At 48.6% G+C, this 53,383-nt stretch overlaps 1 protein-coding gene across 1 annotated transcript; it reads left to right on the top strand.

The window, feature by feature from the left end:
- The first annotated feature begins 894 nt into the window (after positions 1–894).
- Positions 895–30,140, top strand: LOC144114796 (uncharacterized). Its single transcript, XM_077648761.1, has 5 exons — positions 895–1,161; positions 3,345–3,476; positions 20,192–20,253; positions 24,981–25,392; positions 29,631–30,140. The coding sequence occupies exons 1-5, from the start codon at positions 895–897 to the stop codon at positions 29,895–29,897; spliced, it is 1,140 nt and encodes a 379-aa protein (XP_077504887.1). The 3' UTR covers positions 29,898–30,140.
- The last annotated feature ends 23,243 nt before the right edge of the window (positions 30,141–53,383 follow it).

Below are 53,383 nucleotides of genomic sequence, written 5' to 3'. Positions count from 1 at the left end.
CTTGATGGCAGCTTGAATCCAGCTGTGTGTAGCCAAAATGCCTGAAGATTAAGAGACAAAAATTACGTTTATTATGAAATACCCCATTATAGTGATCTCAGTGCAAAGGTAAATAGCAAGTGCTACCATTAAATTTAGGGCAGTCATGCAAAAATGCACTCCACACTCAATATGCCTGAACCGATTAAATATGAGTACGAACAGACTCAGCCTTTTGCTTTATAGTAAATCAATGCTTCTCACGTAATGCACCCAAATTAATTTCAGTGTGCTTTTGTTTCTTTTCATTCACAGCTAATTTCATATATTTACAGGCTTTCACTGCTTTGGGAATTGAGCTTCTGCCATATTTTTGATGTTGCAACTCAAATTGAAAGGTTTTTGAGACAATGGAAAATATTCTAGCATATCATATAATTTCATTCACTACCAAGCCTACAGGTTCAAGTGCTTTGTAACCTGCAGGAATAAACTGACAACATGAAAAAACAGCTGCGCAGGACATTAAATTTGGGAGAAATTACAGAAATGATTATAAGATGCACATAAAGATGCTCACAAATCGACATATGCTGAAGTTCGTGTTAAGACAGATTTGATATGAGTACATTTTATAGCGAGAAAATCCATGAACTGACACTTTTTGCATCTGCACAGGGCCCTGAACAGTAAAGCGCTGGCTGGGTGTTGTATCGGGCTTGCGTGATAACACGATAACAATGTGCCTGACATGCGCAGTGCGTAAACCGCGCTATCACGAAGGCTATATATATCAATGCCCTGCAATAAACTGCGGTCTTCTTGTTCTGGCCTTCATGCTGTCGAGTGCCGTCATTGCGAACTGATACATGGTGTCAGAAGTGGCCAGTTGGGCAGGGCGTAGCTCGGAGCGCCATGGACCTGCTGAAGCCCCCGGAACCTTTGCAGCTCTCCGGTAACCTGTCGCAGAATTGGAAGCGGTTTAAGCAAAAACTGGAACTCTTCATCAAGGCGACCACGCCAAAGGACGACCCAAGAAGCGGAGCAGCGAAAGCTTCACTCCTGTTGAGCGTTGCCGGAGACGAAGCACTTGACGTCTTCAACACGTTTACGTTTGGTGAGCAGGAAGACAAGGAAGATTACGACACCCTGGTCCAGAAGTTTGAAGCATACTGTGCCGAGGTAAGCAATGAAGTGCATGAGCGGTATGTTTTTCGCTCGAGAAAACAAGACGGAGAGCCGTTCGAAAGATTTATTAGAGACCTCAAGATGCAAGCAGCGCAATGCAACTTCGAAGGACTGCACGATTCAATTATCAGGGATCAGATCGTCTTTGGGACGAATAATTCCAAACTGCGTGAAAAAATGCTGCGGGAAAAAGGCTTAACGTTGATAAAGGCTGAAGAAATGTGCAGGGTAGCGGAATCAGTGGCACAAAGAAATCAGGTCTGGGCCAGGCCCGGTGACAGCATTGACTCCGTCTCTCGCAGTAGGGCATCGTGCCACCGCTGCGTAGACCGGCAAGAGACCAGTGCAGTAAACTGTAGTTCGTACCGGTGCAAGAAATGCAACCGACGGCACGAGCCGAGGCAGTGTCCTGCTTACGGAAAAAGATGCAACACTTGTCGAAAGCTGCATCACTTTGCGATTTGTTGTCCGGCCAGGGCGGTCGTCAACGAAGTCGGCGCACAGTTCAATGATGAGTTTGATGTTCTTGACGTCTGCATCGACAGCTGCATTACTGGTGATTGGACTATCGAAGCCAAAGTTGGGGGTCGTAAAGCATTATTCAAGGTGGATACCGGAGCACAAGCAAGCCTCTTACCATTTTCGATATACCGCAAGTTGAAAACTGCCGAACTGAATCCTACGAGCTCTGTGCTGCGAGTATACAATGGAGGCATCACCAACTTCGGAACAACAGTCCAAAAAATAACCGTTGGAGATACTGCAACTACAGTGAAATTCTACGTGGTGAAAAATGGACGTCGTGCAATACTGGGGCTTCACGCATGCGAAGCTCTAGGCCTTGTGCAGCGCACAGTGGACACTGTCAGCACTTCTGCTGAGTACGAAGGGATCAAGCACTTCAGGCACGTCTTTGAGGTTTTAGGATGCCTAAAGCAACCATACAGCATGGTACTACAGCCAGATGCTACCCCAGTCGTCCAGCCAGCGCGGCGGGTGCCCCTGTCTTTGCGCCAACCGCTTCGCGACGAGCTTCAAAGAATGGAGAGAGCTGCTATCATCACAAAAGATGGACCTACCGACTGGGTAAGCCCTTTGGTTTCGGTCAAAAAGAAAGACTGCAGTCTTAGGGTGTGCATGGACCCGAGAAGGATCAATAAGCATATAAAGAGGCAACACTACCACCTTCCCAGGCGAGAAGATATTGAAGCAGAATTGACCGGCGCTTGCTACTTTAGTTGCCTAGATGCAAACTCTGGATTTCACCAGATACCCCTCGACGACGCAACATCAAAAATTTGCACTTTTGCCACTCCTTTCGGTCGATACCGTTACTTGCGCCTGCCGTTTGGCATTTCATCGGCACCGGAAGTTTTTCACAAAATGCTGAGTCAGATGTTGGACGGGCTGCCAGGAGTTCACGTGTATATCGACGACATTTTGGTGTGGGGCACTACACGTCAAGAGCATGATGAACGGCTAGTAGCAGTTCTGAAAGCTGCCGAAACAGCAGGATTGACACTAAACGCCGAAGAATGCAAGTTCGGCTTAACAGAGGTGCATTTTCTGGGTGACGTTATCGGGAAAAAAAGGAATTTCCCCGAACCCGAAGCTGGTGCGCAATCTGTTGGAAATGCCAACACCAAAAAGCAAAACCGATCTACAGCGCATGTTAGGAGTGATCAACTACTTCGGAAAATACGTGCCAGTGTTGTCAGAACGAACAGCGATGCTGCGAGCGCTTATCAAACCGCAAGTCGAGTTCGAGTGGACCGAAAACCACGCGAAGGAATGGAAATGCATCACGCAGGCACTTGCGACATCACCATTGCTAGCAATATTTGACCCCAAAAAGAAAACAAAAATAACTTGCGATGCGTCCAAGGACGGCGTCGGAGCGGCGCTTTTACAGTGTCACGGTGGTCACTGGCGACCGGTGGCATATGCTTCACGAGTCTTAACACCACCGGAGCAGCGTTACGCGCAAATTGAAAAGGAGACGCTGGGCATTCTGTTCGGCTGCGAGAAGTATCATCAGTTTGTGTATGGACAGACGTTCATTATCGAGACCGACCACAAGCCACTTCTGTCAATCGCTGCTAAAGGAATTTGTGACATGCCCCCACGATTGCAGAGATTTTTTTTTAAGACTTCTCAGATATGACTATGTTCTACAGTACGTTCCAGGGAAGCACCTGGTCTTGGCAGACATGCTCTTACGATCGACTACACCCGGGGGTGTCGACAATGCTGGTGCCACAGAAGACGTCGAAGTTCACGCACTACAGCTCCTGAACGGCAAGGTCACGGTAACAACGCAGCAAAAACTGGCAAATGAAACTGCTCGTGACTGCTACTTGCAGACTGTCGTCAGCAACTTATCGGCAGGAAAACCAATTCAACGTGAGCTGAAGCCGTTTTCATCTGAACTGTCCGTAATCATCGGAATTCTGTTCAAAGGAACAAAAGCTGTCATACCGAGAAGCATGAGACAAGAATTCATGCCGGCCACCTTGGCTTAAACAAATGCAAAGAAAGAGCAAGACTTCTCGTTTTTTGGCCAGGCTTGAACGACATCGCAGTGCTTCTCCAAAATGGTTCTACATGCTGAAAGTTCGCGTACCAGCAAGCCAAAGAACTGCTGATAATGCGCCCGGTGCCGCAGTGTGCGTGGTACAGGGTCGGAGCGGACATGTTTTGTTTTGGGCGGAAATTCTTACGTTGTCGTATATGATGCTCTTTCCAACTTCCCAGATGTCGAGAGGCTTCCAGACACAAGTGCAAGAAGTGTTGTTGCGGCTCTCAGTGCTATGTTTGCTCGATACGGCATTCCTATCGAACTGTGCACTGATAATGGACCACAGTTTTCAAGCCAAGAGTTCACAGCCTTCGCTAAAGAGTATGATTTTGCGCACGTCACGTCTAGCCCACACTACCCGCAGTCTAACGGCCTTGCCGAAAAAGGTGTGCAAATTGTCAAGCGGATAATGAAGAAAACTCAAGACGCACGACACGACTTCTGGCTAGGCCTTCTGGCCTACCGATCAGCGCCACTGATTGATGGTCAATCCCCTGGCGAGCTTCTTCAAGGCAGGCGCCTTCGATCTAATCTCCCCGACTTTGGCGGTACCAAGACTATCGAAGTCAAGAAGCACCGCCAGACGCCCAAAGGACAGCCGTTGCCTCAACTAGGTGAAGGTGACTTCGTCAGGCTGCGAGACACAACTTGATCACAGAAAGGAAAGGTGGTTGGGGAAGCTGCCCCGAGGTCCTACCACGTTGTAACTGAAAGTCGTCGTGTTCTTCGGCGCAACAGGCGACACCTGCTTCATTCCAGCGAGCAGTATGCTGAAACAAGCGACGATGACACCGACGACGACTGCGCAGACGAAGCTGACCCAAATGCAAGGAACAGTCCAGGGAGTGTGACACCGCAGCCTTCTGGCACTACATGTGCAGCACCCCAGCAGCCTCCGGGGCCCTGTGACCAACATCTAGCCCACGGTGCCACGCCTTCGGCTTCGATTACCCATCCAGAGCAACCCACAAGTTTCATCAGTCTGAGGAGGTCGACTCGTACTGTGAAGTCTCCCCAACGTCTTCGTTATGACGCTGCTTTCAATCAGTTATGAACTTGAACCACTGTCTTGTGCTAACATTGGAAGGATGTATCGGGCTTGCGTGATAACACGATAACAATGTGCCTGACATGCGCAGTGCGTAAACCGCGCTGTCACGAAGGCTATATATATCAATGCCCTGCAATAAACTGGGGTCTTCTTGTTCTGGCCTTCATGCTGTCGAGTGCCGTCATTGCGAGCTGATACAGGTGTTTCTAGTAGAAGACCATTCTTCTTCATTGCTATTTTGGCAGAGAACCATAAAGAATTGACTAGAGGAATATGGAAGTAAAGTTGTGCAAATTTATATCAAGCATTGTGCCACACTCAAAGCAACAAGGCTACAATGCTAAGCAGTGAAAAGGAAACCTTGCTTTTACGCAACTGAATGCACATTGAACAAGCCGCTCTGAACCCTGACACTCGGAAAACCACAGCAGATGTACAAACCAAAGCTGACAGATTATTTTTTACGAAGACTATATGCAAACCAAAGCTGCCTGAGCAATCCAGTTTTTTTTAAGTATAGCCTGTTGTACAGACCAAGAGCATCTTGGGCAGTTCATTGCACAGTACCTGCAGGCACTTGCACGCGTACAAAACCTCACAAAAGAGTACGCTTACTGGACACTATCCGCTATGGTGCTGGCACTCCCTGCCTTGCAGCAAGATGAACTTCTGTTGGCCCATCCATGTGTTAAGGCTTGAGTTATAAAAAATGTCTGAGTGGACTAAACTTATATGAATAACCTTAACTTGGTGACTGACTGGTTCTGAGCAGGCAGATCACTTGCACGAGGGCACATCCTGCAGCAAGGCTGATAGTAAAACTGCGAATTGTGTCGCTTTGGGAACCCGCGAGTTGTGTCGCTTTGGGACCCGTGTGTTTTTACTGTCATGCTAAGTACATGACGCAAAAGTAGCATTACCCTCCACCATATATATGAGGTATCCCAAGAGCTTTCCAGCTGATTCTCTACAGAACCACGCTGGGACGTCCCTGCTAAGTGCAGCACAAAGTGGCCAAGATATGTTGGCTTATATAATGGCGAAAACTATTTTACAAAGCGCGCAGCAGGACTAGCTATACTCGAAGACAGCTTTTTGTGGGTATGCAGCCAAAGTACGCAGGAAAGGGAAGGAGGCGCACCTTTGTCCATGAACTGTGGGGGGGGGGGGTTGGAGAATGCGGCCAAAGCTGAGGTAGGCCACTCTCCATGACAATGGAACAACGCCCCGTCCCTCTCCTTGCCTGGTCTCAATGCTTCTAAAATCCCAAGCTTCACAGCACATGACTGTCAAGCCTTCTTTCTAAAGCATGACAGCTAAGTGTTCATGAAAAGTTAATTCCTGGCTAATTCGACTGCTCATGCACTGCGAGAGAGAGAGAGAGAGAGAGAGAGAGACTCTTTAATGAAGAAACAGAGAATTTAGCCGGCGTTTCAATATCGCTGGCATGCTACTCGGCGTAGGGAGGGGAATTTGGGAGATAAAGACTGAAGGAGAGCAGCGTGGAAGAGGTGGAAAAAAAACGAAGATAAAATGCAGCCATGAAATGGGTACTAAGGATGCAGTGGCGAGTATTGATGTAACCTATGGAATGATGGAGTGCATAGTCCGACGAATGGGCTGACGAAGTTCACTGCAAGAAGAATGCATGAAGGTAACCTGCAAGTGAATTTAGAGCTTATCGAGATGTCCAATGTCTTTTAAATATGTAAATAGAAAGTTCATTGCAAGTCTCTGTTGCCTGAAGCAGGCTAAGGGGCCTAAAGCTTTGTCCATTGTTAGGGGCACTGGGCAGAGCTTCTGCATGCAATGTTCATAGTACGCACGCTCGTTAGCATACGCAGGGCACTCAAGCAGGATATGTTCCACAGTTTCTATCGAAGCACAGTTGTCACAATGCGGACTGTTCATTTTTCCAAAACGGTATCGCAGGCCATTTGTATATGCAGCATTCAGACGAAGTCGGTGATAAAGTGTTTCGAGTTGTCGAGGAATTCTGGGTGAGAGTCTTGATCTAAGATGTGGGTCGATTGAGTGAAGAAATTGGTACTGATGTGTCGGCAAACTCCAAAGCCGATACGTTTCTTCGTACGCAAAACGTTTAGCCATTTGGGACGCATCAGATTTCGTGAGAAAACTTCGAATGTATCTCTGATGTTGATGGCTCTTACGGGCCGCTTCATCTGCTTTTTCATGAGACATAATGCCACAGTGAGCAGGTACCCACTGAAATGTTATGCAGTGGCCTGCGGCAATAGCTAAATGATGGATATACCCAATGTCCAGGGAAACTGGCTGGTGATTCGTTTTCTTCAGCAGGTTGGCCAGGATCTGCAGAGATGCTTTTGAATCGGTGAAGATAACCCAACGGCCGGCGGTTCGGCGCAGGATGTAAGAAACAGCTTCCATAATGCCGTGAAGCTCAGCTGTTGTAGAGGAGGTCCTCCGCTGCAGCCGGTAAGAAAGGGCATGGCCTGTTGAAGGCACATAAAGGCCACAAGAAGAAGTTTCTTTAGTAGTTGAACCATCGGTGAAGATATGGGTGTGCTGCGTATATTCTTCGATTAAGTAGGCGAGAGTAGCTTGCAGAAGTGCTGCCTGTGGCATGCAGCTCTTTGCATTCACACCTAGAACAGACTTCTTCACCTTTAGAGGAGAGAGTGTCCATGGAGGAAAGGCCAGAGGTAGTATTTTCTGAGGCTGATTAATAATAGTAGGAAGGGGCAGGAGCTGCACTGCCTGCCCAAAGCTAGAGTTGCTGTGAGTTAGGTGGACACGGTGTAGGAAGTGCTTCTTCCCTTGCAGGACATGGCGGAGATGGGTACGCATAGTTTCCTGGGCGGCAATTACCTCTAGTGGGAGACATCCTGCCTCCGCTACTGTTCCTGATGCAGAGGAACCCTTTGGGAGGCCAAGACATTCGCAGGCAGTTGTTCCGTGCGGCATTGAGAGTCTTATTGCTTGATGTAGATAATCTTTGAAGCACTGGTAGACAGTAGCGCAAGGTTCCTTCAACGTAGGCTTTTTCAAGCAGAAGCATTGATCGGCAGTTGCTACCCCACCTTGTTCCCGCCATGAACCTGAACACTTGCGATGCTGCAGTAATCCTCGCACGGAGTTTTTTGATCTGAGGTGACCATGACAGATTATAGTCGATTACAACACCCAGGAATCGCTGAGATCGTACATATGGCAGCGATCGTCCACCTAGGAGCAGCGGATATCGGGTCATCGTTTTTCTTGTAAACGCCATTGCAACGCTCTTTTCTGGCGAGAGATGAAGACCTCTAAAAGCCAGGTACATCGAAATGTGCAATAGTGCTCTTTGAAGACGTTGCTGGGTAATATAGCGCGAACGTGACGCGGTCCAGATGCAGATATCATCAGCATAAATTGTTATGCGGACCCCTCGCGGAAGGTGTCTTCTTATGTGAATAAGGACAATATTGAACAGGAGAGGGCTGAGCACCGCTCCCTGTGGTACGCCCCTCTCCACAGCGTGAAAGCGTGTTGGACCGTTTGGAGTGGTAATAAAAATTTTTCGTTCTTTTAAATAATGCCCAATCCACTTGTATAGCCTTCCTCCAAGGCCAAGACTGCCAAAGGCTGCGAGAATTGCATGGTGAAAGACAGAGTCAAAAGCGGCCTTGATGTCTAGGAAAACGGCTGTTGGGATGTACCCAGCATGAAGGTACTCCTCAATTGATGAGACGAGGGCGATGATATTGTCAGTCGCAGACATGTTTTGACGAAACCCGTTCCTTTCTTGGGGGAACTCATTTCGGCTTTCTAGGAACCAAGTTATGCGCTTGCAGATCATGCGCTCCATGAGCTTACCTACGCAGCTCAGTAGGGCAATGGGCCGGAATGATGCGTAGCTTGTTGGATGCTTACAGGGTTTCAAAACGGGCATGATTTTCGCCAGCTTCCATTCCGTGGGGACCTCACCAGCCATCCAGGAAGAATTGTAATACTCCAGGAGTCGAAGACGGGAGGTGTGGGGTAGCTTTGCAATGGCGTCATAGGTCACCTCATCATGACCCGGAGACGTGTGCCTGTTTGTCTCCGCGATAGCTGTGGATAGTTCTTCCATTGTGAAAGGCAGGTCTAACGCTGGCACTGCCGCCTTTGGGATGCCCGTTTGACCATCTGCGGAGAGTGTCGAATGCCCTGACCCTGCCGACAGCACCTTGCAGTATTCATCTGAGTCTTCTTTTATAGATTTTTGTTCGTGAAGGGAGAGTGCAGCGAAGGGGTGGAGTTGTTGAAGTGGCGTGCGCATACCTCTAACTATCCGCAAAATATTGGTTACTGGTTTGCGCACATCCAGCGTAGAACAAAAGTCACGCCACTTTTGACGACTGAGTTTATCCATGTAGCGTCAAATGTGACGTTGTGCCCGTCGGCATGCACGTAGGTCATCGAGGCTTTTTGTGCGCAGAGCTTTCCTTTCAGCTCGCCTGCGTATTGCGCAAAGCCTTTGGAATGTGTCATCATTTGAAGGTAGGTTATCATTTTTAGCTGTAAGTTGTGTACTCGCCCTCAGGCAATACTCAATTGTCGATGCTAATCCCTCATTGCGAGTTGCCGCAGTAACTCCTCTGCTTACAGCGTCCTTGTATGCGTCCCAGTCTGTAGATTTTATAAGGAATTTCTTTGGGTTCCTCTGCGCATGGAAAGCCGATATGAGCATTGGGTAATGGTCGCTTCCACGTGTCTCCAAATCAGTGCACCAGCCAAAGTTGTGGGCGAATGAACTTGTGACAAATGTCACGTCGATGCTGCTGGTAGTCGTCGGGCCTCGGAGGTAGGTGATGCTGCCGTCATTTAATGGCTGAACTGAATGCTTGGAGAGAAGGTTTGCAAGCTTGGCACCTCGGGCACATGTATGTGAGCTGCCCCAAATTTCATTATGAGCATTGAAGTCTCCGCAAATAATATGCGGAGAGGGCATCCTTGCTATCAAGTCTTCAGGTCTCAAAGCATCAAATGGCGTGTCTGGCTCAAGATATACTCCAATCAGAGTGTACTGTTGTCCGGCAATAACTGTGACAGCGCATACGTATTCATTGTCGCTGTGAGGCGGGACATCAACCGGTGAGGCCGGGATATCCTTGCGAAAGCCTATCAGCAATCTGCTGACGTTATCTGGCCGTTGTGAATGATGGAAATAGTATCCATTGAGTCGGAAAGTTTCCTCGACGCGTGATTCACAGATGACTATGAAAGGGAAGCGGTACGCTCGCACGAGCTGTCGGAAATCTGAGAGTTTAGAGCGTAGCCCGCGAGCGTTCCACTGGAAAATGGTGCATGTACGAAAGATGTTGTGGATTGTCAGCTGCGGTGAAGTTCTCGCTGTGGAAGCCATGATTACTGAAGTGTGGTATTACGCCCCTGCGGAGCGTAGGAGACCGACACCAACGGCTCCATTGCAAGGACAGCTTCTACTTCTGGGAGTCTTCCTGACGAGGGGTTTGCACGGATAAGAGCCTTGATGGCTGCAAACAGCATCGGAATCAGTAGGCATGTGACATCTTGTTCAGAGCTTCCGGTTTGCTGCCTGCCGCTGATCTTCCTGTCATGTTGTGGCGCCCTAGGGTCAGAGCAAGCGACGCTGTTTGTCGGGTAGTGTGTAGTGCGTTGCAGTAGCTTTGATGAAGGAGAAGAGCCAACGGACTTCCATGCTTCTTGTTTACCGCATCTGCGTAGGTCTTGTCAGCTGCTCTGCCACGCTGTGTTGACTGATTCTCGGAAAGAGCTCCCGTAGTTGTGAAAACCACGTCGGGGTTAGGTGGTGGTTCATGCACTGCCCAATTGCTCTCAGCGCTTCATCCTTTAAGCTGTTTATATTATCCTTCACACGAGCTACCAATTGTGCCCATCAATTAACCTCCTGCGCACAAACCTTCACATGACATACCTACAATGAATTAGTCACTAGCTCCTGCCCCATATGCTGCTCGTCATTCTTTGTCTTGCGCTTCCTAATAAACCACTAACAAAACCTGAGTTGCAATGCTGGAATACATTGAAGGAGTGAATATATACTTCTTTGCTAAATCCAGCTAAAACCAATAATCACCTGTGAGTGCATCCATTTTCACTTGAGTGAGAGCCTTGTGCAGAGCCTCTTCCTTGCCTTCCAATGTGGCCCTCCTGAGCAGTTGCCAATGAAGCTGCGATGCGCCACTGCTTATTTTGACCAGACCATTGTGGTGGCCCTCTTGAGAAATACTGCAACTTTTGGGATTCCGTCCAGGGTGTGCATATAGGCTTCTCCATCTCAAAATGATAAATGCACACCAACAAAAAAAAGAACAAAAACATAAAAATTTGATGCTATGTTCACAGTCAAGAATGAAACGTTAATTGCATTTGTAGGTTGCATAGTGTCATATGGCACTATGCTTTAATGCCTGTTGAAGAACAGAACTAAAAACATTTAGTAATTTTAAATCAACACAAAACTTACACCTTGATATTGATGGTGTCATGGAATAGTGGTACACTCTGGTGGCAGAGAGAAATACAAAAGGTAACCGCGTGCTTTGCCTTTCTTTGTTTGCAACTTTAACTGTACAAATCATTTAGAAAATGACTTCATGCTTATGAAAAATCCCAGATTAGCGTGTGTAGTAGCAAACACTTAAAAATAAAGAGTATGCAACAGTAGGAGCACCGTCTATGTTTCACACAAGAGGCTTGGCCTGCTAAGAGCAATTCTGCAATCCCAGCTCTTCCAGATGCAAGTATCAAGGAAGGCACTAATGCTGCTTAACCTGCAGTAATGTAACATGTCCTCAAAATGCTAGCCACTTGTGAATATTTGTGGAAAAAAAAGAGAAAAGGGACACAGAAATGGAAAAGTGGAACGGTGCACTATGCGGCACAATGAAAAACACACACATGAAAACAGGATACAAAGAATGCATTAAAAGTGACCAACCTAAAGACAGCAAGCAGCAATAAACACTGCTGTTTTTGTAAATTGATAACACTGAAATGTGAAATACCTAAAAAAATTTAAATTTGATAAAGCAGAAACTGTAACACAAATGACATACTAGTAGGCAGAGGAAGTAGAAATAGTAATGCAATAACCACCGCTACAACGCATTGGCAATCAGAACAAAACATGATGGCCTTAGTCACGTAAAGGTGCAGAACTTGTTGAGCTAGTTGGTAAGCTATGATCTCAGAAGAACCTTCGCAAAAAAGAAAACTGGAAAGACAGAAGGAGGATGACACGGACAGAGGCGCTGAACTTTCAACTTTCAAACTCGAAAGTTTAGCACTCTGTTTGTGTCGTCCTTCTCTATTTTGTCTGTTGTTTTTTTAGCGCTGGTTCTTCTGAGATCAAGATGCAGAGCAAGCAAGACAAGGCAGTTTCTTAGTGTGGCAGAAGCACACCTATACTCTAGCATTCCTAAAAACGTGTCCATGTTACAAGTCAAATGATTCGTTATTGCTATGCCATTTTTCACTACGACCATTGCCGCTAGGTGCATGAGAAAAACAGGTAATATTTTAGCATGTTTGTTTTCGGTTTGCTTTTCTTTGTACTTGGCTCTATTCTATTTCTGAGTATATGCAATAGAACCCATATATTAGGAAAAACTGATAATGTAAACAGTTGTGAGTGCAGCATGCATCCATGCCTTATATGCTGTTCTTTTCGAGTTTTGTTTAACCATGCCATCAGGTAGCAAGCCAAAAAGCTGAGCAAACCAGATCACTACAAACTTCTTGTCGAATATATGCGTATTAGAACAAGTATACTCAATGAAATAGTAAAAGAAGCACTAAACCTAATTGAGGAAATTTTCGAGGTAAACATGCAGAGTGATGCAAATATGACTACTTAGCATGCACCATTTTCCATTTACCACATTTAGCTTTTCTGTGCACAGACTGCGCGATAGTAGACAGTACTTACTTCACACTCAGATCTGGGGGCAGTAAAGATATTGTAAATACAGTAAGAGGCCATACATAGCAGCCAGAATAAAATCTGTGGCCCCTTACGAGAGAAGTTGTCAGCAAAGCGGGTCTGAGTAAGGCTTATAGTTCAAATACTTTTTTAGCTGCACTATGCTGCCTTTCATATTTTGCCCCTCAAGTGAAATCAGATGCTTTTGTTGAAAAGGTCTCTGAGGAGTGCCATGTGAAACTCACGTTACAGCAGAAGGCTGACAGAGTTATCCTTCTCATACAACTGTTTATGAGGAGTGCTACATGACACAGGTATTAGAGTAGAATGATAACAAGGTTGTCCTGCTGCTGTAATATCACCTTAAAATACTGCTCTGTAGACCCATCACTTCATACTGAGGATAAAAGTTGTAAGATTCGATGTCACCCTATTGAGAAGAAACACATGTATGTTATTTCAAAGTGGAATGCCAACATATGCAGTCAACGCTCTAGTTCAAAGCAGACAAGTGCAACACATTGATCTCAACATCGAGGCCTAGAAGAACACACTTTATAAAACTCAATACATACATGTGCTCTGCAATACACGCTGAACGGGCACAGACAAGGAGAACAGCCCCACATTTGGACAGCGGAGACATCCTCTTCAGTGAGAGCTCTTTTCAGGCCTCTTCGCTATAGAACAGCCAGGCACTACACCTGAATAACATAATTTCAATTTCAGTCTGTGTATTCTCTGGAAGATGAAGTACCCACAATGACTTGCACTTATGGGTAAGGATTCATACTGCTGGCCTTTCACATAAACACAAGGCAAATTTTAAACAGACGAGAGTTCACTTCCTCACACTTGCCTCCACGATAAGCTCTGCAGTGTTCAGCGTTCTTCAAAAATAATTAACCTGAAAGGGCTGTATGAAAAGGCTGCAATGCGCACCTATTTTTGGGCTGGTTATTATTCAACGTCCAACAATGATTTTTTTCTTCACGGTCGCCTGCCACTAGCATTTCACAACTACACTGATGATCGAATCGGCAGTTTTTTCGTTGGGGAAGCCGCATCACTCCTCCATTTACGCTAATACGTGTCCATGTACCCTGTTACTGTAAGCGGTTTCTTGAGCTTGTAACACAACACTGCGAGGCGATTGCACCAACTGTACAGCCTTTGGTGCGATGTGTTGATTCTGCTTTTCATTCGAACGCGATTAACCGCCCGCCACAGTGCCATGTCGCTTGGCCTTGTGTTGCACAATCCGCTGCAGCGAACACGAGTCGAAGTCGTATCTACCAGAGTACATCGGACGTCAAGCCCTGTGACGCGTACTCATGCAGCGTCAGAGGCCGAATGGCGCGCGCTACCGGCAACCAAGCCGGGCGGTTAGCTCAGCTCGACAGTCGGTAATCATCTCGCAGAGGTGTGTTCAAAGCTCACTAAGCCACATTATGAAACTATATCGACGCGTATACGCGCAGCACATATTGCAACGCTAAACAGGCCAAGCGGCGTGCGCTATCGGCAAACCGCTGCGAGCGGATAATGAAGAAAAACATGCATGCAGGCAGCAGTGCACAGCCACGCCGAACACTGATTTTAGGTTATTTTCAAGGCGTTCGCGTCGAAACGGGTACATTATGAACACAGACGGGCCAGGTAGTTAGTGACTAAGTGTAGAGTGCATTTTGCCACCGCATAAATCACCGTGCTCAATGTCGACGGGTTTGAAAACGCGACACCGCCTCAACCCTTCCGTTCTATCCTTAGTTAATTTGCGCGGAGGAAAATTTCGCGCATTCCTGCGCAGCATTATGGGACTTACTTGAAAACGAAGAATCAACGCCTTCCAGTTTCCGCTTCTTTTGTAATGCGGTTCCGGTGAGACAAAAGACGCAGCGGCTTCCATTGTCGAGCTCCAACGTACTACGTACTGCAGTCAAGACAAAAAGCCAGCAGGCTTTCCGGCTCGATCACTTTTTCACGAAGTGCACGAAGGGCTGGAGGTTGTTGTTCAAGCGGCGCCGAAAACTACGATCACCAGTCAACCCAAACACGAGTTTCAAGAAGCGATTTTGAAATCAATAACACAGAACCACCTCCGAACGTCAAAACACAAACGGCACAGCAGCACGCCTGAATGGACGGCGTGGTCGCGTAGTACCCGGATAAGACGCGTAAAGCCACGTGACCTGCCACACTGTGCGCTAGATTTTAACGGCGTAAGTGGCGTTAGGAGGTCCGCGAGGTGCGGTCGCGGGGTACATGTTGCAATAGGTATGCTGCATATTGGTTGCAGTAGGTATGGTGCATATTGGTCTCTCAATTGGTGTGCTGAATATTGGTCTCTCGAGGCATTTTAACATTATGTATATTTATACACCATGCACCAATCAAGATGATGCCATCATACCAGGTGTTTCAGAGAAGATTCAAAAATTTTCAAATAGAGGTTTTTTGGAGCAAAAATATTGCTCTTGCTGCATAGTAATACCGGTGGCGGGGACAACGAAAGCTGGTGAATTGTTTTGAGAAGTAAGCTAGTAACTAATTTCTTATGACTAACTCTATAGCTATCTCAGATAGGCAACTGGTTGCAATTAGATATTTGTAACTGGTCGATAGTGAAAGCGATATCAGTTTTTAGAATTTAGAAAACGCAATTACCCTCGCCGCTGTTTCTGGACAAAATTCGGCTGCATTGTGCGAAAATACGTGCGGTTTCGAAAGCATGCAGGCAAAGCAACCCTCCAGTGTGCGTAACTTATCGAAAAAGCCAAATTTTGTCGAGCCGCAGCGCCAAGGGTAATCGCGTTTCTGAAATTTTAAAAACAGATATGGCTATTACTAACGACCAGATACAAATATCTAATTTGCAGCTAGACACCTAGCTCTACTAGTTAAAAGTTGATTAAAAATTACTTATGGTGACTTAAAATCGCAGAGTTGGAGCATTTCGGGAGCAACGATTTCTGCTCTTTTCGGAGCAACTGTATTAATAATAATTGGTTTTGTGGGGAAAGGAAATGGCGCAATATCTGTCTCATATATCGTTGGACACCTGAACCGCGCCGTAAGGGAAGGAATAAAGGAGGGAGTGAAAGAAGAAAGGAAGAAGAGGTGCCGTAGTGGAGGGCTCCGGAATAATTTAGACCACCTGGGGATCTTAACGTGCACTGGCATCGCACAGCACACGGGCGTCTTAGCGTTTTTCCTCCATAAAAACGCAGCAGCCGCGGTCGGGTTCGAACCCGGGAACTCCGGCTCAGTAGTCGAGCGCCTTAACCACTGAGCCACCGCGGCGGGTAGCAACTGTATTCCAAACGCAGATCTGAGGCACGGATCGCGTCTTCCAATCGTAAACAGGGAGCGGTTGCCGAGCCGAGATTGCTCCGTGGAGCAGTCGGGACTGCTCCGGCGAATTCGGCGGATCCGACCGGAAGTTTGCGTCACGTTCTTTTTCAGCGGCGATAGCGGCGCCCTACATGCTCTGGCCAGAGCAAGTGTACTCCAATCACAATTTCAGGTCGCGCGCTTTGCGCCGGATTTAGGCGCTCTGTCACAGAGCGTGCAGACCGCTCCGGGCCTGCGATTGGAATTCACCATTAACCAGCTTACTAAAGACGATTCACCGGTTTTCTGATGTCCGTCAACACTGGTAATACCATGCCACTAAAGCCGTAGTTTTAACCCAAAAAGATTATTTTTGAATATTTTCGAAAGTGTTCGCTGAAGCACCCGGTATGCAGGGCTGCTACTTCCACACCATTGTGCTGTCACATTTATAAATCAGTAGCACAATTTAGCGTGCGAGCGCGCAGAAGCGGAGGAAGCGGCGGTGGCCCTCGCCCTCACGGATCCGACGTGCACCACAGTCCTCTGCGACTCGCGACAAACGGTCAAAAACTTCGCCAAAGGATGGATCTCACAGACAGCGGCCCGAATCCTGCGCAATCGAAAAGTCCAGTGGGAGGAATCTTTTCAAACCAGAATCCAGTGGTTCCCGGCGCACATGGGAGAAGTATCGAACACATATCGTAACCGAAACCAGACGGCACACGCCAAGGCGCGCGAGCTCGCGAACCGTGCCGGCGGCCGTCGTCCATGGGACAGCGCCAAAGACTGTTTGACCAGCTACAACGAAATTACCGAGGCCCTCTGCCTTGTCCGCCGAACCTTCCCTCCGCCCAACGACAAGCTGGACAGGGCGCACGCGGTGCCCTCAGACAACTGCAGACGCTCACGTCCAACCCGGCACAATACCATGCACAGACTCTACCCCTGAACATACCCGACGAATATATGCAAGGTCACCATACTGCTATAGCAACTTTACCCCACATGCTCTGGGACTGCAGCAAAAACCCTGACGGTGCTAACTCCGGAACCCTCCCGCCGCGGTGGGCCGCTGCCTTGCGCAGCTCTAGCATCGGTGACAAACTCTGGGCCGTCCAGCAGGCCCGCGAGGCGACGGCGAGGCAACACCTCGATGTCCCCACGTGGGAGACCTAAGGACCCGTCGGCGAAAGCTCTGCAGGACTTTTAAATAAAGTTGTTACCAGCCAACCAAACGCTTGTAGTTGCCTCGTGTTCGGGACAGAGGCGATGCTGGGTTCAACACTGCTGCTGACCACAGCAACGTTGTTGTTGTTAGCCTATCAAAAGACGGCACATACCCACACTGGGGGATCGGCCAAGAATCGGGTGGCTATTCACTTGTACTCAGTTAATAAAAAAGAAAAACACACGGGAACTCAACACCGGTGGATTCTAGCTCATGGACAGAAAAAGCCTGTGCTTCTTTCACCGGAAGCGCAGGAAGTGCACAGCAACGCCAGCTCCAAGAATGCTCGTCGCGATATGCTTGCGAACTATAGGGCGCTGGGCATAGTACCAGACTCCCTCAAGACGCTATTGTGGCCGCAGGGCAGTGCGTGTACCCGTGAGCAAATCTTGGTGAGCCTCTGTGCGTTCCTCGAACAAACGGGCTTGACGTCCCGTCTGTTCTCCGCCAGGTAGTTACACGCAGTGACCGAACGCTCCGCTAGTTCCACTTTGGACGATTCACAACTGGACGCCCTTCTCCAGTTGTATAGTCAACATGTGTGCGCGTGTTTCTATAGCTCCAACTAATCACGCTCACAACCTGAACACATTTCTTATTGTGTAAATAGTTTGTGTATATTACATCTCCTCCTATCCTCTCTCCCTTCCCCCTCACCTCTTTCATGTCATTTCTCCATTCTGCCTTCTATTATTTATTTCCGCGGCCCCGCTCAGGTGCCTCAGTATCGATGGCAGATGCCGAGGGTAGCAGAAATCTTTTCCTTCCTTTTTATTATTATTTTCATAAAAACCACTTACTACTACTAAGGAAGCGCCACGTGACAACGTTTTCTTTCTCTTTATTTGATGTTAGGAACGCTAGATGACAGTGGAACTCCATTCAGTTTTTGGTAAATCCTCTCGCTCAATTATGTCTGCCGTTTACTCTTCCCGTCCTCCTATCATTCGGTGCAACCGTCAGAGGGCATGCCATTTGGCAGGTTTGTCAGATACTCCACACGTATATCATTGCAACCGGTAGATTTTTGTGTTAACATCTCGTTAACTTTTCGTCTCTCTCAAAATTATTTGCTTTCTTATCAAACCTCAAAATTCAATTATTCTACTCGCACCGCTTGTTTCCTTGATTTTCAATTCGATTTCTTCATGCTCAATCTAATTAAGGATTTGGCGTTCATTACGAGCACGCATGTTGCACAGCACACGGGGTTTTTCGCGATATAAATGTCCCCTCAGGTGTCTGGAATAAACAGAGCTACTCGATTGAGCAGCGTAACAATCCAAGGTCAGCCTATGAAATGGATACCAACGCAGCGCTGATGTTCCAAATGTCATACGCTACAGCTGCGTCGGGCATGGATAGAGCAGGGGTGAAAAAGAACATCTTTTGCTGAGACAGCCGTCGTCGCTTCTGCGGACGCAGTTGATGCAACGCACCATTCTCCTTTCAGTAGTTCCCCTCAAACCTCTTTGAACTGTCCTTTGCTTGCACGCGGCAGTGGTTAAGCATAGCTGGAGCCCGTCGGCAGGCCCGTGCCCTTTCCTCTATCGTCCTGCAATCGCAACAACATGTATAGCTTAGGGAATGTATAACTTCGGACATGGATGTCTGCGATAATCTTAAAATACCACCAAACGCCGCGTTGGAGATTGCCACCGAGACGCGTATCAGATATTCCGACTGAGCTCAGCCTAGGCTAAGCTCGCCGACGTTTTTTTTTGTCGCCTCGCAAACGCGGAGACGTCAAAGTTTGGCGGCTCCTCTTTACCGAGCGACCAGCCAACCGTGCCTCGAGACCTTCATCGAGAGCAATGGCCACCGCAGTGACAGGACATAAACTCAGAAAATGGCGTCCGTGTGCTGTGCGATGTCAGTGTAAGTTAGAGATCCCCAGGTCGTCCAAGTTATTCCGGAGCCCTTAACTACGGCACCTTTTTCTTCCATCATTCTCTTAGTACCTGCTTTATCCCTTCCCTTACGGCGCGGTTCAGGGTTCTGCAGATATGCGAGACAGATACTCCGCATTTCGTTGCCCCAAAAACCAATTTTTCAGACTATCGCCTCACATGTGGGCAGCGAAACACACTCCTAACTCCGAGACTTAACCACGCTAGCACGTGGCGATAACATGAATTAAACGGATGCATTAACAAATACATAGAGACATAAATAAAAGCCAGAAATGTTGAGAAATCGCTACAGTTCATTATTTGCTGCTTTCTGGTGGCTCAGTCATCTGGAGCTATGAGCGAAAACCACGGACTTGGACAAAATGGGAAATGAATGCTAGTAGCATTCGTCCCATTTTCTCACTTTGTACGGCCGGAGCCCTGTACTACGGCACCTCTTTCTTCCTTTCTTCTTTCACTCTCTCCTTTATCCCTTCTCTTATGGAGCGGTTCAGGTGTCCAACGATATACGAGACAGATATTGCGCCATTTCCTTTCCCCAAAAACCAATTATTATTACTATTACGTCCCTGACCTTGGCATGCGCCTCTGTATTTTTCGAACTAGTCTCTCTCAGCAAAGTAGCCTCTAGGACTAGTTTGGTTTCGAAGCGGAGTTACCCTCCACTTGCAGTCTTCGAGTTCCACAGCGCGCGTGCTCGAGACGCATCGGGTCTTTCCGTTCCCATTAGGAGCAGTGGTAACGCGGTTTCATAGGACAATTCCATTTGGTTCTATACAGTTTTTTTATGCGTTTTTGGAATCACTTTGAAGCGCCGGCACGCGCATGACATCTCCAAGCGCAGCCAATGACGACGAAACACGCGTCGCATATGGGCCAATCGCAGAGCGGAGAAGGTCACTATGAAAGAGTAACAGCGCAGCGTTTCTACCATTCTCCAGGGGCACGGCCGGCTGTCAAGTGATACCTCTGCTCTCGTGAATGCCAGGTGTGCTTGGGCAAAGGAATGCGCAAAGACAAGAAGAAAGGCGACAGCTGGTGGGAGTCCAGGTAAGTAGCGAATTTCCTTTCGGTTCTGTGGCCTTCGCCGCAGTCCGGTTTGTGTGCTCCCTTTGTTCACCTGCCGTCACTTAGCGGCTGCTTTAGGCCTAACCTAGTAGGCTATGATGATTGTGTTCTAAAGCTTTATATTTTTGCGAGAGGGTTGAACGAAATACATGAGCTTGGCTAGCCGGTTTGTTTCTCTATTATGCACCGTCGTTTTTATGTTGGCGTGAGTGACCGTGACTCGAGAGAAAAAACTTGGTTTTGTTGAGCCGAAGCGACCTCGCCAGCCTTTAAATCGCGTTGAGGTCGGTTCACGTGCAAGCAACTGAGCGAATATAGCGATTGAGCGGCGCGTTGCAGCAAAAAATGTGCAAATTTTTGGATCCTCTTCATTCTGGCCGCTTGATCCGCCGCGACGGGCCGAAACGGCTTCGTGCGCCGCGGCGGGAGCAAATTGCTAGTGTTTTCGCTTGTATGTGAAGTGGCCTTTGGAACGTCGCTCGAGCTTATGGCTCGCGCGATTCTTTGCGCATCTCCAGTCCTCGTGCTTCGTAGTGTCGCCATATGCAACGCCGGTAATGGGCGCGCTGCCCTTGGGCTGCGAAGAGCCTTGCTTTGTTCGAACAAAGCGCGCACGCTTAGTGAAATCGCAAACCCCTCAGCTTGCTCAATCTCGAACCTGCGTTGTGGACAGTGCACTCTTTCGATATCATTAATATTCGACTCTCTTGTTAGAACCACCAACGTTTTGCATTGACGCTGCAGTCTCGGGAATATATGATCTAGCGGTAGCATTGCTATACGACAGAATGTATGCGGAATGAACTAAATTACTTAATTCTAGGGATGCTACGAACATCATTGTTAACGGGTACGTGAAGTCCCTAACCGAAACGCAAGTCCAATACAAAGGATCGCGTGGCTTCGCTTCACGTCGTTTTTTTTTGTTTTTTTCTGAGAGGACCAATAAGAGGGGGTCATGCCCAGCCGCGCATTTGTGGCCGGCGGCGCGTTCCTGCCGTGAATGCCTTGTCGAACTTTCGCCTTGCGCATGCGCACTGTGCGTCTCGCCACTCCTCGAGCACGCACTTCTGCACGCGTCGCCCGTGCGCCTGTGTGGTCCGCCCATGCGGCTGACCTGACACGGGGCGGGTGCTGTGGAACCCTCTTCCGCGTGGTCAGTGCCTTGACCCACGGAGCGCTGCTCTGCTCTCTCGTTTTAGTCTGTTCTTCTTGATGCATAGCAACCCTTCCGCAGCTCCGCACCCCAATCCCCTAAGCGCATTTACGATTTCGTTACGGTTTATTTGAGTTTAATCTCCCAAAGCGATTTACACTATGAGGGACGCCGTAGAGAAGGGCTCCGGAAATTTCGGCCACCTGGGGGTTCTTTAACGTGCGCTGACATCGCACAGAACACGGGCCTCTAGCATTGCGCTTCCATCGAACTTCGACCGCCGCGGTCTGGATCGAACCCGCGTCTTTCGGGTATCGTGTTTCAGCGTCCTTACTCTGTTTCTGCTGCATTTTTGCTAGGGGTATCCGCATTATCCACCGCGATGGCTCAGTGATTAAGGCGCTCGGCTACTGATCCGGAGTACCCGAGTTCTAACCCGACTGCGGCGGCCGCGTTTCGATGCAAGCGAAACGCAAAGGTACCCGTGTGCTGTGCGATATCGGTGCACATTAAAGATGCCCAGGTGGTCGAAATCATTGCGGACCCGTCCACTACGGCACCTCTTTTTTTTTCTGCTCTACGTCCTTCTAAACCTTTCCTTTACGGCGTGGTACAGGTGTCCACCGAGATATGCGAGACGGTTACTGCGTGATTTTCTTTCCTAAATACCAATTTTCAATTTACAGCTAATGTCTATCTTTCCCCGGATTGTGGTCGCTATTTATCGCGACTGCGTGTGTTTTGCTCCTAGGTAAGTGTGTGCACTCGATGGGGCTGCCGGGTGAAATCAAGCCGGCTCAACAACTTGGCGTCCCACTGTGTGGCGCGATGAGTGGCAGGGTTTTGTTGTTGTTGCGACTGAGGGAAGAAAGAAAGTTAACGGCCCCACCCACTGGCTGAAGCTGATCCACAATAGCTGCCACTTGCAGATAATCTCTGCCACGGGCAGACAGTAGGAGAGATATATGATAGGAAAGATTGGAAGAAAGGACGAGCGTCGCAACAACCGCGTCATCTGAAGCGACAGCGACGGTTTAGCAACAGGTACCCCCGGTGACAAGCAGCCCTCGCGACATGTGCGAGAGCTCCTACCTCGCAGCTCAGTAGGACCAGGCAGCCACCTCCTCGTCCCCTTCCCGTGAAGTGAAGGCTTTATTACTACCTTCCGTAGCTTATTCGCCGTGTACGCGAGTTTGACCTTGAAGCTCACGTGACAGCTATGACGTCACTCAGCCGTCACCATCACGTTCATTGTGATCATTGGCATTGGCGTTGAGGATGTTCTGGATTGCGTCGATTTTGAGGAAAGGAAGGAAATTGGGGAAACGTCTCTCACAACCAGCATGTGCTGACATTCTCCCTGACAGCAAGCGTTGTCCGTGGTAAGAAAGGTCGATATATATATGGACCATTCTTACCGCGGAAGTTATATAAAGCGGGAGATATATAAATGAAACAAAAATGGATTAGCCGAGCTAGCCCAGGATATACAAAGCGAAAAGCGAGATGGAGGTCTCCACTGACCCACGGAGCCAGTTTTGCGCCTTTCATATCGTTAAAATGAACGGAGTTTGCTGTTTTCAACGCCAATCAACTCTATGAACGCCGTCGGCTCCCTTGTTTTGTCTGATTTTTGATCCTTTTGCCGCCGTTTAGCAAGGCGTGCTTCTCGTGATTCTGTCGTTTCAGCCGATTGTCTAGCCTTGCACTTTTCATATCTTCGCTGCTTTTGAGCCAACTCCCACAATACCACTTCTGGGTCTTCTCCTCCTTCCATGGCGAAAGGTCAGACGACGGTGGCAGCGCACGGAGGCTACGACGGCTGCGGCAGCAGCGACCACCTGCGCACCGCGTGACGTCACTCGGTTTCGCGCTTGCGCAGCTGTGGCAAACCTGTAGTGTAGCTCACGCGAAGCCCGGTGTTGACGAGCCTAGTGAAGCTTTTCGCTTCAAAAATTGAAGGCCGATTACGACAGACGGTAATTCGGAATTTGAGCGCAGCGCTTCGAAAGCCGCCTGCTACCGCTTGGCAGGTGTCGTGTTACATTGATAGCCACCCTCCGGAATAGTCCCGTAGCAGCTGCCTTCTCGCTGTCCATTCCTCTCGCCGTGTCAGGTGGCGCTTCGGTCTGCTACTACCTGCCAACATGTCACCTGTCACACTCCGTAACACGTCACCTGTCAGGTAGCATGTTACGCCGGCTACAACGCGGAACGCAGGAAAGGGCGAGCTGCGCTCTAAAAGGAATGAAACTAAAGAAATCACTGCAGTTGAACACGAAGTGAAAAGCTTCACCACGTTTGGCAAAGCAGTCGTCGAATATGCCGGAGAATAACCTTGAATGACCTTCAGCTCAACCACGTTAGCCGTGTATGACCATACGCGGTAGAGTTATGGCGTCGAACTCTTCGCTCCTGACCTCGACCCATGACCTTTTGTTGACCTCTTATCTTTGACCTTTGACATTGGGTGACATTTGGGTTCACCTTTGACCTTAAACACATTCGATGGAGGGGTAAGACCATGTGATACTACGTCTAAGCCATGTTGTCGTGTGGGTATATACTATAGAACTGCTGTCCATCCAGGCGCTGCCATGGACGAGACTGAGACGCTTAGCAAGCGTCCTTGCTTTTCGCTGAATTCCAGGGTTATCGAAGTTAATTTGAAAATTGTTTTTCTTTTCTCAAGTACACAACTAGACGGAAAGGGTGCGCGTCTGTCATAAATATATTGAATGCGCGGCGGGGCTTGTCGCTTCTTTGTTGCTGTGGGGGGAGGGCTGATCACGTTTGTGTGAAAATAAGACCCTGCGCGACAGCTAGGCCTCTCACTCAGTTCTTCAGTGCTAAGGGTGTACGACGTTGTTTGGGTGCGCTGCGTGCTCAGTCGTCTTTAGTCACGGTGCATGCCACTATCGGCTTGCACAGCTGTGTGTTTGGACGGCTGTTGCAACGTAAGCTCTCGACCACAGTATACTGAATTTTCGGTCACTGACGTCAAATATTTTAATTGCAGTCAGCTGACCACTTTCACGTGGTCAGTAAACCGAAGATTCATTCTGCTGACCTGACCAGATGGCATTCCGTCAAACCCTCGACTAAGTACTCTACACCAGCTGTCTTTTCCCGTTGAGCAGACAAGGGAAGGGAAAAGAGGTGCTCGTTATGACATACATGACTCAAGCCAACAGTGACCAAACCACGAAGCATAGGGGATGATTTTATGAAATAATTTGTGGTGTCCATCAGTGGGGGCTTAATAGGGCAATAACCTATCAATGAGTCCCTTGGCGACGTTAAACTTCCATAAAAAACGAAAATTTTTAAAGAGGATTGATTATAAAGCTAAAGAAAAACCATTTGCCGCCGGTGGGATCCGAAAGCTACGAGCTCTGAATTTCGTGTCCGGTGCTCTACCAACTGAGCTAGAGCGACTGCTGACCAGTCTTCTGCTATCGGCGGTGTACATATGCGTGTCGTAACGATCGCTATGATCGAAAACGCAGCAGATATATCAAGCCGACGTCAAATGGGCATTTTCGGCTCACAGCGGTGTCTTCGGCCAGCGGTGGCAACCAAGCCACCGCTCCTGCTCCGTCGCCCTCCGGTCAGCCGCGGGTTTCGTTCGAGCAAGCACTGCAGCAGGGCCTCGCGGCCAGCCAGCAGCCGCAGCCGACAGCGACAGCCAGACCCCTGCCGCGGAGCGCAGCGCTCAGCCCACCGTGGCGCACAGCGCGGAACCCAGCGGCTCCCGACCCAGCTACGGGGCCGCCGCCGCTTGTGCCGCCAACGTAGCTGCCAGCAGTCCCCGGCCTGCATCCGCAGCAGCCGCCGTGAGTGGCAGTCAGCCGGCAGCAGCTGCCCTACCACCGTCGCCGCCGTGCACGCCGCCCGTTGCGGTGACAGAGCACACCCCCGAAGCTGGCGACCGGGCCACTCCCGGCGACGATGTCAAGATCAAGGTGCGTACTGTTTGTCGAAAACGGCTTCACCTCGAGCCATGCCATGCAGCTCGTTTAACCTCGTTATAACAAAGGAGAAAGTTCGTTCCTGGCTGTTGCTTCAATATATGCAGTGTTGTCCAAGCTTCCGAGGGAAATCGTAATTCCTTCGTTACATCCATTCTTTCGTTATAACCCATGCTGTACAGCTCGTTATGTCAGCGGTCCATGTTCAGTAGCACCTCTCTACAAGGAAGTTGAAGGTTTCCAGCGATTACTTCGCTATAGGTGTAGCTTCGTTATTGCCCCTATTTACCGAGACTTCACGTGCAAACAAAATTTCTTCGTTATATCAGTTGTTTCGTTATAAACCGCTTCGTTACAAAGAGGTTCAATAGTTACCTTCAAGGCTAGAGGAAACCTCACCTCTCCAAAACATCGACTTACACGGAAGGCAAGAAAACCGAACCCCGGTATAATACAACTCAAGAACGAAGCGGCATGTGCCTCTCGAAAGAAGCCCTCCAGCCAATGGCGTCGACTAGTTCTCATGATGTCATGGTTAGTCAATTGTCTTGGACCTTTGTGACATCTCAGAGAGTGGCAGATGAAAGGAGATGAATCACCGTTTGATCAGATAGACAGCGGCATCCGCAGAATCGGCCGACGGCGTTGGCTGCAAAGCGTCCTTTGTAGGGCATCTGTCGCTTCTTTCAGGAGTTGCAGCCGACAAGGCAGGGCTTAGTTTTTACTACTGAAAAGTGATGTGGGTAGCAAACATCCTGGTATTGCATGACATATAGGGCGCTCTGGAAGTGAAACATAAGATTTAGCCGCTGACAAAGTCAGGATAAAGAACAACGTTCCGGAAATGCTACGGGTTCCTTGGTCAACAAGGCGAGGACAAGGCGAGTGAGTGAAATATAAAAGCGAAGTTTGTGAAGTCACGACCGTATTTAGATGAGTGGTTAGAACCCGACCGCGGTGGCTGCGTTTCGATGGAGGCGAAACCCTAAGGCGCCCGTGTGCTGTGCGATGTCAGTGTACATTAAAGATCCCCAGGTGGTCGAAATTATTCCGGAGCCCTCCACTACGGCACCTCTTTCTTCCTTTTCTCTTTCACTTCCTCCTTTTCCCCTTCCATTACGGCGCGTTTCAGGTGTCCGCCGATATGTGAGAAAGATACAGCGCCATTTCCTTTCCCCGAAAACCAATTTTCAAATTTCACAGTTCCTTCCGTGAGGTTCAGGGCCTCATTCGTCGCCTGGATAAAGGGTAGCTCAAGCAATAGGTGCGTCGTCATGTTTGGCCTTTGGGTTCAGTACTTACACACCGGCGGCCGAGAGTTGTGTTGCCAACGTGAGATTGTTTTTAAAGCGAAAGCTTTACTGGCCACAGGTTGAGCAGTTTCGCGATTCCTGGAGAGCCGTGCTCCGCATGCACGAGGAGCAATGACGACACGGGGCGCATTTCTCTCTCTCGCTCCCTACTCACTACTGCGCCACTAGTAGCACCGCTGCGCACCTCTGCGCCTTTACTCAATATGCAACTTTTTTGTTTTCTCTTTCCTCTTTCCCTGCCTCCTTTATCCCTTCCTTCACGACGCGGTACGGGTTTCCACCGAGATGGGAGACGGTTACTGTGCCATTTCCTTTCCTCAAAAACCAAACAAAACATGTGAGCCGAGGCGTTCATAGAGTTCATTGGCGTTGACAACTTTGCAAAGACCGTTCATTTTCACGATAAGAAAGGCGCACAACCGGCTCCGTGGGTCAGTGGAGACCTCAATCTCGTTTTGTATATCTTGGATTAGCGATGGATCAGTGGTTAGGGCGCTCGGCTACTGATCCGGAGTTCCCTGGTTCGAACCCGACCGCGGCGGCTGCGCTTTTATGAAGGCAAAACGCTAAGGCGCCCGTGTGCTGCCAATGTCAGTGCATGTTTAAGATCCGCAGGTGGTTGAAATTATTCTGGAGCCCTCCACTACGGCAACTTTCTTCTTTCAATCCCTCCTTTATCCCTTCCCTTACCACGCGGTTCACGTGTCCAACCATATATGAGACAGATACTGCGCCATTTCCTTCCCTAAAAAAACAGTTACAGTTAATATTGGGATAATGCACATTTTGTTTGGGCCGGGGGAAGGAAATTCCGCAGTACCTCTCTCACATATCGGCGGACACTCGTACCGCGCCGCAAGGGAAGGGACAAGGGTGGGGGAGTGAAAGAGGAAAGGAAGAAGTGCCGTAGTGGAGGGCTCCGGAATAAGTTCGACCACCTGGGGATCTTTAACATGCTCTGACATCGAACAGCACAAGGGCGCCTTAGCGTCGAAACGCAGCCGCCGCAGTCGGGTTCGAACCTGGGAACACCGGATCAGCAGCCGGGCGCCTTAACCACTGAGCCACCGCTATGAGTGTATTGTCTTTTTTCATCATGCGTTAAATGCGCTTTTACTCCAAGCGAAATGGTGCAGCGCCGGGCCCAAACATACACTCTGGCGAAGTGATGTTTCCTTGGCCTGTAGCTGTTGATTCTTTTAAATTACGCGTCTGCACATTCTCATTTCACAGAAATATTCCTGTTATTCATCTTTCGCTGTTAATGGGCGCCTGCGGCGTCTTTCCGACCTCCACGATTGTCGAAATTTCCACGGTAGTTCCTTGTGCCGATCTTCGCCACCGGGCGCCTGTTTGTTTCATCACGAACAATTAAATTTTTCAAATTTTTTCGCCCCAATCGGAACGATTTCTGTCGGCGACCTTGGACGTGTGACGTCACCAGCGGCGTGCCCTTCGATATTTGCTCGGAGTTTGCTCAAGAAGAAAATTAAGACCTTTGTTTTTGGTCATTTCACACAAACAGTGGTCTGTCGCTTACAGTGTCCAGTTTAGTCAGTCAACGCGCAGAGGTTCTGTGACAGTATGCATGACGACAAGCTTCTATCTTGACGCCATTCTTTAGGAGAAACCCAGTTTTGGTTTCCGCGTTCCTTGTTTTTTCTGTTTTAAAGGGCATCTACTCAGGATTTTGAAAGGCGGTTTTTGAGGCACAGAGATGACTCTTAAGGGATGTGAGAAGCGAATGGGAACACAATACCACGTCTAAACACATTCAAGATCACCCACAGTTGCCCTTTGAGTGGTTCTGAAACTTTGCAAGAAATGCTTCTACAGCCGTGGCGCCATCATGGCCTTGGTTCCCTGAATAAATAAATTAAGGCAGAGAAAGAACTAGTAATTACTCTCTCGCTTTTGATGAACACCCTGAACACGCAGTGCGGTTTCCTTATTTTGCTATCGTCCCTGTCATAGGTGCTCAAGATGGCACAAGGCTCTGAAATACCTTCCGAGGAAAGTACAGGGTCGGTCAGAAGTTTTCAGGCCATAGGGTCTGTTTTTGAGCTGCATAATCAGGCAGACATGACACCCCCAAAGACTCAAAATATCCGTAGAGGGCGGAAGAGGTATATCGTTCTATACTCTGCGAACCCTGATAGCTTTATTGGCAACAATGCAACAATATGCCGATTATCAAAGCAAACCATATGGCCCCTGAACTCTTGTTCAACCCTGTACATAGCCTCGCTCAACCACTACGTTCTGTCGTCACAAACACCTGAACCAAATATTTCTACATGGAGCACAGTACCCACAATCCCGAGCGAAGTTTGGCGAGTTCTTTCCAGCGACTTTTTCACGCCCGCGCATTTCTCCGCCTCGCTCTCGTGCGTATTTCTGTTCAGATCTGTCTGTCGGTTAGATTCAAAAGTAAGGCAGCTACTATGGCCGGTGCCAGTAATAAGCGTCGGTTCAGCGGGTCAGGAAGCCCCTCCCCCCCCCCCCCCCGCACACACATCGGGGGAATCCTCGAACGGGTCAGCAGCCGGCGGTGGGGCCGAGTGGGTAATGCTGGCTGAAAAGTGCCGACCAGTGAGCAAGAAACGATTAACGAAAGAAGATGGAAAGGCTCGAAGACGCTGAAATTTAAATTTTGACTACAGGTAAATTCGGTTGCACAAAAGATTTAATACCTTCTCACTGCAGGATGTTCATGAAGTGCCGTCCTTTAGCGGACTCGCTACAACACACAGAATGCAGGAGGCTTTTCCCGTTAAGAATCCCCGGAACCAGTCCTGCACTGTAGTGTAGATCGAAGACCATTCGGCCAAACGTATGTGATGCTCAACACACGAAACAATGCGTGTGTGCATACTTAAAGTTTGTGCCGTGCTCTCATTACCACCAATGATGTTGCAGGAGGTCGGGCGCACTGTGGCCTCTCACTTCCCGCGGCGGCCCGCCCACGGCCATCTGGGCCGGCCCATCCAACTTATTGCCAACCACTTCAACATTGAGATACCAACCGGCAGCGTCTACCACTATGTCGTCGGCATCTTCTCGGAGACTGCCAAGGAGACGAAGCCGATGCATCAGCACGAAGATCAACAGGAAAGTCATCGAGCTCCTAGTAAAGAAGTACCGGCAAGACCTGGCAAACTGCATCCCGGCTTTCGAAGGCCGTAAGAACCTGTACACGCGCTGCCAGCTCAACTTCCGCGAGCGGACATTCACAGTGAACCTTGAGGAAGACCAGAGAATCCAGTACATCATCAACATCCAGTACGCGGCTATCGTGAACCTGGACGCTCTGCATGGCGTCTTCCAAAACTGCGTAAACACTGTGCACAGGCCATCGACATCGTCTTGAGGCACGGCCCCTCGATCAAGCTGGCGCCGGTTGGACGCTCGTTCTTCAGACCGCCGGGACCTAACGAGCACAATATTAATATTAATATGATTCTTATATATATAATTAATTACAAAAATTTCTACCTAGTCTTAATTAAACGCCTATTGACTTTCGGCAATAAATTCTTTTGCGATACAATTGAGAACTTACAGACTTTTTCTTTAGTTACAATTTAGAATTGGCCACCGTATTCCAATAGACTGTGTATTAACTCAACTCGATAGATCCAAATCGAGATTTTATCGACTGGCAATATGCATTTAACTGACTGTTTATAAACCTGCAGTTCACATTTATATGCATGTCTATTAACACTCAATTCATGTTAAATTGCCTGTAAGTTAACATTTATTTCCCAGTTTATTACTTGCCATTTTTATTTAATTGATCTGCAGTTCATATTTAATTGACTGTTTATGGAAAGGTCAAAATACATCCGGTCGATAGTTTATTGGGTGTTTATTACCTTGCCACAGTGTTCCAAGCTATATAAATAGTGCATCCACTGTGTGCGTGTGATGATCCTAAAATTACAATACTGTGATACTCTTGCACAAAAGAAAATTGGCATTTATCGTGTCTGGTTTTGCAAGACCGGGATTTCATACATGGGTTCTGTGACGTGGTGTAGTGTGTTCTCATCTGGTGTGGCCGGGACCCGGCCGGCTCATACAAGCTCTGGCGAGCTTTCGTTTGCCGTTTCCTGGTGTGGTCGGTGTACCATTTCGGTGATGATGTCTAAGGAAGCAAGCATCCAGAAAGAAATGGTTACCTAACATGTCTTTAGAGTTATTCTCAATGTTTGGACATACCATCATGAACTAAAATTAATGGGACTATGCAATAAAAAAGTCGCTTGTAAATGTTTTCATTGCTTAGAAATGATGCTAAGAAGCATTCACACCAAGTATGAGTCTTCGAAACTGAGGCGGCAATTTATTATGAATTTTTAAAAACCGTGTTTTTTTAAAATTCGCGGGTTGATTGGTGTGCTCGTAGTGACCGATTTTGAAACTAAAACCGTGAAAAAAAGACGTCACTGTACCCATGACGTCACCAGGCCACCACACGCTCATTCGCTGGAGCCACGACGTCACGGGCACACTTCCGGTAGCCGTGAAAATCGTCTGCTCGTGCCGCCGCCCGACCCTCTCGGGCATGCGCGAGCCAGGGCATTACCTTCGCGTATTTGTTTCAATTTTCCTCCGCCGCCTCCTACTGTCGGGAGTTCCGGAGCAACTCGCAGTGGCTCGCCGAGTCGCTACTGTCGTCGCTGGCGGTCAGCCGTAGGGCTCGATGCCCATCGCGGCCGTAAGAGCAAGCAGTCGCGCCTCGAGCTCCGGGTCGATCAGACGACAAGCAAATAAACCCGACGTGCGCGGCAATCACGCCGCCGACGCTGCTGCTGGGGTGCTAGGAGCAACGACCGGAAGTTGCAAAAGGAACGTCAGCGGATGGCGTATTCCTGGGCGGGGCCCAGTCCCAGAGCTGTTTTCTTTATTTTTGTCTAGTGCCCCGCGTGTACGTGTTGAGGGGGAAGAGGAGCGTAATTTTTAATCGTCTATATCCTCGTTGTTATTAATGCTACCTCAAAAATTCTTGCGTTGGTTGACGAGTAATGAAATGCCTATCTCTCGCCTGCTTTATGTAACCTCAATTAATTTATTGCATAGTTCCTTTAAGAGACCACCACAAGTGTATGCTTAAACGTGCCAAATTGCATATGGGCGTCGGTCTCACCAACAGGACTGCTTCGTCCGGCGGCACCCGCATGCAGTTTGGCACAGTTTGGTACGCGCTCACAGAGGTCTCTTAATTTTGAGCACAATAGTAGATAGGAGCATGCACATAATTACGTGATTCATGCTCTTGCCAAACATGAAGAGCAAGCATGTATTGAAACAAGAAAAAAACGCTCACATTTGCCCAAGAGCACCCTTAGCTTTATTGGTATATGAAAGCAGTGGCTGAGTCACGCTGGAGGCCCCTTGTGTCATAGCGTGCATCTTTTCCTAGAAAGTGAAAAGGTGAAATGTCTTCTATTGTCTTGATGGCAGCTTGAATCCAGCTGTGTATAGCCACAATGCCTGAAGATTAAGAGACAAAAATTACGTTTATTATGAAATGCACCATTATAGTGATCTCAGTGCAAAGGTAAATAGCAAGTGCTACCATTAAATTTAGTGCAGTCATGCAAAAATGCACTCCACACTCAGTATGCCTGAACCGATTAAATGAGTACGAACAGACTGAGCCTTCTGCTTTATAGTAAATCAATACTTCTCACGTAATGCACCCAACTTAATTTCAGTGTGCTTTTTCTTTTCGTTCACAGCTAATTTCATATATTTACAGACTCTCACTGCTTCAGGAACTGAGATTCTGTCATATTTATGATGTTGCAACTCATACTGCAAGGTTTTGAGACAATAGAAAATATTCTAGCATATCATATAATTTCATTCACTACCAGGCCTACAGGTTCGAATGCTCAGTAACCTGCAGAAATAAACTGACAACAGTAAAAAACAGCTGCAGATTATTAAATTTGGGAGAAATTACAGAAATGATTATAAGATGCTCATAAAGATGTTCACAAATCGATATATGCTATAGTTCGTGCTAAAGGGAGATTGAGACGGTTTTCAAATCTGCTAACCTTCTAGGCTTTTGAAGTATACTCATTGTTGATCATGCTTGTGAAGTTATTTTTTCAATTGTTGCAAAAACACACCCACAATCTCAGATTGAATGCGCGCCATTCAAATCTCCCGCGTCCCGAGAGAGCGCAGGAGAGAAGAACAGAAGGAGGAAACCTCCTCCTTGTCGGCCCGTGAGACGACATTATGAGGAGCCGGAGACACATTCTAAACCCTTTCCCTTTCACACCTCCGCTTTTCGTTAATCGTCCTCCCGCTTTTCTCCTGGGCAGTTCTCTCCTATTTTGTTATTTCTTTCACTGCTGTCCTCTGTCGTTGCGCTCAGCGTGGTACTTCTCTCCGCATTTCTTTTCCTTTTCCGTGTCTCTCTCTCTCTTTTCGTGCATTTCTAACCTTTCCCACTCCACTGCCTCGTCTTTGCTTAGTTTGCCCACGCTTTCCTCTGCCCAAATCTTAACCCCTTTTCTCTATCCTTTTCACTGATTATTTCCCTTCCCGCCTTTTCTCTTGGGATTCTTTCTCTTTGTGCCTCGCTTACTCTCACTCGCAAGGGGTCCACACCACTATGGAGGACCACTCCGAGGGAAGCAAGCCGCAACCAAACATCGGCCACGCCCCCCGCAGCCTGTGGCGCACGCCCTACCACCAGCGGCTAGCTAGCGAGGAGGGTGAATCCCGCTTCATCCTGCGCCACCTTCGCCTGCGGGTGGGACTCCTCCTGGAGGAATACATCAGGGGACAACGAGCTCTCGAAACGCTCAACTTCTCGGGCCCCCCAAGAACCCTCCCCTACCAGCAACGGTCAGCCTAGCTGACGAGGACTCCCTGGACGCCTCCCTTGCCTCCAGGCCCCCGTACTGTTCTCCTTCGCCGATGGTGTCGCGTCAGCGGGCCCAATACCTGAAGGAGCACCCAGACCAGCTCCTAGGCGCCAGCCTAAGAAGCCACGCGGCGCCAAGCCCAGGCCCAATAACGAGACGGCGGACACACAGGAGCAGGTGAGCCCTTCTGCGGAAGTCACCCATCTCACCGCTTCCCCTGCAGGAGCCTCCCCCGAGGACCCAGGCCAGCCCCCTGCAGAGCCAGACAGCCTTTCGGATGCTGCTGCCACAAGCACAACCCCTGCTGCCAGCGTCTAACGCTCCAGTGCCCTGCAGTCCCTGCTGACTGCGGCCACCCAGCAGCTCCACCCACAGTCCTCAAATGCCAGTGCCCAACCACCCTGCGAGGCCCAGCCTGAGGACTCTCTTTCTTCCTCCTCTGTCCAGGAGAATGCGCAGGTAAGCAGGGAGTCTGCCCCTTCTCACCCCCCCCTCCTGAAGCAGGCAGCCAGAACCACCGCGGCGAGGGAGGTTGGATCCCGGTCCAGTGCAAGGCCAGGCGCCCAGCGGCTCGGAGACGTCCCCGCTACTCAACGGTGCTATTCCAGCCCCTTCAGAGTTCCCTCTCTCTCCGTGACGTGGTGAGGGAGGACTACAGCACCTTCCTATACTCCCTGCCTGGAGTCCTGGAGGTCAGGATCCACCGGCGTCGTAACATCATCGCTGCCGACGTCGCCTGTGAGGAGTCCCTGGCCGGTCTCTTGGATCTAAGATCGCTCCTCAACATGCCGGTCAGGCCTTTCGAGGCATCTCGACCAGATGGCTGCCTCGGGACCGTCTTCGGCGTGGATCCTGTGGTGCCGGACTGGGACATCGCGGACACCATCGAGGCCACCGTCGATATCCAGAGTATTCGGCGCCGCGGCGATGCTGTGACCATCCGGTTTGGTGCTGCCCCGCCTGACCAGGTCCTGATCGCTGGGATGTCGTTCCAGGTTCGCCCCTTCAAGGCCCGGCCCCTGCTGTGCCACCAGTGTGGCGGCTTCAATCATGTGGCTGCCTCCTGCACGAGACCCCATCGCTGCACTTTCTGCAGCGGCCCTCGCCACCGCAGGTCCTGCACTGCACAGACCCCAAGGTGCCTCCACTGCAGAGGGCGTCACAGCGAACTGGACCACACCTGCCCCCGCTGGAAGGAGCAGAGCCAGGTCACCACTGCCCTCCGGGGGACAGTCAACCCTGCCGACCGCCATGCAGTCATGGCCGAGGTGCGCCAGCAGCAGCAGCCCAACAGGGAGCAAAGGTCCCCGTTAACCAGGACCACTGGCGGCCTCAGCTACGCAATGGCCTTGCGGTCATGGAGCTCCAGGCCCTCCCGCCCTACTGCTCAGGCTCGAGCCTCTACCCAGGCCCCTGCCCAGCAGACGGTGATTGCTGCCCTGCTGATGGCCGTGCAGACCCTCCTGCCACAGCTCCCTCCTAACTCAGGGGCTCGTCGGCTGTGAGGCAGCTCTCGCTGGAGCGAGCCCCACATACGGTAGTCATGGCCAGGCGTAACGGTCCCGGGGCACGGGTGCACGTTCTTCAGTGGAACGTGAATTCCCTGCGTGTGCGCCACGCCGAGCTCAGGGACCTCCTGTTGCAGGGCACATTAAATGTTGATGTGCTTGCCTTGCAGGAGACCCGCGTCCCAGTCGATGCCGCCCGCCTCCCTTGGGTACACGGGCTATGCAGGCTGCTCCAGCTGCGCACTGCAGACCTGCAGTGCGGCCCCCTGCCTGGACAGCTCTCACCCGCAGGAGAGGCCCCGTGTTGGCATCTACGTGCGGAGCAACCTGCCCCACACCGTCCTGGACGTGGCCTCCCCAGACATGGGTCCGGTGGAAGTATCCGCCATCCGCGTCCGCTTCGGTGACACGGACACATCGCTGGTATCGGTCTGTCCCCCCCAGCGTCCCCTGGGACCATTCTTGCCTAACAGCGCTTTACTCCCGCCTAGGCAAGGATGCCCTTATCTGTGGCGGTTTTAATGCCCACCACAGAGACTGGGGTGGCCAGACAACCACCACCCGCGGCAGGAAGCTCCTGGATGCGGTCTCGGCTGCCGGCCTCCACCTCCTGCTGCCCAGGGCGGCCACATTCATCCGCCCAGGCCACTCCACGGTCATCGACCTGGCCCTCCACTCGGAAGCCTGCCGATACTCGTGGAAACAGGCGGCAGACTCCCTTGGCTCGGACCATTTCCCCATCTTTCTGAGCCCTGCCCAACAGCTGCGTCCAAAGGACAGGGAGTATCGCCTCATCAAGTGGCCCCAATTCAGGGAGCTCACTAAAGAAATCCCATTCGCAGGTGACTTCCTGGATTGCCTGAAGTCCTGCACCCAGGCGGCCACGGTGTCTGTGTCGTGTCACGCGCAGGCCCCTGTCCCCGACCTCCGCCTCTTGGGTCTCCGTGCTGCCAGCCGCCGTGCGGAACGCAGGGCGGAGAGGACGTGGTCTCCCGGGGACTGGAAGGCCTACCGCAGGATCTACGCCACCTGCAGCCGCCAGGCCAACCGACCAACAAGAGAGCTGGGCCGGCATCTGCCGCTCACTCCAGTCCGCTCGGCAGTCTTCCAGGGCCTGGCGACTGTTCCGGTCCCTTCTGCAGGTGGCCACCAACCGCCACCCTGCTCTGGGTGCAGCCATCGGCTGGCCTCACGGTTTCCATTCCCCCTCTGGTCCCTCCGGCTCAGCCCCCTCCCGGACGACCCCCTCTTCTGGCAGGCATAATCAGTTCCATTGCAGCCCTGTGTGATGTTCCCATCACCCCTCACGAGCTCCACCGAGCCCTCCTCCGCTCCAAGCAGAAGAGCGCTCCTCGGGCAAATGGGCTCACTTTGCAGATGCTACGGAACCTGGACGCCCCAGAGCAGGCCCGCCTCCTGGATGCCTTCAACACCATCTGGTACAGCGGCAGCCTCCCTGAGAGCTGGTCTACGGCAATCGTGGTCCCGATCCTGAAGGCCAGGAAACCCCGCGAGCTCTCTCCTCCTACCGACCTGTCTCGCTGACTTCGGCAGCCTGCAAGTCCATGGAGTTCGTGGCCCTACAATACCTCTCCTGGATAGCCAGGGCCAGCGACTTCTCCGAGTGCCAGACGGGCTTCTGCAGGCACCGCTGCACGGCAGACTCTATCGCCGACGTGGTCTCCTGCCTGGAGGAGGCCAAGCAGCATAGAGAAGTCGCCCACCTGGACGTCCAGGCAGCTTTCGACAGCCTGCCCCACTCCACCATCGAGCAGGCTTCGTAACCGCCTTTCTTTCCAACCGGTCCATGCAGGTTCGGGTTGGGGGCACCCTGAGCTCTCCCCGCTCCATCACCGCCGGGGCCCAACAGGGCTCAGTCCTCAGCCCCTTCCTCTTCAACCTGGTCATAACCGGCCTCCCGAACGCCATCCAGCAGGATCGCCACCGGGTTTTTTGTTCTCTTTACGCAGATGACATTGCCCTCTGGGTTCGCGCCCCCCGCAGGCACATCATCTCCGCCAGGCAGGCACTCCAGCGAGCCCTCAACGCGGTGATGTCCTTCCTGACTTCCAAGTGCCTGGTTCTTTCCGCCAAAAAGTCGGAGGCCCTCTTCGTCCACCCACAAGGTGCACGGGCCACGTCCAGGATCCGCACCCTGTAGATCGATGGCACCGACATGCCCTGGAGACGGCAAGTACCTTGGGCTCACCATCGACCATCGCCTCACTTGGATCCCGCGGAGAAGCCTCTCCTGCTCCACCTGGACCGCGTTGGCCGAGCAGCCGAGCGCCTCCTGGCACGTGGGAATGGCTGCTCTGCTAACTTGGCCATCCGGCTGTTCGAGGCTGCCGGGACTCCGGCAGTCCTCTACGTCCTCCCTCTGGTGACTCTCAAGACCATCCGGCTCAACCGCCTCGAGATCACTCGGCGGAAATGGATCCGCCGTCTCTTGGGAGTCCCACGGAACTCCCAGATCCCGACCACCCTAGCCGAAACGGGGGTGCTCCCACTGAACCTTCTGTTCTTACAGAGGGGCCTCACGCACACGGACCGGCTAGACCATGTTCCTGACGGTGAAGCCCTCTGTGCACGCCTCTTGGGACGCCCCCACTCCAGGATGGGCATGCTCTCCGGTGCTTACTTGGAGTCCCTGGGCCGACCTAACAGCCATTTGGCCCTCCCCCGCTGCCTACGCGTCCTCTTCTGCAGGTCTCCCTGGACTTTGGAGGCACGTCCAAGCGCAACACACCGGCTGCAGCCATCAGGCAGACTGCTGCTGCCTTCCTGGAGGAGTGCGGAGGCTCTACCCTCCTCTTCACTGATGGGTCGGTGCTACCGGCCACAGGTCGAGCGGCTGCGGCTCTCGTGGCCCCGCAGCTGGGCGTGACCAAGACCTGCAGGCTCTCCTTCCCGCCGGGCAGTTCCACTGCGGCCGAGCTGGCGCGGCTGCACCTGGCGACGGACCTGATTGCGGCTATCCCAGCTGGCCCTGTGGAAGTCCTCTGCGACTCCCGGCCAGCCCTCCAGCTGCTGTCCAGGCCCCACGACAACGTGGCCACTACCTCCCAGCTCAGGGCCCGCCTGCACGCCCTTGTGGATGCGGGCCACCGGATCACGCTGCATTGGGTGCCGGGCCACTCCGGCATTGAGGGCAACGACCTCGCCGATGCTTCGGCCAAGTCAGCTCACGCCGACGGGTCTCCGGTTTCCCTAGCAGTGACCCAGCATGATTTTGCCCGCCATCTGCTGTTGCAGGTGGTGCAGACCCTTCACCCGGACTGGAGAATTGCGGCCCGAAAGCCCTTTTGCCGGCTCTCGGACCAGCTGCACTGGCGGCACCGAGCCCCCCTCCAGCTTCTGCGCATCGGATGCACGTGGACGCCCTCCAGGCTATACGTGTGTGGCAAGGCTTCCTCCCCTGCCTGCCCTTCCTGCGGTGACACGGGGACTCTCGGCCACCTTCTGCTTGCGTGCCCGACCCATGATCTCCCCAGGCGAAGCCTGTAGTCGGGCTACCGGGAACTTGGTCTCCCATCCACCACGGAGAACGACCTTCTTTTCCCGGCCCGCAACCAGCTCCAGGCGCACTGGGTCCTCCTCTCCTTCCTTGGGGAGACTGGCCTGAGCGTCCTCCTCTAGACCTCCGCCCGTCTAGCACGGGGCGTTGGCTCTAAGAGGACCGAGGCTCCTTCCCCCGCCTGGTGCTTGCACACTATCCCAGTGCACCAGGCCTCTCCCCCTCCCGCCCGGTGCTTGCACACACTCCCAGTGCAACGCGGCTTCCCCCTCACAGGTGCGAGCTGGAGTCGCTGCTGCGGCATCGTGACGGCGGGACCGCAAGACCCCCTGACTGACCCCTGGCCACGGCAGCGACCACTTACCCCTCCCCTCCCCCTAAATTCCCTTACCCCTTCCCCTCGTCCCCAAGAGTGATGCCCTAAGGGCCAGCATACGTCGGCGCCAGTACCCCCCTCCCCTGAATAACCCATAGAATCAACCACCCAGCACCACCACCGGAGACCCTCCGACTCAACCGAACGTTCTTTCGGCGCGCGTTGTTCATCCTGTTGCCTGCGTTGTGGCCGTAATCCCAAAGTGTTTCGGCCAAGTTTTGAGCATCCGACCACGTGCAGCCGATCTAACATGAGGTACTGCTGTACGTTCGGGTGTACGAGCACCTACGGCCGCGGCGATGTCGTCTTCCACACTTTCCCGAAAGATCAAAAGCTCGCAGCGCAGTGGGTCGTTGCTGTGAAGAGGGAGAATTTCAAACCGACCAAAGCAATTGTACTCTGCTCGAAGCACTTTCGTGACAGTGACTACGTGCAGAGCTTGTCCCTAATGCGATCGCTAGGGGTTTCTGTCAAAGGGGCACGGATGAACTATGACGCGGTTCCTGCACTATTTTTGCACAAAAGAAGCATGCCACCACCGCCAAGAAGTGGATTTGCTAAAAGAAGGTAACATGAGGTGAGTGCTTCTACTTCCGATTTTAGATTCATTACTCTGTGGCAATTCGGGTCTCATTTGTGTGTGGAACTTTGCATGAAGCGTTGACCGCGAGTAGCCCACGCGGAGAGCGATCCCGCGATGGTACGGGCACAGCGCCGCGCAGCTGTACTCGGGTTTGCCTTCCTCGCGCAAGGGGATATGCTATAGAGACCCCTGCGTTAAACGTCACTTAGCTCATCAGCGAAACACTGCTGATTATTCCTCGCGTGCAGACGGGACGGGAAATTATAATGGTAATGGCCCTGCTCATGCGCCTCGCTATTCCCCTATGTCCCTAACCGATAGCTTCACACTTTTTACATCTGTCCAATTCCGATGTTGTTATGCAAATGCGATAAGTCGGCAGGCGTCATACTATTCTTACGAGGTAAACATACATTTCGATGATCACCAAACAGCCGAGAACGACTTCACATACGCGGTTTTCTTGCTTTGATAGAGAAATTTTCAGTAAAGAGCAATTCAGTAATCCAGTACGCATTTTATCCTTTCAGGTCCTTGCAGAACTGCTTGGAAAAGGATCAAGCGTGGAAAAACTTGATCCAAAATTGGGCAGTCCCTCAAGTTACTCAACATGTAATGACGCTACATTCAGTCTGAACATTTAGTTATGCATGGCTATACTATGTATCAAATCATGCCTCAGTCTGTGTTGCAGATGTCACAACAGAAGCTGGAGCAGATCTCTGTGCAATGCCACATTAAAACTTCGGTGTGGAAAATTCACTAAGTATCCACGCTCTCCCTGGTAATGACCAATCTTCAGCAAGCCGAGTAATGCAAGGCATTGACGCCTTACAGATTATATGATAACCTGCTCATTATTGCAGATTCAGCACATGATGTAACGCTGGAGGTCAAACTGACAGTCTTGCGAGAGTAGACAAGTCTGTGCAAGCAACGGTGCGGCCAGCGACACAAAGCACAGCTGTAACGGCATGTGTGAAAAAAGAAGCATGGCATCACACAACTCTGACAAAACCTGTCACTCTATCTATCGGTATGTGCCTCCACAATCAGTGTACATTTTTATGCATGCATTTGTACAATAATGATGGGGAAGGGGGCAAAGCGCTAGAGGTTTTCAGTTGTACTAAAATTTCTGCATATTCTATGTTGCGTGCAGTGGTAACAACTACTAAATGCAGCTGCACATATCACATGACTTTTAGGCATTCAGATTGGCAGCCCCATGATAGATGTAGCCACTCAAACGACCATGCCAATCGAGAGGCCATTGAAAATGATGACAGCTAGCACAGAATACAAAGGTGGAGATGAGAACTACGATGAGGACTACAGTCCTTGCAAAGAATTTGAAGAGAAGTATGCGATTTATTAACTATGATAAAAATCTGTTTGCCCTACTTTTACTCTGGTGCCATATACATTCACTCCTAGTGTTTTTCATGCAAGGTAGCGTGTTTAGGCTGTCCAGTGTGATTGAAAATTTGCCCATTCTCTTCACGGCAGGGATGTGTCGGAAACTCCACAGATGAACCCGACAACAAAATATTTTTGGTGCAGGAGAAGTACCTTTGGAAGCTTTTCCAGCTGTGCACAGAGTGCCTCGCACCTCGTATAGTCCGATCCGAGTGTGAAGGCACACTTCTAGAAGTTTATGGGGAGTGTGCATCTGGCCATTTCGTTTACTGGTGTAATCAGGACGTCGAAAAACAGCAGCCGATGCTCAACCTGCAGCTTTGCGCAGCAGTTCTCTTCTCTGGAAGCAACCCAACAGCTACACTGAGAATGCTGGCTTCAATTGGTGTGCCAGTTGTGAGCAACAGGTATGATTTTGCAATCCAGCGTTCATATCTGTGGCCTGCAATTGCGAGGGTAAGGAGTCATTGTGAAGAAGTTTCCAGCTTTCTTTGCATGGCCAAGGTTCAATGCGGACTGTTTTTTTCAGGTTTGAAAAGAAGAGCAGAAAAGTCTGCTTCAAGAGCTGCAAGGCCAACAGGTGAACCTTGCTGGAGATGGACGGGCTGATTGACCAGGACTTAGTGCTAAATATGGCACTTATACTCTGGTGGACGTCGAACGCCACAAAGTCTTGCATTTTGAAGTCGTGCAGGTGCGTTTCCACTTTGCTACAACGCTCTGTAAATTTCTATACCTCACTAATGCTGCCAAATGAACTGTAATGCAACACTTAAATATCATGACTTCTTTCTACAGCACATGCATTATCATTGGCTTAGCCTTGAATCCCCGTGCTGGAAAATGAAGCATCAGCACAGCACTACCATTGTTAGAAATACAAAGATTTATTTTCGTAAAAATAGTTACAGCTGGGAAGGAAAGACCTCAATACATGCAGTCTTTTTTTTAATTGGTAGGCACGCAGCACATCACTCAATATCATTTGCCATTATCATTCCACAGTCCAATGATGCTGACGGCAGCTGTCGCATGAAGTTAGAAGGCCTGAAACAAGGCCTTGCTTTCTGGAGAGTGAGAACATCAAGGTAGCAGTGCTGGTGACCGACCGTCATACACAGATCAAGTGCTTTCTCCGCAACAACAAAGCTGCAATCACCCATGAATTCGACGTGTGGCACATGGCAAAAGGTATCTAGCAGCTGTGGTCTTACGGTGGCTGATAAAATGTTATTTTCAGCATATTTATGAAATATATTACATTAGTTTTATTTTTTTAATATGCATTTTAGGTATCACCAAGGAACTGCACACAGCTGCAAAACAAAATAACTGCAAGGAACTTGCACCCTGGATTAAGTCTGTGTGCAACCATCTGTATTGGGTGGCAGCATCCAGTAAAGGCAAAGCAGAACTCATTGTGCCCAAATGGCTGTCGCTTCTTAACCACATAAGGAACATCCACACAAACGACCAGGCATCGTTCCCCACGTGCATGCACGGTGACATCGAACCCAAGCAGTGGCTTAGAGAAGGTATATTACATTTTGTAATGAAAATATGTGAAAGGCCCTAGCGAAGCATAAATAGGCACATCTAGCTATGATATATAAAGTAATAAAGTTCCAATAAGAGAGGGTTTCAGGTAGGGAGACATAATCTCTCGAGTACTATTCACTGCGTGTTTACAGGAGGTATTCACAGACCTCAAATGAGAAGAACTGGCAATAAGAGTTAATGAAATTTGGTGATCACGTTGCCTTGCTAAAGAACTCGCAACTCCAGAAGAGTGGCAGATCGGGCTAGTTGGTGCCTGTTTGTCATTTTTCGAAAGCGCTAAAACAACATGGACAAAGAAGGAACAGACAGGGACGAGCGCTTGTTCATGTGTGTTCCTTCTTTGTCCGTTTTGTTTTAGCGCTTTCGAAAAATGAACTCGGAACAAACTGCAAAGCATGACCGATGACCTCGACAGGCAAAGCAGAACAGTGGGTTTAAAAACTTAATGCACAGAACTTAAGCAACGTCCAACAGTCTCTGAAGCGAGCAATGGTTTATGACAGGCAGCGAAGCATTAAAAGTGGGAAGGGAAGAGGTCTAATTAGTGTAGGTAATGACTGCAGATCCAGACCATGAGAGTGAAAGAAATAGGATAATAAGATTAAGTAGCAGTGCATTTAACAAGTATGCTGAAATCATGAATGGTAATTTACCAGTATCACTCAAGAGGAAATTGTACAACAGCTGTATCTTACCAGCACTCACTTATGGTGCAGAAACAAAATTAGCAAAAAAAGTTGAACTTAGATTGAGTACAATGTTGCAAGGGTTGAAAGTGAAAAGTGTAACATTATGATATGAAGAGAGCAGAGTGGGTAAGTGAACAAACGAGTTAATGACATCCTAGTAGAAATCAAGAAGAAATTGAAGGGAATGCAATGGAGAGGCTGGAAACCTATGGTTGTTGAGGGTAGTAGACAGGATTCCAAGATTTCAGCAACCTGTGCAGTGCAGCAGCATTTCAATGAAAAGCTTCATGAGCTAAGTAAATAATGGCTGTTTCAGTTTCTTCCATACAATTTATTACAATGCACCTCAAATACCAGTTTATTAAAACTATCGAAACTTATAAGATGTGCATTACTGAACACAAGTTTATTTACAGGTGCACTGAAACAGTTTTTAACTGGCTGATGCAGAGCATACAGCAAGCCGCACACTTAGAGCTTTACAAAGAGATAACGGCCGTTTCTTTTTAGAATCACAGGCTTTCCAGCAGATTCAAGACAATGCAAATTCTAAGGCCCTTCTGCAAGACATGCCGCGGCTATCTACTAGACATCAAACCTAAGGATTAGAAGCTTTTCATAGCCTTCTAGTGCATTTTGCACTGAAGTCCTACCATTATTTGTATTCGGGAATGAGGGCCAGGTAAGCTGTTGTCTTCTATTCTCTACTTTTACAGTCAGAAGCCATAAATATCACAAAACAATTGTGTTAAACAAAACAAATGTTAAACATGCATCTGTAGAAAAAGTGAAAGGCATGTAGGCACGTGCCACAACTATATGAAAAGGTGCCCATCTTAAATTACACTTATTAAAACTCTCAATAGCTCTACCATTTCTTATGTCGTCTAAACTGAAATTAAAACACAGTCGACCGAATGGGAAGGTAGTTTACATGCCGACACTTTGTGAGCATTTAGAGTTTTAGCTGTGTTCACCATGCAAGCACTGCATTTTCATTTTCTATCCGCCCGGCTACTGAGGCGATGCTTTGTTCTCATAGCTCTTCAAAAGTAGTACTTTGCTCCATTATTTTCATCATGCGTGCTCATGGTGCTTTCAAGCACTAATTGATAACATGGTGTTGTGCTCAATGCCCATCAGTGACCTTTTGTCACATGATCATTACAGTTGGACTGTTTACATATGTTACAAGGTAACACGTTTTCACACTGTCCTGTGCAACTTTTTCAGGGCGCAACTCGCTGTACTTCACTACAACGAGAACAGTGGACGTGGTCAGGCACGCACAAAGGATGGCACACTTCGATGGTGTGTGCGTTACCAAAAGGCAGCAGGTGGTGACCCAACAGCTTGTCCAGTAAAGGAGCCACCCACTCATGGTAAGCTTGCACCACCTAGTTTATTTGATCACGAAGAAAGTGAATATTGTACAAGCTACAAGATGAAATGCTCACACAGGCTACGTCAAACACCTCCTCGACAAGGTTGGTGCCATGGCTGAGAGCATGCAGCCTCAGCAGAGGAAAACTGCTCCAGAATCTCATCCACCGCTCAGCAGGAGCTTTCCAAAGGTCCCAAAAGAGGAGCTGGTCGAGAAAAGAAAGTCAAGGTTCAACAGACAATGAGCAGTTTCTTACCATCTGCAGGGAAAATACTGGTAAGTAGTATGGGGGTTTACCGCATGTCCCAAATCTTAATGTGGCTTGATAGCCATTGTGACAGGTAAAAATGTACAGCAAAGGATATGATGACATGCATCGTATACTTTAATTAGGGAAAACTAGTTACCAAAATGTTTGGTTCGTCAAAAAAAAGAAAAACAGATATTACTAAACATAAGGCAGAGTAGGCAAAATCATGCAGCCACTAGAAAGCATGTAGACCACTGTCCACTATATGCTGGGGATTGCAACCTTGATAACCACTTTAACGCCTCTATTCTTTCCTCCATGGCAGTTTTTTTCAATTAGCTTTTTTACCTTTTACTGTTTTATTGCCATTGTTTATTTTGATTCTGTTGAATTTTTTTTTTAAAAGGGGGGTCTGTTTTTGCATTCTTTTCATGTCAGTATGGCTATTAACCTGCTTGTCTCCTACCTGTAGGTGACAGTCTCCATGGCCAGACAAGAGCTGTTTGAAGACCAAGCGCGCCACCTTCCCACCCTCCTCACTCCACACCCCACCATAACCCCAGTCCATCCTCCTTAGAGTGAAGGGCCTATATAACCCCCGCCAATGATGACCGCACTTGACCTGACAAAGAGAAGTCCTCTTGTTGGAACGTTGGTCGCTGGACTGAGGCTCTCAATTCAGTTTATTTTTTTAAGATTGAAATCTCCCATACTTCTTATCTGCCATTACGAAAGAAGAACCAATGCACAACTGCCACATATTTAACAGCCATTGCCGTCTTCTAGAAAATATTACTAGAGACAGACTGTGGTGAACACACTATAAGCTATACGACAGTATCTGCATGATCATAAAAGCATGCTTCTGCATTTCTCGACAATTTGCAGGCTAGCACGAAAGAAGACTTAATCATTTTGCATAGTGCGCTTCATGGAATAGTCATTTGGTAAGCAGAAAAAAATTTTTCTGGGCACCTTTCTGTGGTAAATATGTTGCAAATTTTTGGGCCTTATTGATTGGAAGGGCAATGATGGTGAAGAAATGAACACAAGGCACATTTATAGCTAGGAGTTCAGTGTGTTGGCCCTCGACTACGGCACTTTCCAGCAGACTGTAGACATAGCTCAATTTTTCATAAAATTTAGTTGAACGATATTGTATCCATCATTGTATCCAGTGTTGGATGTCTATGTCCAACCATTTAACCACGCATGAACTGCAAACACACCAACTACCTCAATCCAAAGCCATACTAGGGAGACAGCTAGATGCCAGGGCAGACTACAAAGCAAAGTTTCACCCCAATTACAGATCTTCAGATATTTTTTGTCCTTGACACAAGTAGGTTTTACATTGCCAACAGGCTTCCAACATGTTTTTTTTTCTGTGAAAGTGTTTAATTTATTTTATAATTGGCAGTAGCAATTCTGACATGATTAGAGTTTTGTTGCTTTAGCTTCTAAGCATTCGATAAGCCAAATAGACCTCTCTTATATCAGTTCCCTGAACAAGTGTCTACTGTGCATGCATCCATATGCTGCTAGCGCATAATTACTGCATGGAGCCCTCATATTTGCATTTATGCCCAAGATTTAAAAAAATAATTTACCTGACGTAAAATTTTATTTGAAGTGGACTTGCGAACTCACTCAGCTGTAAAAGCTACGATTTGTTTAATCCCTGCTGCTGCATCTTGCAAGTTGGTGTTAGTTAAGCCTAACTGCCTTATTTTTTCCTGTCATACTGAAGAGCCTCATGTGATCGAGAATTTTAGGGCAGCGTCATCAACTCCCCATAAAGGAATGAAGTTTTGCTAACTCGGACATACTTGCTTGACACCGGCGGGAATAAATGCCACATTACAGCTATTCAGTGTAGTAAAATGCAACTTGATATTGGTTCAACATGTGCCTAACTGTTTTGTTGCTGCTGGCGTAGTGGATCATCACAAGCAGTCACTGAAATGCTGGTTGCCAGGAGGCTGTCACCTACTACCTATAGCAGAACAACGCTCGGCCAGCTTGTACATGACTGCTCAATGGCAATGGTCATTGACTGAAGTTACAACCCGTGTAATCCCTACTGTCTTATCTTGCAGGTTGGTATTGGGACACAATTATCTTGTGTGACCTCGCTGAATGGTAAGAGAGGTTCTACCAATCTTCACAAATTAATGCACCTAATTAAGATTTTTAGAGGACCACAAATACTTTTTCCTGGCTTCAAAGCGGAATAAAATTCTCGTTTTTTGCCATGTGGTTTCTTCATGTCAATCACATTAGTGCCAGGTTCCTGCAGTGATTGGAAGAAAACCAGCCAGAACTCAGCAGACCCAGCTAATTTAAATTAGTCCTCTCTCCAAATAGCCCTTTTTCTTGCTCTCACTTTGCAAAAACCTCAAGCACTGAAAACAACACACACCTCTGTAGAAACCTCTCTCTGCAGAAACCCATCAAAAAGTTGGTTTTCTCAGACTGTATCCAGGAGACAACTTGGTAGAAAGCGTCGACTGTTTCTCATTTGTTTTCAGATTAGCCAAACAGCAAGTACGCTGCATTTCGCTATAGCCTGTGAATGAAAAGTGCAAAAATTTCCCCCAGGGTTGATTCAAATTTCTCACTCACTAGTGGAGAATTTGCTGCTTTTTTTTTCCAGAATTGTTGTGTTAAACCACAGTCTATCATAAATTTCGCAGTAGCCGCACAGAGCAGGTCTCCTAGCGACTTCTGGCACTTGATAATAAATGCAGCAGAAGTACTCATCTTCCAATCTTTGCAAGCAAACAAACACCTGCTATGAATGAGTAATATTGCAGCCACAGTGAAAATACGGTTATGCACAACTGGGTGCCACTCTACATGCGAAAAAATCGCGTACCGGCATCAGACACGTACCGGAAATTTTTCCGCGAATGGTGCTGGCCGGCACATGCACAACTACGAGAGCACTGTGGACGGCTCCTTTTGAAAGGGAGGCCTCTACCGACGACAGCGAGTCTTGGCGCAGTACATGTAAGCTAGCGAACTCGCCTTTTCGTTGCATCAAGCTTTGGGTATAACTGCCGCTCTCCAGCGTAACCAAAGCAATATTGCGAATCACATCGCAGCAGACGAACGCACTCGGATCACGCACAATCATTTAATTGTGCAGCAACATAACACTTTCTACTCCATGCAACGCTTTATACGTGGTGCTATTGCCAGGCGAGAAAAATGTGGTCGCGGGTCTTTTCACACACCATGCCACGGCACGATCAAGAACACATCGTAGGGCAAGCGAAAGCAAACACATTCAGGTTTAGTCATTTTTGTGGACTATAGGCGCACCGTCCCGATCTTCCGAATCTTTCTCGAAGTCCGAAAGGCATTGTGCGAAGTGGCTTATCGCGAGAAACCTATCTGACAGTCGTCAAGCTTCTGCCAATAACGACATGCAACTTCGAAAAATGACGTACTACGTACCAGAGCAAGTTTCCAATGCCAGTAGACGTTCCCGGCTGCTCTTCGCTCCCCGCAACGGAGATACTGCGTCGTTTGTGTGCGAAACTGGTATGAACCCATAGTGACACCCCGATGTTCACGTGAGTGTCAAAAGTGTCCTATAATCACTTTTACAACACCGCGAAGAGCTGCAATCAGCACACAACGCAGCCTACGCAGCACTGGAGCCATATCAGCAGCTTTGCCGGTCCTCGAAATGTCGTTACGTCTTCTTGGCCAATCAGAGGCGGCAGCGCGACCCGCGATGTGCCCCAAGGCGGCGGCTGCGTATTTCTGCTAAAAACAACAATTAGCGCTTGTTTTTACCCAATTTCATTTCGATATTCGAATTTGAAGCAGCAAAAACTCTAAGGGGCCGCCCCAAGCCCGTTTTCTGCAAAATGTGCTTCAGTCTCCCTTTAAGACAGATTTGATATGAGTACATTTCATGGCGAGAAAATCCATGAACTGACACTTTTTGCATCTGCACAGGGTACTGAACAGTAAAGCGCTGGCTGGCTGTTTCTATTAGAAGACCATTCTTCTTCATTGCTATTTTGGCAGAGAAGCATAAAGAGTTGACTAGAGGAATATGGAAGTAAAGTTGTGCAAATTTATATCAAGCATTGTGCCACACTCAAAGCAACAAGGCTAGAATGTTAAGCAATGAAAAGGAAACCTTGCTTCTACGCAACAGAGTGCACATTGAACAAGCTGCTCTGAAAGCTGACACTCGGAAAACCACAGCAGATGCACGAACCAAAGCTGACAGATTATTTTTTACGAAGAGTATATGCAAATCAAAGCTGCCTGAGCAATCCAGTTTTTTTTAGGTATAGCCTGCTGTACAGATCAAGAGCATCTTGGGCAGTTCACTGCACAGTACCTGCAGGCACTTGCACACATACAAAACCTCACAACAGAGTACGCTTACTGGGCACTATCCGCTATGGTGCCTGGCACTCCCTGCCTTGCGGCAAGATGAACTTCTGTTGGCCCAACCATGTGTTAAGGATGAGCTATAAAAAATGTCTGAGTGGTCTAAATTTATATGATTAACCTTAACAAGGTGACTGACTGGTTCTGAGCAGGCAGATCACTTGGAGGAGGGCACATCCTGCAGCAAGGCTGATAGTAAAACTGCGAATTGTGTTGTTTTGGGAACCCGCAGTGGAAGGCTCTGGATTAATTTAGACTATTGATGGTTCTTTAACCTGTGCAGACTTTGTACGGCAGACAGGCGCCTTTTCCAAGGCAGCCGTTTTTACTGCCATGCTAAGTACATGACGCAAAAGTAGCATTACCCCCCACTATATACATGAGGTATCTTAAGCACTTTCCAGCTGATTCTCTACAGAACCACGCTGGGACGTCCCTGCTAAGTGTAGCACAAAGTGGCCAAGATATGTCGCGATATACAATGGCAAAAACTCTTTTAGAAAGCGTGCAGCAGAACTAGCTATACTCGCAGACAGCTTTTTGTGGGTATGCAGCCAAAGTAGGCAGGAAAGAGAAGGAGGTGCACCTTTGTCCACGAACTGTGCGGGGTGGGTTGGAGAATGTGGCCAAAGCTGAGATAGGCCACTCTCCATGACAATGGAACAACGCCCCGTCCTTCTCCTTGCCTGCCTAGCCACAAAAAGCTGTCCTGAAGTATAGCAAGCATTGGCTGGAGCACAAATATGCTTGAGTTAAACCCAGCCGCATATTTTTTGACATATAAAGTGAAGTAGCCCAATGTATTTAGAACATGAATTGCAACAATGCACGCATAAGAGCTAGATAATAGGCCAGCCGACATCCATTTCAAGCTAATTTTCTAGGAAAATGCTCTTAGCGATAGCTACAAGTTCTACAGTTTACTCATTTTTGTCACAGATTAAGTGGAAAAAACTGGAGCACTTAAAGAAGATGGTCAATGTGACAAAACCTATGAATGCCCACACTGAATCAGAATCCCTTAGGTCTCAGCACTTCTAAAATCCCAAGCTTCACAACACATGACTGTCAAGACTTCTTTCTAAAGCATGACAGCTATGTGTTCATGAAAAGTTGTTAATTCCTGGCTAATTCGACTGCTCATGCACTGCCCAATTGCTCTCAGAGCCTCATCCTTTAAGCTGTTTATATTATCCTTCACACGAGCTACCAATTGTGCCCATCAATTAACCTCCTGCGCACAAACCTTCACATGATGCCACACCTACAATGAATTAGTCACTTGCGCCTGCCCCATATGTTGTTCGTCATTCTTTGTCTTGCACTTCATATTAAACCACTAACAAAACCTGAGTTGCAATGCTGGAATACATTGAAGGAGTGAATATAAACTTCTGTGCCAAATCCAGCTAAAACCAGTAATCATCTGTGAGTGCATCCATTTTCACTTGAGTGAGAGCCTTATGCAGAGCCTCTTCCTTGCCTTCCAATGTCGCCCTCCTGAGCAGTTGCCAATGAAGCTGCATTGCGCCACTGCTTATTTTGACCAGACCATTGTGGTGGCCCTCATGAGAAATACTGCATCTTTTTGGATTCTGTAGAGGGAGTGCATATAGGCTTCTCATCTGAAAATAATAAATGCACACCTACAGGAAAAAGAACACAAACATAAAAATTTAATGCTATGTTCACAGTCAAGAATGAAACGTTAATTGCATTTGTAGGTTGCATAGTGTCATATGGCACTACGCTTTAATGCCTGTTGAAGAACAGAACTAAAAAACATTTAGTAATTTTAAATCAACACAAAACTTACACCTTGATATTAATGGTGTCATGGAATAGTAGTACACTCTGGTAGCAGAGAGAAATACAAAAGGTAACTGCGTGCTTTGCCTTTCTTTGTTTGCAACTTTAACTGTACAAATCATTTAGAAAATGATTTCATGCTTATGAAAAATCCCAGATTAGCGTGTGTAGTAGCAAACACTTAAAAATAAAAAGAGTATGCAACAGTAGGAGCACTGCCTGTGTTTCATACAAGAGGCTTGGCCTGCTAAGAGCAATTCTGCAATTCCAGGTCTTCCAGATGCAATCATCAAGGAAGGCACTAATGCTGCTTAACCTGCAGTAATGTAACATGTCCACAATACGCTAGCCACTTGTGAATATTTGTGGAAAAAAAGAGAAAAATGACACAGAAATCGAAAAGTGGAACGGTGCACTATGCGACACAATGAAAAAACACACACATGAAAACACGACACAAGGAACGCATTAAAAGTGACCAACATAAAGACAGCAAGCAGTAATAAACACTGCTGTTTTTGTAAATTGATAACACTGAAATGTGAAATGCCTAAAAAATTTAAATTTGATAAAGCAGAAATTGTAACACAAATGACATACTAGTAGGCAGAGGAAGCAGAAATAGTAATGCATTAACCAGCACTACAACACATTGGCAATCAGAACAAAACATGATGGCCTTAGTCACGTCAAGGTGCAGAACTTGTTGAGCTAGTTATTAAGCTATGATCTCAGAAGAACCTTCGCAAAAAGGAGAACTGAAAAGACAGAAGGAGGATGACACGGAGAGAGGCACTGAACTTTCAACTTTCAAAGTTGAAAGTTTAGCGCCTCTATCTGTGTTGTCCTCCTTCTCTATCTTGTCTGTTGTTCTTTTAGCGCTGGTTCTTTTGAGATCAAGATGCAGAGCAAGCAAGACAAGGCAGCTTCTTATTGCGGCAGAAGCACACCTATACTCTAGTATTTTAAAAACGTGTCCATGTTACAAGTCAAATGATTCATTATCGCTATGCCATTTTTTATTACGACCATTGCCAGTAGGTGCATGAGAAAAACAGGTAATATTTTAGCATGTTTTTTTTCGGTTTGCTTTTCTTTGTACTAGGCTCTATTCTATTTCTGAGTATGTGCAATATAACTCATATATTAGGGAAAACTGATAATGTAAAGAGTTGTGAGTGCAGCATGCATTCATGCCTTATATGCTGTTCTTTTCGAGTTTTGTTTAACCCTGCCATCAGGTAGCAAGCCAAAAAGCTGAGCAAACCAGATCACTACAAACTTCTTGTGGAATATATGCGTATTAGAACAAGTGTACTCAATGAAATAGTAAAAGCACTAAACCTCACTGAGGGAACGTTCTGAGGTGAACATGCAGAGTGATGCAAATATGACTACTTAGCATGCACCATTTTCCATTTACCACTTTTAGCTTTTCTGTGCATAGACTGCTCGACAGTAGACAGTACCTACTTCACACTCAGATTTGGGGGCAGTAAATATATTGTAAATACAGTAAGAGGCCATACATAGTAGCCAGAATAAAATCTGTGGCCCCTTACGAGAGAAATTGTCAGCAAAGCGGGTCCAAGTAAGGCTTATAGTTCAATTACTTTTTTAGCTGCACTATGATGCCTTTCATTTTTTGCCCCTCAAGTGAAATCAGATGCCTTGTTGGAAAGGTCTCTGAGGAGTGCCATGTGAAACTGAGGTTATAGTAGAAGGATGACAGAATTATCCTACTGCTACAACTGTTTATGAGGTGTGCTATGTGTCGCAGGTATTAAAGTAGAACGATAACAAGGTTGTCCTCCTGCTGTAATATCGCCTTACAACGCTGCTCTGCAGCCCATCACTTCATACTGAGCATAAAGGTTGTAAGATTTGATGTCGCCCTATTGAGAAGAAACGCATGTATATTATTTCAAAGGGCAATGCCAACATATGCAGTCAACGTTCTGGTTCAAGGCAGACTAGTGCAACACACTGATCTCAACATCGAGGCCTAGAAGAACACATTTTAGAAAACTCAATACATACATGTGCTCTGCAATACATGTTGAACGGGCACCGCCAAGGAGAACAGCCCCACATTTGGACTGCGGAAATATCCTCTTCAGTGACAGCTCTTTCAGGCCTCTTCGCTATTGAACAGCCAGGCACTTCACCTGAATAACATAATTTCAATTTCAGTCTGTGTATTCTCTGGAAGGTGAAGTACCCACAATGACATGCACTTATGGGTAAGGGTTCATACTGCTGGCC

Source organism: Amblyomma americanum, chromosome 1 (assembly GCF_052857255.1).
Source record: "Amblyomma americanum isolate KBUSLIRL-KWMA chromosome 1, ASM5285725v1, whole genome shotgun sequence".
NCBI lineage: Eukaryota > Metazoa > Arthropoda > Arachnida > Ixodida > Ixodidae > Amblyomma > Amblyomma americanum.
Note: the sequence above shows the minus strand (reverse complement) of the source record. Positions and strands in the feature narration are given on the sequence as shown.

What these genes read in the sequence shown, in the direction of transcription:
- LOC144114796 (XM_077648761.1), top strand. Translation starts at nt 895, where the DNA reads ATGGACCTGCTGAAGCCCCCGGAACCTTTGCAGCTCTCCGGTAACCTG. An exon ending in GACAGCTGGTGGGAGTCCAG is followed by an intron (nt 20,254 to 24,980) that starts GTAAGTAGCGAA and finishes TTCGGCTCACAG; the next exon opens with CGGTGTCTTCGGCCAGCGGT. An exon ending in GCGACGATGTCAAGATCAAG is followed by an intron (nt 25,393 to 29,630) that starts GTGCGTACTGTT and finishes ATGATGTTGCAG; the next exon opens with GAGGTCGGGCGCACTGTGGC.